We start from the raw sequence: 60,334 nt of genomic DNA, 5'->3' as shown, positions 1-60,334 counted from the left end.
AGCTTGCGCTGAATATATGTTTTGTCTACTGATTTAATTAGGAAATATCTATTTTTTCGCTATTTCTAGCACTAACCAGGACTAAATCTGAAATTGAAATTAAAGTCACATTCTACTTCCAGATCCTGAGGACAATCAAAACAAATCATCAGGAGTCCTTTGTACATATAAACCAATCCCTGCCCACAAGTGCTTCCTGTTAGGTTGTGACATAAGAAGCAGCTCTATATGCAGAGGGTTCTGGATTAGGCTCCTATGAATCAGGAAGTAGAATATGATTTTACTTTCAGTTTTAGATTTTGCCCTGTTTGGTGCAAAAAACACTAAAACCTATAATTTTTCCTAATTACAGCAATAGAAAAGGGGGGAAAATGGGTATACTGACCCTTTAAGCATTGGAACTGGGGCTGCCTGGTGTAGCTAGAGGGCATCAGGGGCTTTAATTATTATGTTTTATAAGTTAGCACTTGAAATGAAGAGGGAACGTAAAATGTGGTGGGATAAATTAACCCTACAAAAATACATAGAATGTGGAAGAATACCACGAGGTTTGAGGATACAGAAAAAACCCACATATGTTAAGGGGGATGAAACATTCATGAAGAGATGGAATGGCATTCTAGAGGAATGTAGTATAAGTTTGATGAAACTTATTATACAAAAACACACAAGTGATTTAGAAACACTAAACCAACAAATAGTAATGATGCAGAAAGCAATTGAACCTCTCGTGTTTGGAGGAATTCCAAATTTCGGAATCTCAAACAACAGAGAGATTGAATAAATTGGAAATAGACGTTATTGAAAGGAAAAAAAAGAATGTTTTAAGGCAGTGATCCCCAACCAGTAGCTCGTGAGCAACATGTTGCTCTCCAACCCCTTGGATGTTGCTCCCAGTGGCCTCAATGCAGGTGATTATTTTTTAATTCCAGGCTTGGAAATAAGTTTTAATCGCATAAAACCAACGTATAATGCCAAAAAGAGCCTCCTGTAGGCTACCAGCCCACATAGGGGCTACCAGATAGCCAATCAAAGCCCTTATTTGTTACCCTAAGGGACTTTTTCATGTTTATGTTGCTCCCCAAATCTTTTTGCATTTGAATGTGGCTCACGGGTAAAAAAAGGTTGGGGAACCCTGTTTTAAGGGATAAAGAAGACTACAGAAGGAACACTTGGGGGAGACATAAAAAAATCCACAAAAAAAGTTTTGAAAAAAATAACAGATCATTTAGAACAGTGATCCCCAACCAGTAGCCCGTGAGCAACATGTTGCTCTCCAACCGCTTGAATGTTGCTCCCAGTTTCCTCAAAGCAGGTGCTTATTTTTGAATTCCAGGCTTGGAGGCAAGTTTTAGTTGTATAAAAATCAGGTGCACTGCCAAACAGAACCTCAATGTAGATTGAGAATCCGCATAGGGGATACCAAATGGCCAATCACAGCACTTATTTGGCACCCCAGGAAAAATTTTCATGCTTGCGTTGCTCCCCAACTCAAAGGTTCAAAAGGTTGGTGATCCCTGATCTAGAAACATCTCATATACATAAAAACAGAAAAGAGGTTGATCTCCCTGACCTCCCCAAAGAGAGAGAGAGAAAAGGGAGAACATACCAAATAAAACAAAAAATAATTATTTTTTAGAGAGGCGGGAAAGAACAGATTGCGAAAAAAGGGCAACATGGAAGCATCACAAACAAAGATACAGACATGGAGAGGGATTGGACCAGAGGAACCCCCCAAAATTATCAGAACTCACACAAACATTGGCGACAACCGTGGGAGATAGCCCAAAAAGATGGAAAAATAAGAGAAGAAAAAAGTAAAAAATAAGAGTAAAATTGTTACAATGGAAAACAAAGGGGGGATTTTCAATTTGAGTTCACATACTCTGACTTGAAAAGTTTTACAAAAAGAACTTACATTTGCTCCCACCAATAAACCAAATGGTTTTAGTCTTTTCATCTATGCTCAAAAATTCATATGGAAACTAACTTTGAAAAAATACTTTACAACTAAAAATATGGAAATTAGAAATTTCGAATCCAAAGTGGACACAGATGAAAAGACTAAAAAATTGAAAAGGAGATCCACCTTTACACCCTCACAGGCAAAAGGTAAAGCCATTAACATATATAAAAAATTTATTTTACAAGATTTGGAAAAACTAGAAAGTAGTGATACAAAAATAACTAGAAGTAATCTAACAAAAGGGGAAAAAATAGCCCTAAAGGAGTTAACAAAAAATGAAAAAATGATAATAAAACCTGCTGACAAGGGAGGGGGATAGTAATTAGGGATTGTGGAAATTATGGAGCAGAATGTGACAGACTCTTAGGAGACACAGAGACTTACAGAAAACTTACCACTAATCCAACAGAGATCTTTAAGAAGCAACTTGACAGTTATTTAAAATTATTTAATTACAAAATATCCAAAACTCCCCCTTTTCTATATCCGTCCAAAAATTTATAAAGACCCAATAAAACCTCCAGGACGGCTGATAATTTCAGGCATTGATTCCTTGACTAGCAATCTATCACATTACATAGATACTAAATTACAACCATATGTGACCAATTTGCCATCCTATCTTAAAGATTCTACCCAAATTCTTAATATATTACAGGACATTACATGGGGAAAAAAGTATGCTACTTGCAACCTTAGACGTTAAATCATTATCCACATGTATTAAACATGAACAAGGAATAAGGGCAATTAAATACTTTTTGACAAAAGATGGAGAAATGAGTGAGCTATCCAAAACTTTTATTATGGAAGGCATTGAATATATACTTACCCATATTTTTTTCTGGTATGAGGGTCAGTACTATATACAGATTTGCTGTACTGCCATGGGGACGCGCTTCGCGCCCAGCTACGCAGACCTATTTATGGGTCACTGGGAAGAGACACTGGGTATTGCGGAGCTGGAACGCGGGCTTGTCTCTATGGAAACGTTATATCGATGACATTATAATAATTTGGAATAAAGGGGTAGTTAAACTAAAAGAATTTGTAGAGAATGATTTAGCTATAGCCCCAATCTCATTAACTTTCTAGATCTCCAAATTTATTTAGAAGAAAGTAAAATACAAACAAGAACCTATTTCAAAGTGATGGATGTGAATAATTATGTGTTGGCTCATAATCTCCAGTGGATTAGAAACATACCAAATGGGGGTCGTAAAAATTGTAATAATAGATCAGATTATGATGCACAGTCACAAATTTCAACAAAAAGATTTGTAGACAGAGGCTACAAAAAGGGGGACATAAAAAAAGTATATGAGAAAGTAAGAGAAGATGATAGAAGAGAAATGTTGACATATAAAAAAAGATATCCACAAAAATAGAAACAAATGGCACACTCACTTCAATGCTTCTGCATCAATTCAAACTGTTAACATCTTTATTTCGGTGAGATCCCAGCAAACGTTTCGGGGTCAAGCCCCTTCATCAAGTGCTACTTACAACAATGTAAGTAAAAACATTTAAAGGGTAGGGCACTATGTGACCACACCCCTTTGTGATTAAGTGAAATCAATTAATCATCCTTGATCATTAACATTATGTTATTGTTACATTATTCATCATATTGTCCTCAATCAAAAATATAAAAAAGATAAACAAATAGAAGATGATAGGAAAGATTTTGATTTCTGTTTCATGACCCAATACAACCCCAAAGCAAGGGAAATTAAAAACATTATAGAAAACATTGGGGAGTACTTAGCCTGGATAGAACATTAGGTCCCTTACTTCTAAATAAACCAAAAAACGTTTTTCCAAAAAGCCCCAAATTTAAAACAAAAGCTGGTATGTGCCCACAAGAGAAAAGAAGAAAAAAAGTGATCTTAATGATGCCTTTAAAGGTTTTTTTTTCCCTGTAATCTTTGTAAGGTTTGCAGGTATACGAAGAAAACAAAAACATTTGTTAGTAAAATAACTGGAGAAAATTTTGATATCCCTAAAACTAATTAAGTGTGATACAAATGATGTTATATATGTATTGGAGTGCCCATAGTGCAATATGTTGGTAAGACCAACAGAAAAATAAAGGATCGGATAGGAGAACATATTAACAATATAAAAAAGGGTTTTAATAAACACTTGTGTCCAAGCATTTTGCTGAAAAACACAACAAATCAGCAATAGGGCTAAAGTGGTGCGGTATAGAAAAAGTTAAGCCACATTGGAGAGGGGGTGATCTAACCAACAGTACGTTGCAGCGAGAAAGTTGGTGGATACACAAACTCAAGTCCCTATCTCCAAATGGCTTAAATGTTGATTTTAACCTGTGGGCTTTTCTGATGTAATATATTTCAGTATTTTTATTCATGACTTCAGGGGTTAATATATATCCACTAATAACAAAAGAATGTGGTCTTTAGGAGTTATGTTCACTGAAACAGATCTGGGAAGTTATGTCCTATTTTTATATTGCTAAGATGTAATTTGCCTGCTCTAGGAGGATGAGTAAAGTATTTTGGACATTGAAACCTTTTCTGGTAAAGTTTGGAAACTTTTTGATAAAGTTTGGATTTTTTGAACATGTGGACATTTAAGAGGGGATAGAGAGAATAGACTGTCATCACTCTCTGAGGAAGCCTTTTCTGCGAAACGCGCCAGAGGTGACGATAGTGGAAGTAACCACGCACATGCACACAAGGACTGAAAGAACACTGGAGAAATCTCAAAGATACAGAAACTGAACTTTTTGCACACAGACGAAAAAGCGATGGAGAGATCTCGAGGTCTTTTAAAAGATTGGTCCGCAGGAGAATGTACACAGCGTGTTGTTTTAAAGGCGTTTTTAAAAAGAAATTTTGTAAGTGCAATATATTTATATTAAAGCTTTTTTAAACATTTTCCGCACATGCCACTTTTATTTATGTCCACAAGGAAGGACCTGAGAGGATAATCCAATTGTGCAAGTTCTTTTTTGAACGTTTGTGAGTATGAACAACTATTGAAAACGGTAACAAACTGCGTGGGTATACCACTACCTTCTCTATCACTAGCTCTCTTCTAATTAGCACAGAAGCACTTTACCTGACAGTGTTTTAAGTACGTATGAGAATTTTCACTCACACTAATTTTCTTGGTATTTTGGCATTCCCTGATAATGTGTGATTGCAATCACATTTGAGGTGTAAATACATCCAAGAACGCTGCACTATTATTATTTTTCTTGCTTTTTCTCCATATTCTTTTTTTTTGAGATACGATCGGCCACATCCTTCTGGAAATTGTATATTTTTTAGGGGTTGGAGAGAACCTTCTTTGTTGCCGAACTGGAGAACACATTTGGTTTGAAACTTTTATTCACGTAACTATTGGCTTTAATAATATGTTCCAGGGCTGCCCCATACTTTTATCAGGGCCCTAATTGGGTTTTTAGAAATGTGTGTGTGTAAAGGGCAATACAATAACTTTTTTAATCCAGTAAAAGATGGTATCTGGTTTCAAGTTTTCTATCATTGCTACTAATTACCAAGGATAGGAATGAATGGATACATTTGGCCCAGTGTGGTCTCTTCTCTTCATTTCAAGTGACAGGCCACAAATAAGTTACATCTTGATTATTAAAGCATACAGTATATGCGTGACAAATCAACTTTTAGCACTCATATAATTAATCATATTCATCATGTTTCCAGATGTAAATATATATTTTCCTCCTTTCTTTTTAACGGCTCATATAGGCCTTTCATCCACAAGGTGGCAGCAGAGTACTCAATTCCTTTTCCAAGAAGATACGTTGAGACCAAGCGGAGGAATCCACAAGTAGAAAACTGGAATACAGGTATAGGATCTGTTATCTGGAAATCCGTTATCCGGAAAGCTCCAAATTAAAGAAGAGCCCTCTCGTTTAGACTCCATTTTAAGCAAATAATTCACCTTTAAAAATGATTTCATTTTCTCTGTAATAATAAAATAATACCTTGTACTTGATACAGATATAATTAATCCTTATCGGAAGAAAAAAATGCCAATTGGGTTCATTTAATGTTTAAATAATTTTTAGTAGACTTATAGTAGTATATAGTAGTATAATAGTATGGAGATCCAAATAAAGGAAAGATCCCTTATCTGGAAAAACCCAGGTCCGGAGCATTCTGCATAACAGGTCACATACCTGTATGTTTTTTACATGTGCCAGAAAATGAATTCTGTACAATGACTAAACATCGAGGTGACAAAGACCGTTTGACATGCAGAAAATGATGTACATTAACCAAATTTCAGTTAATAAATGTGCCTTTAGTGAATCTAGCCTTCAGTATGAACTAGAGGCTGAAAAATAAACTGAACAGTTATGTAATAGAATATGAGGGCTAGATAAAATGTGTCCCTCTAGTTGCTGCTGAACTAAAAAGAATAGTGATGAGATGTTGGAAGTAGTTCAATAACTAGAGGGCTGCAGAATGCCCATCTCTGGTATGTGATGCATCAACATTTCACTGGATAAGACAATGGACTCTGGTTCAACGAGGTACATTGGGTAAGTCACTAAATCATCCTTGGGTCAAATATGTTATCTGTAATATCTACAGGAAAATGATTCCCTGTGTCTGAAAATGTAGGATTTCCATGTACAGCAGTGTGTGTAGTAAGCAGAGGCAGAAATTCAGATCAGTGACATGCAAGCCGGAATGAGATATGCATTACTTTATTGCAGAATAAAAATGATACATTCATTAAAATCATTTCACTGCCAGCGACATTAAAGCAGTGATTGTCATTCATTAAGGCCTAACATTAAACCGTGGCACCTATTCACACGAACTTGGGTTTCTACATGTATCTTGTCCCCAACTGCAACCACTGCAGCATATGGGGCTCTCTCTCATTTATAAAGAATTCCCCGCCACTGAAAAATACATCAATGAGCATCCAAGCAAGTGCACATAAAATAGCCCCTCAATGAACAGAGGCAGCACTGAGATGGCAGAGAATGATGTTAGTCTGCTCCTGATAAAAGATATTTAGAAATCACCAATATGATGCAAATGCAGCCCCATGATTACTGCTTCTGCTTTACCATGAACTGTAGCACAGCAGCAAACAAAAACCACAATCTTTTAAAACACATATTTTGATACGTCCCCTTAGCTGCACGCTAGTGATGATAATTCAGGATGTCATTTCTAAAATCATATATTCAGGCTCATTGTACATGTGGTGCTTTCAGCCGGTGGGCAAATTTGCAGTACTCGTGTTTTTTTCTGCTCATGTGCGATCAGCCTTGCTTATTTCATTGACACAGACATGTTGTTTGTTTAGGTATAACACATGATTATAAATCAGTTTCTCATGTCTCAGAGGTAAGAGAAACAGATTTGCTGATAGAATATATACAACAGTCTCTTTCAACGTGACATCATGTTCCTCATAGAAGTGAAACATGTCGCTATCATTTTAATAAGCTCTTTCATGAGAAACATATTGCTACTGACTGCTGGGACATCAGGGACAGAGGTCAGTCCATAATGGGGTTATTAAAGATATAGTCACGAGTTGCTGATGGGAAAATATCCTATACTGTAGCCCTGCACTGGTAAAATGTATGTGTTTGCTTCAGAAACACTACTATCGTTCATTTAAACAAGCTGCTGTGTAGCAATGGCAAAAAATTTGAAAAAAGCTATATGGCACAGTTTTAAATACTGGATAACACCATTATGTTCTGCTGTGTAACCTGAGCCTTTTCTCCTTTGAATGGCTGCCCCCCCCCCATTGCTACACAGCAGCTTATTTGGACTTATTACAGTTGGAGCGCTGGTGGCTGAGCACACGGAGCTCATAGAGCTGATTGAGGAGACTGATATAGTGGGGTGAGTCTTGAGCGGTCACATTCTCACTGACTTTCCTATATAAACAATAGCAGTGTCTCTCAAGCAAACACACCAGTTTTACCAGTGCAGGGCAACACTGCATTTTTATTTTATATATTTTTATTACTTTAAAAAAAAACAATTGCAGGTGAGTGACTTGCTTTTTGGGTTTTTTTCTGAACTGGTTTTAAAAAAATAAAATAATTTTCCATGAGCGTACCATAAATAACCCACTAGTTGGAAAAAAAAGCTTAAAAAAGGTTTGGGGAGAAACAAAAGTAATCAATTACAAAAAAGGTGAGATTAGGAAGTCACCTGCCTGCACAATGAACATCGATGGATGATAAATCGGTCCCACTGTATAACATCTGCTTTATGCTGGCCACTGGTGCACCAACTAGGGTAGCCAGTCTGTGTTCAAGTAGAAAAGTTGGGTTACCCAGTCTGATCATTTTCCAACAACATTTTATGATTATGAGCATACAGGGTCCACGGTTTTCAACCCGGAAATTCATCTCTTCTAGTGCAGAAAGAGCAATTGCACTCTGAGACGTGGACAGCCCGGACCCACTTCCAGACCCGAAAATGTGAGTGCCGTGGGTATGGCGGCAGACCAAAATTGGCACCAGTTTTACAATTTCCTAAAACAGAAAATATGATTGTCCAACAACCCAGTGACTCCATCTGTCCAAAAGGCTAATCAGTGAAATGTATACAATCATATGAGTGGCCTTCATATCAACAGAGCCATTGCCTGATCAGTTATACTGTATATGCAAAATATTAGCCCATGTTAAAAGTGTATAATTTCCATCAAATTTCCAACAAAGCCCCAGTGAAACATTCAGACAGAAAATTCACAATTTATATTGCCTTCCCCTGAAAGCCAAGAGCTATCTTTAATAACATTTCCCCAAGTTTCTCTTCCTTGCCACCCAAGCTGAACTCTACTGACAGTTCCCTGAAAGTACTGCAAACTCGTCGGTGCTTTATGTGCTCACGATGAATGGCGTGTTTCCATTTATATCGGGCATCTCCATATAAAACCACTAAAGACCTTCGGGGTAAACATATGGCTACTTCCACATTGCTGCAGGGAACTTGCTTGGCCTGAGAGTTATTAGACACTGGATTCTGTCCAATGTTCACATCACTTGCATTGTTATCTGAACCAGTCATATTTAGTTCAGCTCCTTTCTGTAGAACTGGCATCAGCTGAAGGCTACTTACATCGTCACTAGTCATGGTGAGCACAGTATCTGAAAGAAGGTTTAGACTAACCAGACGTTCACCCCAAAGCCAAGAGTCATCAAAGTGTGGATCAATGGCTGAGCCTCTCTCTGAATGGTAATCCAGATTACACTGTTCAACAGGAAGGAATCCTTCGAGGACAGCATGCTGCTTCATCCTTTCCCAAAGCACTTGGCTGATATTAGGAAGACCTGAGAAATTCCCAACTCTCAGTTTCTGTTTCTTGAAGTTCACCTTTGGACCAAAGTCCTTTAAGCAGAAAAACACAGATAATATAATGATAAGTTATATAATGATAATGTAACACCTTGCATACAAAGTCATTTAATTCAGGTGTATGAAGTAGCAGCTTTGTAGCAAGTTTGCCACTTTGCTCACCACATGTTTAGATTTTCTTTAAATGCAGCAGGTATTCTCTAGTATTTTAGAACAGGGGCATATCTGTTGTGAGGGTTTGCTCTGAGTGGGTCATGATCTCCTTGCATTTGAGTAGAATCATTATATTTATAAGGGCAATGGTACACATGGCACTTTCAAGTATTTCGTTATCTAGGCGTTCAAGGGGTTGCTCACCTTTAAATTAACTTTTAGTATGATGTAGAGAGTCATATTCTGAGACAATTTGCAATTGGTTTTCATTTTTTATTATTTGTGGTTGAGTTATTTAACTTTTATTCAGCAGCTCTTCATTTTGCTTATAATTGTCCATTCTATAACATACTAGAAGTTAACTTAAAATAAAAAAGTTAACTTTAAAGGCAATGTGAACCCCCTCCTAATTTTTTTCTTTGCTTAATAATAAAGACCTTTTTCAATTGATTTCCATTTATCGTTTTTCCAAAATGTAAGTTTAAAGGGGGTAGTTCACCTTTAAATGAACTGTTACTATGATGTAGAAAGCAATATTCTGAGACAATTTGCAATTGGTTTTAATGTTTTGTTATTTCTGGTTTTTGAGTTATTTAACTTTTTATTCAGCACCTATCTAGTTTGCTATTTCACCAATCGGGTTGCTAGGGTCCAAATGACCCTAGCAACCATGCATTGATTTGAATAAGAGACAGGAATATGAATCGGAGAGGGTTTGAACAGAAAGGCGAGGAATAAAAAGTAGCAATGACAATACATTTGTAGCTTTACGGAGCATTTGTTGTTTAGATGGGGTCAGTGAACCCCATTTGAAAGCAGGAAAGAATCAGAAGAAAAGGGCAAATTATTTATTTTTTTATTGTTTTTAAATGATGAAGACCAATTGAAAAGTTGCTTAGAAGTGGCCATACTAAAAACTGAAAGGTTACCCACCCTTTAAAGTTGAATATCCCTGTCTCTGATGCTGCAATCAGACAGCTCAGTAATTCAGGCGCATACTCTAAACTGTTACAAAATAGTAACATTTAGTGGATACATTTCTCATCAATATCTGTGGAATATTAGCAACTATTGTATCAATTCTAACAGCTGCCATTAATAAAACTCAGGGATTCTGCTCAGCGGGGACAAAGATAACAAATGTATCAACTAAATGCATCAATTTAGAACAGTTTAGAGGGTCCGCAACCCCCTTCCAGAGCAGCTTTAAAAAGATGAAAAATTAGACATACACTTCAATATTAGAAAAACATGCATCTATGTTTATGACAAATATTTCCAGGCAATGTAAATCCCTGTAATTGTTTTTCATAGTTCTTTCACTACACAAAGTTCATTACATAGTTCTCAGGAAAATAAAAATTACATTAATAGTTTATAACTTGTTAGAAAATTAAAACAGTATTCTGATCAGCCCTATTGTGTTTCAGAGAGAACAAGCAAAAGAAAGCCCATGACCCAAGTGTCTGCTGAGCACAAAACGAATAGGGCCTCTGGAGATGTCTATGTTTCCATGTTTTCAAATAAAAGTTCTTTTTACTTATCTGTGGCCCTGTGGATTTTCTAAAGTGCCAGGAGGCCGACATTTGCCTGTCCTAAACACACTAAAACAGTACCAAAAGGACAATAAAACGGTTTTGCAACTATCATGGATTTATTCTTTGTTAATGCTTAACATCAAAGCATTCTCTTAATATTACAGAAGAACAGCTTATGATGAAATAAAATATGTAAACCTAAATTTTACACAATACACCTTGCCACATATGGCTCCATTTTGGATAAATGGTTACCACAAAATTGATCCCACACCTATAATAGACTGTGGTGCTCATTTATAAATAGTGGCAAAACTTGCATTGGTGCAGTAATCTATACCACCCAATCAGCATTCAGCTTTGATCAGTTTACTTTGTACAGGAAAAAAAAGTAAACCTGATATAATCTACTAAATCAAACACAGCCCGGGATGCACAGAATATTTTACCTGCTTCCTTCGCCCAGACTGTGAATGTCTCCACTCTCCTTGATCCATAAATTGTACCAAGCGTTGCTCCTCATCTTCTGTCACAAAATCCTTTATCAGATGCACACCTGGAAAATGGAACCAGCAGCCATCAATCCCCTTTGCTATGCCTTCTAATGAACTGTAGAAGAACGGTAATTTCTGCAGAATAAACAAAATATAAATTAAAAGAGGAAAGGATAAACCAATTGTTAAATTTGCCTTATTATCCATTTCTTTACCATAAATAAATTATGATGGTATAGATTGCATTGCCATACAACTGATGCAGCAAACATGGTACCATCTAGTCTTATGTATTATAGCATAGCATAAATTAAATGTATTGTGATGCCAATGATCATTTGCCTGTATTTGCAAGACCAGCTATATTCACCAATGCAACAAGTATCTGCATGAATTTATAGAACTACCCATGACTGTGATGGAGACCATTAAAATATGTTTTTTTTATTTTAAGTAATGACAGTTTTTTTGCTTGTAGAAGCAAAAAAAAAGTAATTATTTTGTCACGGTGACCTATCTCAAGAAAAATCTCCCCAGGTGACAAAAATAGCACTAGAAAGAGGTACCTTGACTATTAACAATATAAATTGAATTATTCAAAATACTAGGGAAGACATAAAAGTTGTAAAATCCCATCCCCAGAAACATTTCCAGAGTATGCTTGTCTTTGAGTATACAAAGGATGAAGAGTAAATGGAGTCATCAACAAAGACAGGTATGATCTACTTAACAAGTAAAATGCTAGCCCCAAAATAGTGTGAAAATCACAACAGGGGGTAATGCAATGAGTTCTTCTACACAAAAGAACCAATGAGCCAGACTTCATGGAGCCAAACTACATGTGAATATAATTGTCACCCAAATCATTCATTTGCACACCCCAGCACAATGCTTTCTTTGCGTACTCAGCTGCACCCTGAAAGTATCCAGGTGTTGAGATGCATAAGAAAATGGTTTTCTTAGCTTCAAGTGTTTGTCCTAGGCAAGGCATGAAACTGCTGTACAGTATGGTGTCTTATGGCACTGGAAACTAAATTCCATTTGCTGTACTGTGAAGGCGGTGCTATTCTAAAAAAAAACAATCTCTTATATTGGAAGCAGGGATCAGGGAAGTGTTCTTTCTTATGGCAGTAGTTGAATATTTTGACATAAGTCTCATATTATGTTGGGAGTCAGTGGCTCTGTGATTGAAGAAGTGCTACTGCACCATTATGAATTTAGGGCTTATTATCTAGAGGGCACATGTGCACATACACTTGGCATTTGTGACTATGTCCATGGCTGGTACTTTCACACCCTGCACTGAAGATAATTTTCAGGGGTAACAATTATTTTGCCACATCATAGTCATAACAAAGACAACCGAGAAACCAAACATGTATATTGAACTGGGCAGACGTCTCCACTTGCTTAATTCTGAGCTTTAGTATAATAAGATCATCTAAAGTTCTATTGTATGGGAGGGGGTTGGGATCACAGTCACTAGCGGTGCATTTATTCAGTTGTTTCAGTAATCCCGTGTATTTGAATATCTGTCCATACAGAATCTTCATATTAATTACAGTGGACTAACCTACTGGCTCTGACCGAAGCAGCTGATTAAGAGACCTGACTTGATTTAGAGAAAGGGATAAACAAATTACAATTATGTAAAAAGTGAATTGTAAAATGTTTAAAGGGAGTTGATGGCTTTAAATTAACTTTCAGAATGATAGAGAGTGATATTCAGAGACAATTTACAATTGTTTTTTAAGTTATTTAGCTTTTTATTAAGCAGCTCTCCAGTTTGCAATTTCAGCAGTCTGCTTACTAGGGTCCAAATGACCTAGTAGCCATGAATTGATACGGAGGAGACTGGAATATAAATAGGAGAGGGCCTGACTAGAAAGTAAAAAAAAAGTAGCAATAATAAATGTGTAGAGGTGGGAAGAATCAGAATAAGGTGGCAATTAATTCAAAAACTATTAAAAAAAGAAAAAATGAAGGCCAAGTGAAAATTGTTGCTTTTATTGGCCATTCTAACTTTTCTAAGTTAACTTAAAGGGGTTGTTTGTCTTTAAACCAGCTTTTAGTTTGACGTAGAAAGTGATATTCTGAGATTATTAGCAATTGGTTTTCATTTTTTATTATTTGTGGTTTTTAATGCAGCAGCTCTCCAGTTTGCAATTTCAGCAATATGGTTGCTGGGGTCCAAATTACCTAGCAACCATACATTGAACTGAACGAGAGACTGGAATATGAACATGAGGGCCTGAATAGAAAGTTGACTTATATAAAAGCATCAATGACAATACATGTGTAGCCTCACAAAGCATTTGGTAGTTTTTTTAGAATGGGTCAGTGACCCCCGTTTTTAAGCTAGAAAGAGTCAGAAACTATTAAACATAGTTAATAAAGACCAACTAAGAAGTTGCTTAGACTCGATCATTCTATAACATACAGAAAGTGAATGACCCATTCAAAGACTATTATTTTGGATAGTTGGGAGAGTGCTTCCCTTTACTGTTGAAGATTTAATCAAGAGAACGAGTGGGCCACTTGCTACAGTGTTACTACTCCCACAACCAAAAAGATTTCACCGCAGGACAAGCAGGTCAGACACGTGATGTCAGCGTACGTCCCCACAAGCCGCTAAGTACCTTATTGAAACCCTCATGATCCCCCGCTGTCACAGTTTTCCCGCCTGACTCGCACAACAAACAGGATCGGATCCCTTTACACCCGCAGCCCTTCCAGCCATCACTGACAACCTCTGTCATAGCCGACTAAACACGCTACAAACGCGACACTTGCAACAACTTCCGGAAAACGAGACGCCGACCCAACCCCGGAAGTGATGTCATGGCCGCGGGAGATAGACTGTAGAAGTTAGTAGTAATTGAATGAGAGTACCCCCGTTATCCAACGTGACAAGAAGCAAGCAGGAAGTAAGTGCCCAGCTATTCAGGCCTGTATAACTTGTTAAAGGGAAAGGCTCATTCTGAACGATTGATGATTTTTGTGTGTGTATATTCTGATTACAACACATGCTGCATTGTTTAGTAACTGTCTATGTCAGGAGTGCCCATACTTTACTAATGCGAGGTCTACTTTTACTTACTTTTTAGTATTCTGTTCCATTGGAAATATTACAGGTACAGGACCTGTTATCCAGAATGCCCAGGACCTGGGGTATTCCAAATAACGGATCGTTCCATAATTTGGATCTTCATACTAAAATCTACTAGAAAATTGTTTAAACATTAAATAAACCCAATAGGCTGCTTCTGCTTCCAATAAGGATTAATTCTATCTAAGTTGGGATCAAGTACAAGGTACTGTTTTATTATAATACAGAGAGAAAGGAAATCATTTTTAAAAACTTTAGTTATTTGGATAAAATGGAGTCTATGAGAGACAACCTTTCCGTAATTCGAAGCTTTCTGGATAATGGGTTACCGGAAAACGGATCCCATACCTGTACTTAAATACTGATTTATGGGAAAATGTTTATTGCTATATTTAACAGACAACTATTTCCTTAACATAATAAATATCTGAATGAAAAGCATGAAACAGGAAGGTGATATAGACAAGCTGTTTGGTGACAGTGTCTTGAGATACTGATCACCAGCTAAAGGTCTTACTGCTAGATCCCGACCTATTTTTTGGGCACCCCTGGTCTATATGTATGGCTCCTGCCAGATGAATATGATGCGTGGGGAAATGCTTTCAGGGTTTGTATCGGGACCACAGGCAGAAATCACACATGCCTCTCACTAGAGAAACTTTTATTAGTTGTGATGTTTTACTTCGACGTGCCACAAACACGAGCTAAACAAATAGGACCTGTACTGAAAATCTTTCAAAATTCAGAATCCTTGTTGTTTTCCATTATAAAGTACTAATGGCTAAATCCCTGCACTCACCCTTAAAAACAAAGCCAAAAGGACAATGAGCTATATATAAAAGCAGTCCCTGAGCTGCAGCATGAATAAATTTGAAGGAAACTTTGGGCGACTTCGGAAAACCGAAGAGAAGCTTATGCCATCCCGCCTACGATTCACATTTTTGCCGGTGGGAAGGCATTTCAGGGAGATTGGTTGCCCACAGTAGCTAAGATTTATCACAGGCGACTACCACAGCTATTCCTTAAGACAATAATCAAAATTATTTTCAGCCCAAGTTTTGTTTATTGAGCTTGTATTAAAAAAGGTTGTTTACTACCACTTTGAACGGGAAGTGAAACCTGACCAACTGCATATAATTATTTACTTCTGCGACTAGAAGGTAGTGCCCTGCTTTGTACCTGCCTGCTGCTGTTTAATTATTGTATTAAACCGGGTTCTGTAAGTCGAAGTCTATCAGTTGTGGAGGGGCCACAGTTATGACATCCCTGATATGAGCTATGATTATTGAAATGGTGTATTTTCAACATTCAAGTGCTCACTTATTAATAGGGATGCACGGAATCCACTATTTGGGATTTGTCCGAATTCTTTGTGAAAGATTCGGCTGAATACCGAACCTAATCCTAATTTGCATATGTAAATTAGGGGCAGGAAAGGAAAAATTTTGAACATTTTTTCACTTCCTTGTTTTGTGGGGAAAAGTCACATGATTTCCCTCCCCGCCCCTAATTTACATATACAAATTAGGATTCCGCTGCGGCCAGACACAAGGATTTGGCCGAATCCTGCTGAAAAAGGACAAATCCTGTATTTGGTGCATCCCTACTTATTAATATAGGTGCTTCACTGCAAAATGCAGTTAATCATACCAACCACCTAGCAATTAGTGAAATGAAATCAAAGATATTATTGGTTACCTTGGCTTACTGTTTGGGTGCATCAACATAGACCAATATAAAAGCATTCAGCTACAGTCAATGTGAATTTGTACTGAGAAAATAGCTGGCAATCAAGATAGAAGGGTACAATGTTTCATATAAAAGCAGATCTCCTGATCATTTTCTCTTATTCTTTGCACAGATATTAACACCAGAGAGGACAAGACAAGAACATAGGTGTATGAAGAAGCAAATAATTAAAAATGACCAAACTTACTACAGAGCTCCTACTGAAGAAAGGGCTTCCCAAATGCAGCCATTTGAAAGATCTGAAAAAACTAAAGTGAGTATTTGATTTGTACAATATTACATTTGTTATGGCCTTTTAATACTGTGGCATGAGTTTATAATGTAATAATAATGTAAAGGTAACTGTCATTTCATGGCTTTCAGTGTTTTGCCTTGTGTGGAATTGGAAGCAAACCAATTTACAAAACAAATTAAAAAATGTGGGGAACAATAATTAAAATTTTTTTTAAACCAATTTTTTTGTCTAGTTATTTCCCCTTAAACTTCTAGATCAGTAATTATGCATTGCAGGAGGATGATCAGATAGAAGAACAGAGTACCACACTTATCAGGATTACATGCAAAAAGATTTATTAGAAAAACTTTTCAATCACTTAATGGTGATCTTCCTTGAGGAATTAATCTCTAATTAATTTTAGACACACCTCCTCCTATACCAACTTTGTGTTACTGCCACCTTTCTTGCACCAGAGGCAGGCTCATTAGCGAGTGCACCAGAATAAATTAAAATAAGGTAAAAAAAAAAAAGAGAGACAGGAGTGGCTCATCAGCTTTGCCTTGTGGCCACATGATGGGTAATCACTGATACCAACCTGACTTAAGCCACAGCTCCTGCTGCCTCATGCAAAGGGTGCTTGGCACCCATGATTGGCCATTGGCTTCAGCCACCCTCCCTGAGGAAGGGAGGGAGACAGGTATGCACAGTTGAATAGCCGCTATATTGAAGGTTCCAGAACGCAGACCACATATGGGAACAGCCATGGAATTGTTTTTTTTTGTTTTTAATGTGACAGGCAAGTTTGGGAAGATATCCATTAAGGCTTAGCCCTAGCTTTAATGAATGATGTTTTGACATACTCATGATAACATGTATTTATTGTCTGTGATTTCATATCTTCTAGTTTATCCAAGATGCAGCTAGACTTGAAAGATCTTGACCAAAAACTATTTTCACAAATGGTAAACCTTGATGAACTGGATATTTCCCACAACACTCTTTCTGATCTTCCTGGCAATCTCAGGCTCCATAATTTAAGAATTCTCAACTTTGCGGACAACCACGTTGAAGATGTTACTGTGTTAAAGCAGTTTCCAAACCTGGAGGAGGTTATATATGAAGATAATATATACTTAACTGTAAGTTATTTCCAGCAGTGGTAGCTACATATGGTTTTTCAGCACACATTTGGAATAGACAAAGTGTACGGTACAATGTATTTGTTTAAATGGTCTGAAGTGCCATTCATCCTCAATGCCGGGCCAAAAGGTGACTGCTCCAAAGGCAGGACCACCTGTTCATCAACCCTCCCTTTCTATTCCTGCCCGCGATTTTAGGGATTTCCTCTGCTGCACTAGTACTTTTTCTACAGAACTGGTCAGGGGAGGAGCTGTGAATAATAGGGGTGATGACAAGCTGCAGAAGGACCAGAACTTGCAGTAGGCAGGCAAAAGAGGTCTGTGCTTAGTGCTCTCCCACCATTGCACCCTAGGCACTTGCCTCTTCTTTAGTTGCAGCTCTGTTCATCCTTATTTTATATTCTACAATCCATACAAGAGCAATATACATTATGACTTACAAAGTCTTCAGAAGCAGCAATCCATAAAAAGACAAGTACCTAAACTTCTAACTTAAAATATAATATCCTTTTATGAATACAATTACAATCATTAAGGATATTCAAATAGGTACCTGCATATGTGCTTACTTTTTTATACTTGTGCCAAAACTCTGGTTACTTCTGCTTTGCTAGATAAGGTGCATAATACAAGACGCAAGGGAGTTTGGAATTCATTTCCTGAGGAGGTCTTATTCCTCGTATTAACATGTATTTACTGTATAAGGAGCTAACATATTCTGCAGCACTGTGCAATTAACTGGAGTATACTCTGAAAATACAGATTTGCATTCAAAAATAACCTATAACTAATACAAGAGATAAAGAGTGTTACTTCCATTTGTGTGATACCTAATAACAGTGTTAAATATAATAAAGCAGATATAAAAATGTACTAATGGTTAAGGGAATTATGCATTATATAGTTGATATATTGAAAATAAGCAGATGATGCCTGTTTTATTTGATTCCATTAGAATTCTGCTAATCATAAATAGAGTTAAGTGAGTAATCTGTTTCGTTTATCCCTTCTAGGTCAGCGATAATTACAAGGTATTTTGTCTTCTACCTAAACTCAGAAGGCTGAATAATAAGGATATAACATCATTAGCAAATCATGTTCGTTTTGTGAACCACCGGGAGTTAAGCAACAGGGTAAGCACAAGGCTCTAGCACTTCATCTCTTATGCCAAGTCTTTTTTTTATTATCTTATTTTGCTTTCTCTCTCTCTCAGTAAATATAGTGGATATCATATAAACCGTATCCTATCCTTTATGTGCTCATCTCATTGGTAAATATGTTTGTAGGTTGAAGCATACTGGGAGAGTAAGTACAAAGATAAACTCCCTGACAAGCCTCCATCACAGAAGATCAATGCAGTGGCTAAAGATTTTATAAAGGCTGTAGTGGATAACGTCAGATATGGACCAAGTTCTCTAAAAGATTTTGTGAGGTGGAAAGTAAGTGCTTTTACAAAGAACTGACTCGTGTTTTTTAGTGTAACTCGAATATGATTCAAGTTTTCGGGGCGGAACCATTTGATCTAATATTAGACATTCAAATTTTTTCTTAAAGAACCTCCCAGTCGAACTGTGAGTATATTAGAATTTTAAAAAATTCACATGAATTTCAAATTCCCCGTTTGATAAATGGGCCTGCTAACAAAACAGTTACATATATTATAAGAAGAAGGCGGAAGAAATTTTTCTGTTTTCACTATTTAGTGCAAAAAAGAACAAAAACATAGATGCTTTTGGCATATATTTTTTATCACAAATATTTTCAGCACAAGACATGGCCACAATGAATGTATATTGAACAAGGGGGTATACTGTCCCTGTAATGTAGTGACTAAAAGGCTGCAATTACTGCCTGCTTCAATACGTTCAGAAATTCAAAGGGTGTATACAATATCTATGGACGCAATTCTAAAGTGTGATGAAATCAAAGGTAGCTCCAAGCAGGCCACTGTTTTCTGGTTTTACTGTGAGGATGAAGCAGAGGGGTGCAATAATACTAAAATCCATCTCAGTAGATTTTTTTTAATTTTCTGTTTTTATTTTAAAATAGGTTGAAATGATCGCAAGAAATTTAATCTTCTCCCTGTCCAATGACCCCAAAAAGGATACGGATCCTGTTCTACAAACAAGTGAAGATACTGTAAGTGATCAAAGAGGCATTTTTTTTTACATTATTAAGATTTCATTTCAGACATTAGTTTAAGCTGTTCATTGTTAAAGTAGATTTTAAAGTAGATTAAATGTAATGTAAATTGTAGTAAACTGATTTTTTTTATATAGCTTTTTTTTCCCCCCCCCCTTTGTAAGGCCGTGGAAAATTCTAGTAAAAAGCGTGAAAGTGCAGATGAGTGCACAGAGGGATCTCCAACCAAGAGACCAAGAATCCAGATTGATTTGCAGTCAATGCCTTTGTCACCCCGCAAATCTAGCAGACTGCAGAACAGCCCACTGTGCTTGACTCCAACCAAGCGAAAGCAAGAGACCAGCGCACAGGGAACCCCAAGTAAATTCATAGAGACTAAGTCTCCTAAAATAGCGTTGAAGACCACCCCATCTAAAAAACATACTAATGAATTGAGTGCCAAGATCACTGGGAAACCTAAACTTCCATTAACACCAAAAAAAATCCATGTAAGTACAAAACCCATTTCAAGCCATTTATTCTATATATATATATATATATATATAATTTCTTTTTTTTTTTGTAATTTATTTATGTAGATTTTTTTTCCCATAAGGCTTTTTGGTTCATGTGAGATTTTCCATTCAAAATCTGCAACATTTACATTGATTGTGTTGGTAATACAAAGTTGGAAGGGGGATGAGTGTGTGATGAAGGTAGGTGGTGAGCACGCACTTTAGGGTGTGCCATGCTACCATATGGAGATAATAGGAATCCTGCAGTGGAACATAGACACAAGAAAAACAAAGAAACACTTAACATAACATAAAATCGGGTTGTCTGGATAGGTTTCTGTTATCTGTAGTATGGTGGATCCTGGAAGGTAGATACTCCAGCCACCCCCACCCCCACACACACAAACACTCACGCTAAAATGTAAATGTTTTGCAGCAAGCCCCATCCACAGTATGGCAGGCCCCCATTGTAGTGGCCCTGTTCAGACTCTTTTGCTTTGAATGGTAACTTTTGTTTCCTGTAAAACGGAGTGTCCGGTTCCTTTGAAATCTTTATGAAAATTTACACAGACCTATGAATTTGCCACGCTTTCTACTTAATATTATTTTACTTATCAGTGAGCAACTGTCTAAATTTGGTGTGAAATTACTCAAAAAAGTAATGGGCAAAAGTAATGGGAAAATGCACGAAGCAAGTTAGAAGCAGAATTTTATTTCTTGACGAATCCTGATGAATGTGCCACATAATCTTGCAAAACTCATTCCATGATCAGAGATCCTGTGTGTAAAATCAGAAATAAAATGTAATTTTAATTTACTGCAAGCACTAATAATAATAATAACAGAAAATGTTAATTACATATGTTATTTGCTCTGTAAGCAATATTGTGGAACTTCAAAGGAAAGCAATATAATAGTGTGCAGCAGCTATTTATTTCAGCTGTACCGATAATCACACTTAAAAGTAAAGTATGAGATCATATTAACTTAATTAATTTAGTAAATAAGTCTTTTTTCAAATGTAGATTGGGGGATTTAGGAGAGAGTCTAATGTCTGCGTCTGACTTAAGCTTGCCATACACATACATCTCTGCTTTATGGCGACATTGCAATTTGACCACCTACATACTGGGCCAAATCTGGCTGATCTGATAGTTTGACAGTATGTACTGAGGCCTATGCAAGCCCATCTGGAAAGGATAGAGTCAGTGCTCCAATGTGGTTCTTGTCTGATGGGTTTTTAAATCTGGCCAATAGGCTGACCAGTTATCTATCGGGCAGATTTCAAAATCCCATCAGGCAAGGCCACATAAATTCAAAGAAGAGTAGGGTGGCTATATTTTGTTTACATCCGTTAAGAACATATTTTGTGTTGGGAACACAATTACAATCCAACTTTTTTTACAAAAAAGTTGGATTCTTTTCCATTCTTTCTATTGATTGCTGTCAAAAGGGGCAAATTACGACATATGTTTACTTAATTTTAGAAAGCGCTTGACAACATTGAGCCCCTCCACTTCCTTCAGTGCCACAGTAAGAACAACAGCTGTGAGGATTTCAAGACTCAGCTATGGGCTTGTGCGTTTGAGCCTAATTTGGACTCCAGTTGCCCGAAAGGTAGGAAATTGCAGTCCCAGCAATAATAGTTTAGCTTCTTTTACAACAGTAAAAGTCAATGTTTCCAGGCATTCAGGTGACTTTTCCAGCACCTGTGTCAGATAAAATGGTCTGTAGGGCTTGACTGTTCATACAATATTAACCCAAACACCTGTAACTTACAGCAAAGGGGTGGCAGAACTCCGACTCATACTTCCCATCTTTGTAATCAGTCAAGCAAGCCTTGCTTTAAATACATTCTAAACCTGTCACTTGGTTTATATATTTTTTTTATTGTGATTTTGCTTATTTACTGTGGTTCTTGTCCTGTGTGACAAGCTTGCATTGCAGCCCCACTGCCACAAGAGAAAAGTATTGGGAATATTTATCCATGAAAAACAATCCAGACAAATTGATGAAAAGTAAAAATATTAAGTCAATAGTGATCTATTTAACAGTTTGTGGGGAGAAATGTATTTTGCCCTCTGATAATTATATTTCTAAAAGTAACTTATACCTAGTCTGGTGTTTCATAAATATTCATATAAAAGTCATTATGCCTTTGCAAGGGGGCGGGGCTTGTTTTACAGTACAGGAAATGCAAGGGCAGATGACAAATCTGTGATTCTTTTGTTATATTTGTCTTGGAAATAGATACTAAGGGTAATAACTCTTGTTATTTTCATATATATTTATTTTCCCCTTCAAGATCAGGTCTGAGTCTTTCCTTATCCTTTTTTTATTCTTGTTAACCCCCCCCCCCTTAATAACCTGTAGTGATCTAAGGATGTGTGTTTATTGTTTCAAACTTTAGCTGTAGCAACTTGTGGTGGGGACTCTATCTGTATCATTGACTGTGAAACTGGGAAAGTTATGAAAAAATACAAAGTGACTGGAGAGGTAAGTTTATTTTCCCAGTAAAGTAACAAAGCAGGCATGATATTTGAAAGAATATACCCAGGCACACTGTTTTACACCCAAATAATAATTTTATTTACAATGTAAACTGTAGCCTATCAATTAAAGTATTCATTGACATCAATGTCTTGATTGAGTTTCAATTACGTATTATATTCAATTACATAAACCATGCATTCCTAGTGACCAAATGCATTTAAATCAAATATAATGAATGAGATCCTAAAAAAAGAAAATTCATTATTACTTTATCACTTAAATTTTATCAGTTTACTATTTTGTGTGTAGGTATATATATAGCAAAATGCACACAGATCATGGTCAGAATCTTTGTAGTGGTGAAATAAAGTAAATTTTCTTTCTTTTCTTTTTAACCTTTGATATGTTAGGAGTTTTTCACATTGGTTTGGACTACTTTAACCATGATAGGCAAAGATGGACAAAAGCGCAAGATCAACGTTTTAGCAGCAGGTGGAAAATATGGAGTTGTAAGAATGATCCATGCCAAAGGCAGTTTATGCTACGGTGAAATAAAGGCACACAAAAAGGCAATATCGATCATGTGTTTTAGCCCAAAACAGGAAACCTTCCTTTTCAGTAAGTTCCCATTGTTGCTTTGTACAGTTTCCAGGAAATTTTAGCACATTTCTTTATATGATTGATGTATGCATATTTTAATTTATAAAACTTGACTAGTGTACACAGCTCATTCTTGTAATATAATCTGATGACCATACATGGCATGACAAACAAGCAAGTGATTAAGTGCTTTATGTGCACTTATCTTTCACTATAAGGAACATTGCCCTATTTAGTGTTGTATTTCCAATAAAACTTGAACTCCACTCCCCAAAACTACAGGGGCACTTGCACACCTGGTAAATGATGTGAGTCATGGTACATCTTCCTTCCTGCCCACAGATTAGAAATATAGATATAGTAAATAATTTAGATGATTCTACGGGTTGATAGTACCTGCTTCTTACAAATCTTAGATTCCAGTAATTTGATTACTGTGCAGGTTATGGGTTTGATTGTTTTATATAAAGAATGTTCCATTCCCGTCAGACAGACTTGTTAAGCAAATACAGTGTGTGGCCATCTTGATACTTATGGACATTTTTTCCCAAATATTTTATTGTGACTTGAAGTACTTTCCTTTAATCACAATGTCTTACAGATTTATTTATTAAGAGGTGAACGTCTGTGCATTTTTCTAATGTCTAAACGGTGAAAGATACTGATTATTTTTTTTATTATTCTACTAGCAGTAGACAGACCAACCCTAATTTTGTCAGAAAATAATTGTTAAATAGCATTATGCATATATGCTGCTTGTTATGGCCATTTCCCTTCTACTGTATCCATCCATAATATTTTCTTATTTCCTACTTCTGGTTTCTTGTGCTTCACAAGTTCTTTTACCTGCATTTTATCTTTGTGCCAGAATATTAAATATGTAAAAAGATTTATTTATATATCTTTTGGTTTTTTTTATGCTCCCCTTCAGCTGGATCATATGATAAACGAATCATCTTATGGGATATCGGGGTTCCAGATTGTGACTACAACTTCAGACCCAGGTATGGCATCAAACCAATGTTTAGACATTGGCCATTCTGTTTTTATTGTGTGGCCAGATTTTCATTTACTACCCACTGCACTTACACACAACCTTTACTTCCAGGAGCATTGTATAATAATGGTAACCTTGCATTTTCTATGGATTATTTTTACCTTTTAGTGTGTTATAAGTGACCTACTCTAACAAGCTTTTCAGTTACTCTAATGTTTTGAACTGTGGGGGCCTGACTTCTAATCACTTGAGCTTCTGGGCTTGAGCAAAGCAAAGAAGAAAAGAATGGGGATTTTTTTCCACTAGCGGGTTCTGGGGAAATAAAATAAGGCTTGGGAGGTTAATGGTGCCGACAATTAAAAAAAAAAAATGTACTCAAGGTTTTTAAAGGCAACAGAAATATAAAAAAAATAAAAATAAAGACTAATTGCAGATTGTCTTTGAATGATGTGAACCAATGCAGCAGTAGCAATCTTCCCTGGAGCCAAAACTTGTATACCCACAATTGCATGTTCTCTGCTAAAAGTGGGGGGAAAACTGTCCTACTATGCAACATGGCAGGGAGCTACTATTATTACTATACAACATGGCAGGGAGCTACTATTATTACTATGCAACATGGCCGGGAGCTACTCTGAGTTAGACAGAGGTCAACAGGGCAGGGAGCTACTATAAAAGTTTTTACTTCAAACATTACTTTCAGTTTTTACTTTAAGATACAGGGGCCCATTTACTTAGTTCGAGTGAAGGAATAGACTTAAAAAAAAACTTCGAATTTCGAATGTTTTTTTTGGCTACTTCGACCATTGAATTGGCTACTTCGAATCGAACGATTTGAACTAAAAATCGTTCGAATATTCGACCATTCGTTAGTCGAAGTACTGTCTCTTTATAAAAAAACTTCGACCCCCTAGTTTGCCACCTAAAACCTACTGAAATCAGTGTTAGCCTATGGGGAAGGTCCCCATAGGCTTTGGAACAATTTTTAGGTTGAATAAAAATCGTTCGATCGATGGATTAAAATCCTTCGAATCGAAGGATTTAATCGTTCAATCAAACTATTTGCAGTAAATCCTTCGACTCCGATATTCGAAGTCGAAGGATTTCAATTCGGCAGTCGAATATCGTTAATTAACCCTCGATATTCGACCATAAATTTGCCCCTAAGCATTCAAGTTAAATCAATAACATCAGTAATTGACAATTATCTTTACAGTGTGTATAAATGTGACCGTTTAGGAAAAGAGAAGGTAAAATGAGGAAAGAGAAAACATTAAATACTACTTTTAATAGCAATTATATTTACAGTTAACTTTTAAAAGAATTGATCAATTGTAATTAATCTGTAATGGATATTTGCTTTATTTATTTGAGTTTAGAACCATGTTATATTTCTGTTGGATTCATGTAAAAGGAGAAAAAAAGAAAGGTTTGGGATCCATTCAAACAGTAATAGTTCTGAGAGCTGTAGCAGGTAACTTTGTCTCAGGGGACTTTGCTTCATATTGTTATTGGGTATCCTATTTTTTCTAGTCAATTGCTGACACTGGACACTACATCGGTCCCTCTAAGAATGTGCGTGGTTCCTTCTTGTCCCGATGAGTTCTTGGTGGCTGCTTGTGAAGACGGATGCTTTGCGTGGGATATCGGACTAGACAAGAAACAAGGAAGACGGTAATTTTATGATGAACCTGTACTGCTTTTGAGTTAAAGTTTCATTTGTTTGCATGGATTTAAGGGTATAAAAATTGAATTTAAGGGTATAAAAAAGTGTATTCTAATAAATAATGTACCCCCAGTTAGAAGTTACCTTGGAGTTCCATGACCTGTATAAAAACACTAGTTTTTATATGGTCATGAAACTCCTTGGTAACTTTTAATATCCTTATATTTTACAAGAGGGGGTACTTATATATATATATATATATCCCCAGCTCTCTTCAGTTTACAATATCATTTGATATGATAAAACAAAAGCTGCTAACTCAGCATACAAAAAGTTTATTTCAAGGAGGACTACCCCTAGAAGAATAAAACAAATTTTATAAGTATATAATACACAAAAGCCATGACTATATCGTAAATGATATCCTTATAAACGGTGACTAGTGATATTAAAAGTAACCTCGGAGTTCCATGACCTGTATAAAAGCTTTTATATGGTCATGGAACTCCTCTGTGACTTTAATATCCTTATATGTTACAATATGGGGTACTTTATTCATTATATTATTTGTTTATATAATGTTATTATTTCTGAATTTACAGGTCACATGAAGTAGAATTCAATTTTCCATTATATAAAGAAGAAAGAAAGGACAAGTGCTTTCATATTATAGACAGTCTAGCCTTTCTTAATGAAGATATTATAGGTATGTTTCATATTTTCTTTTTCAACCTGTGAGCATGAGTTTGGACTTGAAAAGCAAATGCAAAATCAAATGCACTGTTAATCACCATACTAATATTTGCTGCCTGAACTTGAGAATACATTTACTGGTCTGTTCATGTGTTCAGAAAGTCTCCTGTCACTGTAAAGACACAAACAAAAATGTCTTCCTAGCTGACTTCCTCCTCACAGCTAGGTTACAATTGCTATGTTAATATAGACCATTTTTGTAATTAAAAGTAAAGGCTTTCATTTAACTAAAGTCTTTATTTGTCCATGAAATATCCAGTATCTTGATTTTGTGGGGGAAATGCACTTTTAATTTTGAAAGGCTGCATCCACATTTTAACAGAGAAATAGACACTATAAGCTGTGTGCTTTTAATGAGCATAGATTTGCCATTGCTATGTGAGGTCATCATCTGCCATAAAAGTACAAAGAATTGCATCTCTTCTCACTTTCCTTTACCTACAGCCTTGTGTGTGTGTGGTTAGCTTTAATATTTAAACTGTCCGTCCATGGGCCAGTTGATTAATTGTTTTGGACACTAGTGTTAAGAATAAGTTATCCATATAACGAAATGCCTCCCTACCTTGTTCAGATATGCAAATGACTGTCATCATTGTGTTTTTATCCAATAGCTTCAAAAAGTGTAATGCAAGGATCTATATACCTGTGGAGCTGGGAGAAGACTTTAAAGAGCAGAAAAAATAAGAATGTCAAAAAACTGGATGCAGTCATTTTATCTCAAATGAAATGGTCAAGCTCAGAAACACCATATCTTGTTCTTAGTACTTCACCAGGTAATCTTCATAGTATTTAAAGGGCTATTTTCCTCCATAGTATTTTGTCTGCTTTTTTTTCTTTCTACTATCTTTTTTTTTTGGGGGTCTTGACCCAATTTACTGTGACCCAACCTGAAATTCCATTGCTACATTATTAGTAGATCATTTTGCTCTGTTTGGAACTGTGAATAATGTTGTAGCAATGTGCAGATTGTTGCAATTTTATATCTGACATGTCATGAAACTAATATAAATAAAAATGGAGAAAATCTGCTCTCAGGTTTGAGCTGCAGGATTCACAGATTGAGCAACACTGCTGAGACCAAACACAGTTTTAAATGTTATAAAGTCTGAGATATAGAGGGGTGATTTATTAATGTTCTAGTTTGAATTTTTGCCATGATTTGAATTTTCTTTTTGCACAAAAACTCACAAATTCGAATTATATCTTCAAAAACTCAAATGTTGGTACAGGTATGGGACCTGTTATCCAGAATGCTCGAGACCTGGGGTTTTCTGGATAATGGATCTTTCCGTAATTTGGGTCTTCATGCCTAGAAATTGATTTAAACATTAAATAAACCCAATAGGCTGGTTATGCATCCAATAAGGATTAATCATATCTTAGTTGGGATCAAGTACGAGCTACTGTTTTATTATTACAGAGAAAAAGGAAATCATTTTTAAAAATTTGGATTATTTAGATAAAATGGAGTCTATGGGAGACAGCCGTTCTGTAATTTGGGGCTTTCTGGAATCCTATACCTGTATTTATTAGGCACAAAAAACTTGGAATGTAAAACTTCGGAATATAAAAGCTTGCAAGTTTTTTTTAGCTTGTAAACTCACAAATTTGATGTACTCAAGTTTTTTCCACGATTGTATTCAATAAGAGTTTTTTTAATAAATAAGCAAATATTTGATTTTTTTCAATTTTGAGTTTATTCGAAGTAGAAAAAACCTCTTATGCCTCACAAATTAGATTTTTGATAAATAAGGCCAATAATATGTCAACTTAAAAATACATGTTTTCTTATTTTTGCAGAACTTATATGTAAATGCACTTTCCATTCTCAAGCAGCAAATAAATTTGTACATCACAGGTGGTGAACAGTGAGACTCAATCTCTGTCAGCCAACAAAAGCTACAAAGCTCTTTGTAACTAGTGTGTAATCCTAGTCCAGACATTTTTTCTATATCAAATGCAAAGAAGAACAGTAAAATACCATGTAAAATTTTACATCCTAAGAAACAAAACAGATTTTGATTGTTCTTACATTCTGTCACAATTGGTTGTAAATACATTTCAGAATTTCATATTGTGATTTTCATGCACTAATAGCTATCAGGGTTCCCAGTATATGGCATCTGACTGAATGAAACAACTGGGCCTGCCAAGTAGAATGCTGCATCTGGACAGTGTGTTGATGTTCCATTAGACACCCTTTGCTTTGAAGCTATTCAGAAACCCTAAACGCATTATCAGAAAAATGTTCTACATCTATGTGATCCGTTATCTGAAAAGCCGGTATGCAGAAAGCTCAGAGTTAAAGGATGGCCATCTCCCATATATTCAGTTCTAATAAAATAATTCAAATTTCTAAAAATGATTTATCTGTAATAATAAAACAGTACCTTGTACTTGATCCTAACTACAATATAATTCATCTTTACTGGAAGCAAAGCCAGCCTATTGGATTTATTAAATGTTTAAATAATTTTCTAGTAGACTTAAGGTATGGAGATCCAAATTATGGAAAGATCTTTTATCCGGAAAACCCCAGGTCCTGAGCATTCTAGATTACTGGTCTTATTTTGTAGAGAAATAGAGCACAGAGTGACCTTTTTCAAATCTGAGTCCAACTGGGGAGTTTGTTTTTATCTATGTTTTTCTTCACTTACAATGAGCAGGTCTGGAAGTCTTTAGGGCAATGGCACATGTGATGTTTTGCAGCCACTTATTGTTGTAAATTAAAATGACTGATCTTATGTAGGTTTGGGGTGTGAATAATGCTTCTATTCTAGTTTACTTTTTGGAAGACATGACAAGCTAAGGCAAGGTATAGGAATGCAACGCATGAAAAACCATATACATTCACGTTTTATTTCTTGTACAGAGAGAGACTGTGTTTTTTGTGGTGATGAAGATGGAAAGATTTGGATATATGACCTTGATTCCTGCAAAGCAGACCTACAGAGAGGCAAACTATGCAGCACTGTTAAAGAACCAACTAAGGTATTCACCTAATTTATGTAAAGGAATATTTGGTATTCAAGCCACTAGTGATAAACCTGTAGGCCGGGCGATTGGTGAGAAACTTAGCCCCAGGGCAGGTGGTGGGTCAGTATTGAAGTAGTGTTCCTCCATGTTGGTGTCCGTCTGTGTCATCAGAGGGGATCAGGACAGGTGCAGATTCAAAAAATGGAAAAAGACTGGAGAAAGTGTGCCATTTTTGGAAAGCAGCAGTGTCCGATTTGGGTTGGAAATTTTCAGACCCCTGCTTTAGTAACATCCAACAATAAATATCCACTGAACACTATTACTATGGTGAATATCTGAGAATGAGAAAAGAAGGATTTTTTTGGCCCTTCTTGTCAAGGTTTCCAAATAGTCACTGAACCGTGATAACCTAGTTGATTTAAAGCAGGGGCCCCAACCTTTTTTTATCCATGAGCCACATTCAAATGTAAAAAGATTTGGGGAACAACACAAGCATGAAAAGTGTCCCCAGGATTGCCAAAAAAGGGACAGTAATTGGCTATTTGTTAGTCCATAAGTGGACTGACAGCCTATAGGAGGCTCTGCTTGCAGTACGCCTTGTTTGTTTGCAACCAAACTTGCTTCCAAACCAAGAATTAAAAAAATAAGCACCTGCTTTAAGGCCACTGAGAGCTACACCCAAGGGGTTGGTGAGAAATATGTTGCTTCCGAGTCACTGGTTAGGGATCAGAGATTTGAAGCTGTCTTGCTAAACTGTTGCACTACAATTGCCTATTCCCTCCTATGGCTAAAACTACGAACAAATCCATTAGCATGAATTGTTAACAATTTGCTGCTTACACCTTGAAGACATTTTGCATTTCAGAGGACAAACATTTTCCTGCCAGTGTTCAGGAGTGATATTTGTTCTACTGAACTTCTTTTATTAAAAATAAATTCCACTGAAAGTTGGCCCAGTAGCTTACTTTCTGTTCAACAGTTGGCCCAACTCATGCATTCCATGAAAAAGCCAAGTTATGTTAACAATTTTCTTCTTGTTTGTCTTATAAAAAGAGAATGTACATATATAAAGGATAGTATTATGATATCTCTCTAGTGCATTATGCCTATAAAGTATTCTGTTATCACCCTGTTCAGTTACAAGTAACTGTCATTGTATTAGATCAGTGGAAACTAAGATCTGCAAAGCAGGAAGTAGTGTTCTGGCTGTTATGTTAGACATTCAGTCACTCCAGCCTTAATACATTACATTTTTGGCTAACTAACTATATTAGAAACATTTTTTATTCTGCACAGCCTATCTATTTACACAGTTTTTATTTTTACACTGAACTGTTCCTTTAATCCTGTTATATGAAAGATGCATAACATTCAGTATTATTTCTGTTTATAGATTCTCAGTTGGCCATTACTATGTTCTCAAAAAGAGAAGACCGTGGACAAGACTTTGATAAATGTGGTGACCGTGGACCCAGCAATGGAATACTTAGTGGCTTTAACAGATATTAATATTGTTTCCATATGGAAAATACAATAAGTGATCTTTATTTAAAGGTGCACATATTGTTCCTGTTCTACAGACAGGGGGAAAATTATTACTTTTACTGTACAATATTTTAACTTGTGAAAAGAGCGTTGATTTTATACATTTTATAACATTTAATATTTTATGCCAATTTGTAAGAATGTTCATGCGTAGTGCATGTGTATTATTATTTTTACATTCCTCCTTTTATCAAGGAAAAGTTAAAATAATGGATTCCCGAGTTTTGTGCTGATTGCATCTTTAGAAATGTGATCATTCAGAACTAAAGAATGCATTCAATAAAGGGAAATCCAAATTCTGTGTCTTTTTATGTCTTTGTTCTATAATGGAGTAGGTGGGCTAGTGGATATGTGTATATATCTTAAAAATGTGTCTCCATTTAGAGGTAGAAAAAGTTGCTGTGGAGGTAGGCATTCCCCTGAAATAAACCCATACACACATACAGTATTTACATGTCTTTACAGCACCCCCTGCAAAAAAGGAGGCACCAGGCAAGCCTAGCTACCCCTAATCACTTGCAAGCATCTGCCCAATACTGGGGGGGGGGTTCTGATGTATTGTAGTTACACCAGTGGGCTGAAGTAGAAGAAATAATAGATATTAAATATTGACATACAGGGTTGTGGAAGGTTCTGGGCCTAGGAATTAACTACAGGTATGGGACCTGTTATCCAGAATGCTCGGGCCTTCGGTTTTCTTTATAAAGGGTCTTTCCCTAATATGGATCTCTTTACTTTGGGATCAGGTACAAGGTACTTTTACTTAAAAAGGAAATATATTTAAAACATTTTTTAGCTTTTTCATTAAAATTAAGTCTATAGGAGATGAACTTCCTGTGCCTCAATGATGATGGTGCCGTTGCTTTGGGGAAGAGGGTGGCTAGGAATAGAGGAGTTTTTAAATTAGAAATGGGGAGTGCAGTGTGTAATTTTGTGCAAATTGGTTAGTAGAGGTATTGGGCATAGTAAGGGAAAATGGGGTGGAAACTTGGTTTGGGGTATAGAAAATGGCAGGAAGGATCACAAGTTGTATTTACAAGCTGGTACCTGTTTTATGTATGTGCAAGAAATTAACTGGTAAAATGGGGAAACTGGAGATGCTGGCACAAATATGGGAAATATGATGTGATTGGTGATGCTGAAATATGGCTGAATGAGTCATGACTGGGCAGTAAACATAGGCTTTGTTTCAGAAAAAGAGGCAATAGAACAGAAGGAATGGTATGTCTGCTTTTAAAGCAGGATTTAAAAGACAATATATAAGAATTATTTAAGGGAATTGAAGCCTTATGGGTGGAGCTTTTGACAGAATTTAAGTGAAGAGGAAGAGGCTAAGTTTCTTTTCATTTAGAAAAGGCTGCTAGACAAGTAGTGATAATGGGTGATTTAAATTACCCAGATATTCACTTGAGCAACCGTCATGCCAGGACAGAAAGAAAGTTTATAAACTTGTTGCATGACCATTTTATGTAACTGGAGCCAACCAGAAACCATACTATACTGGATGTCGTGATCTTGAATGACCCAAAATGTGCATGTGGTTGAGCTCCTGGGGCACCATAATGTGATCTCATTTAATGTTTGTTGCAAAAAGCAAATATACACTGGGGCAGCAAAAACTCAGAATTTTAGAAAAGCAAATTGTAGCTCAAGGGCTGTCCTTCAGAGCATAAATTGGGGTATTTTCTGTTAAAACACAGAACAGCAATGGTTTAAAATGAGATTAGACCACTAATGTTCTCAATTTATTCCCTTAAGAAATTAGTGGAAAGGTGACCATACACTATAAGATCCGCTGGTTTGGCGAGGTCGCCAAACCAGCAGATCTTTCCACAATATTCCCACCAACGGCAGGGCAATATCGGGTTAATCCAATCGTTCGGCCCTAGGGCCAACCGATCGGATTATAACTAGAGATGCACTGAACCCAGGCTTTGGATAGGATTCTGCCTTTTTCAGCAGGATTTGGATTCGCCAAATCCTTCTGTCCGGTGAATCCTAATTTGCATAGGCAAATTAAGGTCAGGGAGGGAAATCACATGTCTTTTTGTCATAAAACAAGGAAGTAAAAAAAAATGTTTTTCCCTTCCCACCCCTAATTTACTTTGGGGGAACGATTACGGGTGCAGCACTTACTTTATACTGACACGTTCCTATGATTTTTATAGGATCATGTCAGTATCGCTATTTATTTATATTTTGTGGGGAAAAAGAATCACTCTTTATGTAGTGGCTGCAGCTCATTTTACACAGATAAGAAAAAAGGCACACGGGAGTTTCAAACAGAACCATGCTTGTGTATTTATTTCATACAGAAATTTAGACAGGAAGCAATTAGAGTTCATCCATCATATTCCTCAGTAAAGCAAAAATTAGCAGTCTTGCAAAAAAAAAAAAAAAAAAAAAACTGGCCTTTTCAAAGAACTCACAGCCACACTTGGGCAAATTAATCCAATACATGAAAATTGCACTCACACAACTCTGGAGATTCCCTGTGCTCCCTTAGCAGCAACTTGAACCTCACTCCAGAGCCTTTAGGGAAGCCGGTAGTAGACGACCCTTGCTACATGGGAATTCTACCTCTTTAGGAACCAAGTCCCCAATAATTGAGAGGCAACTGTTAGTCCAAGCACAGTTGCTCCCCTTTCTCTCAGAGCACAGAGAGAAGCTTACACTTAGGGCTGAACTTCACAGAACATACAATGTATAAGTCCGATGTAGTCTCATGGGTCCAGGACCGCCATCAGAAATCACAGGGCCCTGTACGACAAAATATACTGGGCTGCGCCCACCGCAAGCCCCACCCACAGGTCCACCCCCCACCACACAGTAAAAAAACAAAAAAAAAATATTAGTGGCTAGGGTTACCACGTTAATAAAAAATAAAAAGATATTGGTGGTCAGGGCCCCCCATAAAAAAACATTTGTGGCCAGGGCCCCCCCATTAAAAAATATTTGTGGCTAGGACCCCACATGAGAAAAAAAAATTGGTGGCCAGGCCCCCCCCCCACCCACATTATAAGAAAATTGGTAGCCAGGGCCCCTTAAACGTCCATGCCTTCCCGAAGTCAGTAGCTCTCAGAAAATTGGGGGGCCTGGCTAATCAAGTAAGTGTGGTGTGGCCGAGGCCCCCCTTACCCTCGCAGCCCCCTACAACTCTCCCCTCAGTCCCCCCCTGATGGCTGCCCTACATGGCTCAACATATAATGGGAACATTTGCCATCTGATCTGACATGTCTGTTGGAAGGAAACACTGTGAACTGCATCTACATCCAACAAGAGAAGACTATTATGGTGTTGAAAAGACCTTTTTCTCATTGAAATACATTGACTGCCAATGGTTAGCCTCGATTCCTTTCATCACTAACACATGGCTTCAAAGTCACCAGGCACACAGTGGTTCACTTGTGTGCAGACACACAAAGTGGATATCAGTGTGGAAGTATGAATTTTTATGACAATAACTGCTGCAGATACATGGGTGATTACAGATTTGTTTTTTTACCAGCATTAACATGTCAGCAGAGACACTTAAGATAAAAAAAATGTATATATATGACTAGGGCAACATCAAATTCATCATTTTTAAAGAAAATGTAATCCCCTGGCCACCAATGTATTATTTTAATATTCTATAGGCCCCTGCCACCAATGTTTTTTTAAAAATATTCTTTGGGGCCCCAATTTTTTTTAACTTGTAAGGGGGGCCCTGGCCACCAATGTATTATTTTAATATTCTATAGGCCCCTGCCAAAAATGTTTTTTTTTAAAAATATTCTTTGGGGCCACAATTTTTTTTTAACTTATAAGGGGGCCCTGACCATCAATAGCATTTTATAACTTGTGTGTAATTGGGGGGGGTTACATTTTTTTTTATCACTGATGTCTGTGTGGTCTTTTAACTGTTGTGTGGAGTTGGCTGGATCCGGGGCGGGGCTTGGGGTGGGCAGGGCCCGAAAATTATTTTGTACGGGGCCCCGTGATTTCAAATAGTGGCCCTGGTTGTCGCGGGACCAACCATAAGCTCTTCCGAAATACTGTCTATATAGGGAAGGATATCTCTCCTTCACTATTACTAGCAAGAATGCAAAAAGTCAAAAGTCATTTGCCAAATGATTTTGCCATCTTCCTGTACGGCATTTTCTTTTCCTCCACAAACCCCCGCTCTTCAATATTCATAACCTCTAGCTTGACATGCACCAAAGGGGCCCACAAACACCACGTATGCTTGACTGTCTCTACGATGCTGAAACAATAGCTTACTTTTCCTTGTTGTGTTCTTGCTCTGCTTCCTTCATGTTGGCTGCAACCCTGTGGCTGGCTGCTCCTCTCCATCTGCCCCACTCTTGTCTGCCCCCTGTGCTACCCCTGCCACACTGAAGCTGCCCCCTTGCCCTCTTCTTCCCATGCCCCTGAGCAATTGAACCTGGCTCTGGGCCAGGCTCTTCCCAAAGCCAGGCCTTTGTGGTCCCTACTTCCTTTTGGTCATTGGGCACATTGGGCCATGACTGTGCTCTCCAGGTGTTCTCTCCACAGTTCCCCGCTGTGTTGTGGCTCCTCATTGTGGCAACCACCCCCCGGGCCTGTTGGTCCCCCCCTGGAAGACCATACCTAGTGAGGAGTCCTGCTCAGGGCCCTCATTCGACCCGATCCATTGGATCTACTCCTGCTCTAAGTCTGCAGTCTCCTGATGTGAATGGATGGGAGCCCTCTCTCTTGCTGGATCTACCCTGCTGAACACCGCTCGCCTGACTCCAGTGATCCCCAATCCTGGCATGCTACCAGGTACAACTGACGGTACTACACCTGTGCCTCCGTCGCTGTGGCCCCTGATGACTTTCTGTTGCTGCCTCTCCACCCTGCCAGTCAATCCCTCCTCCTCTCACTGTGCTGCCCGCTCCAAATCCTGTACCTCCTGGCTGACTGGCTTCTCCCATCACATTTCTCATAGTATACACAGCACCCACATGATTATGCCACACTGATCTTAAATCACACAACATCTCATATATTACACACCCCACATGAAGATTACACAGCACCAGATAGCACAGTTAGATAAAGGGCCTAAAGGCTGTTAAATCTATGAGGATTTGGAATAGATCAATTAAAGCATGGCTAGTACAAGATTTATACAAGCAATCCGCATCATAACATAATATTGCAACCCAGCAGCACAATGAATTCCTAATACCCCACTAACAACAAGGGACACACTGAACCCCACAACCCCCAGCATGTGGAACAGTACATCTTCCTGCCCACAAACAAATAGCGATACAGAGTATTCCCTGACCCCAGCAAGTGGCACAGCGTATCCCCTCACCGCACCCCCAGGAAAATTGCACAGTGAACCCTTCCACCCCCAGCAAGTAGCACAGTGCATTCCCTCACCGCTCAATAGCAGCTAATCCTTCCCAGGGCAGTCACATGATACGGTCATGTGATGGTGATGTAATCAAGGTCTTTTCTGAGGCTAGGAACTAGCAACTACTTAATACCGGGAAGAAGTTGTTTCACTACTTGTCTCTGCTGCTGATCCCTTTCTTGTGTTTATTCAGCGCTGATGTGAGGTGTCTTATTGTGCCACAGGTATGGGGGTGTGTGACAGGGATTTCTGTGAGTGGATGGGGAAAGGATTGAGCCTCACTTAGCCAGGGTCACGTGTTTATAGTCTGGCAGTAACATGTGATAGATAACAGAGCAGTGGCTGCTGGTTTGGGAGTCTAATAGCCACATTCAGCTGCAGATGGCAGGGGCCACAGATCTAGGCTCAGATAGTTGTATGCAGTGGACATTGGGCCCCACACTAACCAGCCCCCCTAGGGGCCCCAGTTATTAATCCATTGGCCACATGATTCCCCTTGCTGGAGGACCCTTCCAAAATGTAAAACAGTGTCCGCATTTAAAAAAAAAAAAAAAAAAAGTTCCTCCTGCAGCACATCTACACCACTGATCTCCCACTGGCACTCCCTAATTATTACTAAATTACACCCAAACCCCACACACCTTTTTGCACTTGTTTCTTTAAAAATGGAGTCAATGTAATTCAGAACTTTCTGTATAATGGGTTTCTGGATAACGGAACTCATACCTGTACAGTATATTTAAGTAACTTTCTGTTCACCATGCAAAAGTCTCATGCTTCTCTTTCTGGTCTGAATTTCTTTAGATTATGTTCTTTACACACTTCCTTTTAGAACAGGAAGTGGTCATGTGACCTTTCTGGATTGTAACATGGTGGCGCCCAGAAGTACTGCTGCCTGTCACGTGGTTAAAGTGGTGTATGCATATCTTTATGAAAGTTCAGAAAAAAAGAACACTGTTATACCAGCATTATACGGACACATAACTGGATCTGAGCCAAAGAGCCTGAACTGCAAGGATATGCTAAAGTATTTGCTGCTCTTGCATTGCTGGCTTCTTATTAGTGCCAGGTAAGTAAACTAAATGAATGTTTATGATCTGCATCAATTTGTTAATGAAAGAGCCTTAACCTGCAGTCCTCCAAGTGCATTTAATTTGAGTTGTTGCGGATTCTTGCCATTACAGCTCATAAAAAACCTGGAAGACTGTTGAATCTCTCTTTACCCAATAAATAAAATTACAGTGATGTTGGGGGGGCTCCACATTTTACTCATCTGATGTATATGTATATATGTGTATAATTTCTTTGTTAATGTGAATTTACATTCAGCAGCCAGCAAACAGGGTCTTTCTGCAATACATTCTAGAAAAATATGTTAGAATTCTGGATGGATCAATGACTCCATATACTTCCTTACTCCTCAAATAGCAACCCTTGCCTGCAAGTCCCAAGCTAACATGCAGTAGTAGTGCATACATGCACATAATGTCACAGTGGGTGTTGGGCCCTGGGACTCACTAGTTCAAAAGACAGGTAAGCTGGTGATCCCCCCCGTTCCCATCTGCTTCCCAAAATTGCATTGTACTCTGGTGCAGGGGGGCCATGGGTGTTCCCAGGGATCTATAGTTATACCGCTATCTATATCTTAATTGTTCTTGGTCTTTCATTGTTTCTTAATTAGGGTTGCTCAGAATCCTTAAAGGGATTCTTTCATGATTTTTAGGGTGTAGTTTTTATTTTTAAATTACACTGTTTACACTGCAAATAATTTACTCAACCATATAAAATGTAATTCCTGAACCAGCAAGTGTATTTTTTTAGTTGTAATATTGGTGTGTAGGCGCCATCTCAGGTTATTTTTTCTGCTTATGTGCTTTCAGAAAGAGCCAGCACTTTATATCTACCAGGCAGCTGTTATCTTGTGTTAGGGAGCTGCTATCTGGTTACCTTTCCATTGTTGTTAGGCTGCTGGGGGGGGGGGGGGTGATATCAACAGAGTGACTGAAGTTTACCAGAGCACAAGTCACATGACTGAGGGCGTGTAGAATCCCAAAGTATGGGAGCGCACTTCCAGGGTCACAGATTAGTCGCTTCAGCTTTTCAGTAAAAAATTACTTTTATTTAAACATTGGTTAAAAAAGAATTACATCAGTTTATGACTGAGGGCAGCTGGGAAACTGACAATATGTCTATCCCCATGTCAGATTTCAAAATAAATATAAAAAAAAACATGTTTGCTCTTTGGAGAAACAGATTTCAGTGCAGAATTCTGCTGGAGCAGCACTATTAACTGATGCGTTTTGAAAAAAAAATTTTTTTCCCCATGACAGCATCCCTTTAAAGGGGCAGTGTAAACCCTTGTTCCACATGAGATCAATAAATAGTCACGTTCTCTTTTCTAGTACTTGTGACTTTAATTTGGTTCAGTATGCACTCTAAATACAGATATACTGACACCAGAAAATAAACTTTTTTTAATATCTATCATAACATTATGTTTGAATGCTATTTATAATTATTCCATAAAAGTATCTGCCTGATACTTTTACATTACCTTTCTTACCCCCTTTGTTCCCTATGAGGGGGCTGCAATATTTGTGTAGCAGGAGTCCGTTAGCATTAGAAACGCTAACTGACAAGTTGAAAAGGGACAGTCAAGTTCAAGTAACTATTATTTACAAAAGCAAACGGATCCGCAAAAAACGATCAACATGACCTATAGGTAACTTTTCATGTAGATTAATATTTTGAAATAAAATGTTTAGTGTCAGTATCACTTTAAGAAGGTGCAACTTTTTCGTAAAAAAAGGATATCTTACCCCTTATCTGTAACTAATGCTTTTTTAAGTTTTATGTGTGAATTTGTTTTGTACAGGTATGGCATCCATTATCCAGAAAGCTTCAAATTACGGGAAGGACATCTCCCATAGACTCAATTTTAATCAAATAATTCAACTTTGTAAAAATTATTTCCTTTTTCCCTGTAATAAGAATATAGTCCCTTGTTCTTGATCCAAACTAATTAATCCTTTTTGGAGGAAAAACTATCCTATTAGGTTTGATTAATATTTAAAATATTTTTTAGTAGACATGTATGGAGATCCAAATTACGGAAAGACTCCTTATCCGGAAAACCCCAGGTCCCTATAAGTCTGGATAACAGATCCCATACCTGTACTTCTATTATTGGCTATTTTCTTTTATAGTTAAAAAAATGTAAATCTTGAAGCTCCACACCCAAAATAATCATAAAATCATAGTAATGTATTTTTTTTTATTTTAGGAGTTCATTGAATGATGATTTATTATCACCATATCAACCACATGCTAAGCATGGGCCAAGCCATAGTTATCGTCATGTTAGAGATTGTCAGCCCGTTATTCACGGTAATAGAACACATGAAGAATGGCCCAGTAGTAATTCTACCTGGATGCCAGTTGCTACCACAAGAATCTTTGAATCAAAGTTTCCTACCACAAGCGGTATGAAAACCGCGTATGGCCATTTTACATACGTAAATAATCCATTGAGGACTTTTTCTGTACTGGAACCTGGAGGACCAGGTGGTTGTAGTAAAAAATTGACAGCTACTGTTGAAGAAACCATAAAGCATGGAAACTGCTTTGTGGCACAAAATGGTGGATATTTCGATATAGATACGGGAAATTGCTTTGGGAATATTGTGAGTGATGGAAAACTGGTACAGAGTGCCAAGGGCATCCAAAATGCACAGTTTGGCATCAAATCTGATGGTACTTTAATTTTTGGGTAAGTTCTTTTCTTTAAAAATTGAGTCGTTTTACTTTTTCAGCAAAAGCACAAAGGGGAAGTACAAAAGGTTGGGAAAAGATAATGTCTCTGTATAGCAGTGATCCCCAACCAGTAGCTCCCGAGCAACATGTTGCTCCCCAAACCCTTGGATATTGCTCTCAGTGGCCTCAAAGCAGGTGCTTATTTTTAAATTCCAGGCTTGGAGGCAAGTTTTGATTACATAAAAAACAGATGTACTACTAAACAGAACCTCCTGTAGACTGCTAGTCCACATAGGGGCTACCAGTAGCCAATCACAGCCCTTATTTGGCTCCATCCAGGAACATTTTTTATGCTTGTGTTGCTCCCCAACTCTTTTTACATCTGAATGTTGCTCACGGGTGAAATAGGTTGGGGATCCCTGCTGTATAGAGTGTTTACATGTAAGTTACCTTTGTTAGTCGGAGATATGGTTGTGTGCACAGTTGACCGGTGGATCCAAGTAAAAACAGCAGAAGCAAAAGTATTGGGTAGGCACTGGCCTCTGCTGGGAGAGTAATTAGAGTAGATTAATCCTGGGCTGCCAGAACATTGTTGTGCTTGAAAATGTTAAAATGTTTAGTTAAAAGTCCCCTGCATTGTGTCTTAGTTGGTGCCACAAAGCAGGTGAAGCATAGTTTATGTAGAGACTCTGAGGGTTAGACATATTTTTATCAGGTGCTTTCGCTTTACTTTAGACACCTAAAGTGGTCATCTGTGAGCCCTGGGTGATTATTTCCCTTTCCAGGGTAAAGTTTGATGTCATTGCAATTTATTATTTGTTTATTGAAGAATATAAAGAGTATACATGCTCAGAACTCATTTTCCTGGATCCCACCTAGCGGGGAGGTTAGTACATGATTGGGTCTGAGTAGGTGCTAGGCCCAGTTTCCTGTCTTTTGTTTAAAGTCAGGTAAAAGAACACCTGCAGAAACTGTTGTTTATATATCATAAGGAGCAACTTGTTGATCAGTTCATTATTCATAATTTCAGATTTGTATTCTGCATTCTAGGTATCTCTCTGAAGAGCAAGTCTTGGAAGCAGAAAACCCCTTTGTGCAGTTGTTGAGTGGAGTTGTATGGTTGCTACGAAATGGAGAGGTTTACATAAATCAAAGTAAAGCTGCAGAATGTGATAAAACTCAAACTACAGGTACAGTGTATCTTCAGTTGAAAAGATCTTTAGATTCATAGTCCTTCTTGTGGATTAAAGTTGTGTCCATATTGGTGTTTTTTTCCCCCGTACACATAAGTTAAAAATAGGGTTGCCACCTTTTCTGGAAAAAAATACCGGCCTTCCTATATATTTATCTTTTTTCCCTATTAATAACATTGGGATCAGCCATCATTTTTACTGGCCAGGCCGGTAAAATACTGGCCAGGTGGCAACCCTAGTTATATATCAATATACATTCCCATCTGACTCTGCCATCATCTGTAATAAACTGCTAATTTTCCTGTCATAAAAAAAGCACTGCAGAAAGGTAAGGGTGATTGACTGTTGCATTTCTCCCATAGAAGATCATGGCATTTACCTTGCATAATGTGCCATAAGCTTTATTGGGTTATGTAATTAAAGGGGCAAAGTTTGCTACAGGTCTAATTGCCTATAACAAGTAATCAGTAGCGTTGACTGGTCACCTGAATATTTTTCACTATGAGTTACTGCACTCATATCATGGAAATTATACAGGATTTTGAATAGTACTGTTTCTGAAATAATTTAATTACCTTTTACTAAACCCCCCTCAACAACCTGTCTTTCTACATGCATGCTTTGTGTACATTTATTGTTGGACGCTTTGCTAAAATATATCAAGGGAAAATGAGCACAGACCACTGATGCTTTGAGAATTTTACAGAGGTTGTCAGTAGTCTGCATACTAACACTTATCCAAATCATTAATCCCCAATGCAAATGGCATGTGGGTTTAATGTTTCAGATAGCAATTTGTTCTGACATGGAAAATAAATTTAGTCTAAAATGGTTGCTACACATCTATATAAAATACTGGGGATATTGGGCACCCCCCCCCCCCAAGTCATTATAATCACTTACCTGATGCCCCAGGCCGGTGCTTCTGTTAGCCTTCAATCACTAACTTGGGGAAAAAATTAACCCTCCTCTGCCCATGCCTTCTGTATTTTTGGGGCAGAAAAATGATTACTTTTGTCTAGACTGGCCTCAGTAACATGGCATTTTAGATAACCGCCACTATCTTGGATCCCCTCTGCATTCTTTCTGTGCATGTGTTTCTAGGAGTTGCGTCGATCCTATATGGAGTTTATGCACTGACCATGAAGCACAGCAGCAGACAGGTTTATCAAAATCAATGGGTGTCATTAGCAGTTTTTATTTTAGCGATTCATTCCATTTTAACTTGCATCTTTGTGTTAATATTAAAATAACTTGTTTTTCTCATTGTTTAAACACATTCTTGATTTTCTGTCCAGGTGACTTTGATCACTTTATTAATGTGATTTCTGCTCGGACTGCTATTGGGCATGATCGAGAAGGTCGACTAATTCTTTTTCACGTGGATGGACAGACAGATGATAGAGGGTAATAATGTCTACCTTTTTTTTTTATTGCATAAGTAAATAATACAAGGTGGTCATATTGTGTAATACATCCAGCCAAGTTTGCCTAATAATATATCGTGGAGATGACGGCATCCAATCATTGTACTCACATGACACCCCTTCGGGAATGCTGCCAATATCCCTAGGCCAGAGCAGGATATTGCAGTGTTTGTAGCTGGGAGCCCAAACATGCTTCATGCCAAATTATGAGCTAGATACAAAGATTTGCACCAATCACTAAATTGTATGAAGGGGTGACTTTTCCACCTCTGGTAAAGAACCACTTTGCCTCATGGTATAAACGGCATTGTTGTTAACTGCTCTTACACGCAATTACCAGGGAAATGGTTAACATAACATATATCTAAATGCTGTGTAATTAGTTAAAGCTTAACTTTATGTAAATGCATTTATACCCATGTTTTCTGTAACTTTTTAAGCACCGTAAGACTCTATTGCTTGGAAAATAATACTGGACTCCTACTTTTTTTTTTTTTTTTTGCAGCCTGAACTTGTGGGAATTGGCTAACTTCTTAAAAGACCAAGGAGTTATTAATGCAATAAACCTGGATGGAGGTGGATCAGCTACTCTGGTTATAAATGGGACCCTCGCCAATTATCCATCTGATCACTGGTATTTACATTAGTATATGGGAATATGTGCCATGTTTATTATGAAACGGAAATATATATAGATATTTTGGATACAGAAAAGATATAACTTCAGGGTCACACCTACGCAAAAATGTATTAATGTCAACAGAAAAAGGTTAACGGACTAACATGACCGCAGCCACAACTACAGTGGCACAAAAAATGACTTTACTTGTTAAATAGTAATTTAAAGTATAAGGAAAGCTACTAAAGCAGTTTACTGCTAATAGATAAGCCACCATAGTGCAAGCTATAACACTATATTTAGTCTGCAGAATGCTTTACCATACCTAAGTAAACAGCTCTAGAAGCTCTCTCTATTTGTTTAGCAGCTGCCATATTAGCTTGGTGTGACATCACTTCCTGCCTGAGTCTATCCCTGCTCACTCATAGCTTTGGTCAGGGAGGGAGAGAGGAGCAAACTGAGCATGCTCAAGGCTTAGCCCTGGAGTTTTATGCTGAAAACAGGAAGTCTGATACAGAAGCCCATGTGTATACAATAGAAGGAAATAAATGCTGTGTTTCTTTGACAGAAGACTCAGAGCAGCATTACTTTGAGGGTTTACTGGTGTATTTATATAGACCTTTCTGATAAAGCTTACTTAGTTTTAGCCTTTCCTTCTCCTTTAAAGGGGATGTAAAGGCAGAAAAATAAAATCCCATTTCTACTTTCTTTAATGAAAAAGAAACCTATCTCCAATATACTTTAATTAAAAAAATGTGTTCCGATTTTATAAGAAACCTGACTGTATGCAGTGAAATTACCCCTTTGTTTTACTTGCTCCGACAGCTGCAGATAGGAAACTTCAGACGGTCCCTAACTGCTCTGCAGGGAAACAATCATACTTTCAAATGGCCTACCTTACGTCCCTGACCTTGAGCAGTAGTTTGTTTGTTTCCCTGTAAAGCAGCCGGCGACTGTGTAGAGATTTGTATACACAGACTCAGTGCAGTCTGCATATTCTTATTATTAATTAGTTTTACTGTATCAGCTTCTATGGCAGATATTATTTGACTTGTGCTGTTTTGATGATTTACTACGGTCCCTAAGCTTAACCTCCCAACTGAAGCCCAGACCATACTGAGCATGTGCATGGTCTTGAAATTGTATTGTAGTGTAAGATGTTTAACAAAGTTACAAAATGACATCCCCCTGCGGCCAACTTTGAAAACATAAATCATTTGTTTAATTAGGCTTCTGGTGCATTAAGTTCATGTTTAGTATACAAAATACAGCATTATTCTATTTTAGACTTTAGTTCCCCTTTAAGGCACTTGTATCTAATTAAGCTTTTTCAAGTGCAGGGGGAGGCGGAATTGGGAAACTTTTGTTGTTAGATATGGGTAAACGACAAACCTATGATACCCTTATCACACTAATACAGACTTTTCACTTGGGCAATTGCTTGTTTCCAGTATGTGGTGTTGTGATATAACAAGTGACAGAGAATAGGCCACTCTCATTTGAGTGCCTCTGAGAGGACAAAGTGGTATTTAACCTTTTGTTTGCACACCATATTGGACTTGATGTCTGCAGTGATATTTATTTAAAGTGGTGGTTCACCTTTAAAGTAACTTTTATTATGTTATAGAATGGCCAATTCTAAGCAACTTTTCAATTGGTTTTCATTATTTTATTTTTTTTATAGTTTTTAGTTTTGTCTTTCTTCTGATTCTTTGCAGCTTTCAAATGGACATCGCTGCCCCCTTCTTAAAAAACAAATCCTCTGTAAGGCTACAAATGTATTGTTACTTTTACTTTTTATTACTGATCCTTCTATTCAGACATTCTCCTATTCATATTCCAGTCCCTTATTCAAATCAATGCATGGTTGCTAGGGTAATTTGGGTCCTAGTTTCCAGATTGCTTAGAATGCAAATTGAAGAGTTGCTGAAAAAAGCTAAATAACCTCAAAAACCTTCAATAATAAAAAAAATTAAAACAAATTGCAAATTATCTCAGAATATCACTCTCTACATCATACTAAATGTTATCTCAAAGGTGACCAACCCCTTTAAGGATATGTTATCCATTGAATAGTCTGTCCGCCGTTCCTATCTATATTTTTAATCACCTAATTTACTACACCGCATACACTTTCTCCTGATCCCCACGACATACGATATATTCAATCAGAGGGCATTTAGGTAGATGTAAGATCTAGGTGGGACCAGTATGGTAATACAGTATAAATGCTGTAATCCTTATAACTTTTATACCAGATCAGCATACATATAATCATTTTTAAATGTTTGAATTTCCCTCTAATTTTTAATGGAGCTATTAAATGTTACGTTTTAATTGGGTAATCAGTGGATTGTGAACTGCGTATTATATAATTGGCACTTTATGCACTATTAGCACTTTAATAATGAATTAATTATTAACTGATTCCAAAAGATTCAATAATGACACAGAATTTTGGTTTTTCTCAAAATGAATTTATTTATGAATTGAAGTAATAATGAATTAATCATACACTAGAAAGTGATTTCTTTATTTACACTGTGTTCCAGCGATGTACAATTAACTTTACACTTAGCAGCATGTTATAGATTGTGCAACACTATTCACTCTCTTTAGCAGTTCCTTTCTTTTTGGTACTTGTCAATTTTCTATTTGTAGCGCATCTATTACCATCTTGGACTCCTAATTAGTGGTGGCAAGTTGTCAGAAGGTGCAGAAAACAAATATCTCTGTAGATCATGTACAAATGCGCCTATTGACACAGGGGGTCCCAAGCTGTTCGGAATTCCAATGTTTTTACACTATGCTAATAGGCGCACTGGAATTGCATCCATTGAACAATGGTCAAATGTCATATTAATGCTGAGCTCCAGAAACGATGCAGTCTCTTGAGGTAAAAGCCACAGTTATGCTGGAAAGGAAACGTCCATATTGAAAGATTGTGCAGAGCCTTGCACTTCGCATGCAATAAGCTTTGAAGTTGGCTCCAGGGTTACAGCAGTGGCTTGTGTCAAATTAATCCGCTGCATGTGTCATTTTGAGTGCAATATGTTTTACTATATTGTCACAAAAATACGTTATTGATCCACAAAATATATATCAAAGAATTAAAAATAGGTAAAAGCAACATTCCTATATTTATGTGAAGTTAGTATTGGATTCTTATGTTACATGAATTTATCTTTATTTATTTTACCCTCAGCCACTATAACCCAATGTGGCGCTGCCCAAGGAGCATCTCTACTGTAGTGTGTGTTCATGAACCTTTCTGTGATCCTCCTGACTGTTCAGGCCATGGGCAATGCATTTTGGGAGAGTGCCAGTGTACAGACTTTTGGACTGGGCCTGCTTGCTCTGTTCTCAGTTGTGGCCCTTTAAACTGCAGTGCACATGGAAATTGTACTGAAGGTAAGTCAGTAAATGTGTAATACATAATGTACACCCTCCTGTAATTTATACAGGCATATGGAAAAAGTTTGGAAACCCCTCTCAGCCTGCATAATAATTGACTCCACTTTCAACACAAAAGATAACCGTGGTATGTCTTTCATTTTCCAGGAACATCTGAGTAATGGGTTCTTTTCTGAACAAAGATTTTTAGTGAAGCAGTATTGTATGAAATTAAATCAAATATGAAAAACTGGCTGTGCAAAAATGTGGGTACCCTTGTAATTTTGCTAATTTTATTACATGTAACTTCTCAATACTGATTACTGGCAACACCAAATTGGTTGGATTAGCTAGTTAAGCCTTGAACTTCATAGGCATTCATGAGAAAAGGTACAGTATTTACAATAAGGTGGCCAATTCTGTGTGACTCTCCTCTGAAGAATGACAGCATGGGATCCTCAAAGCAACTCTCAAAAGATCTGAAACCAAAGTATCATGGTTTACGGGAAGGCTACAAAAAGCTATCTCAGAGGTTTAAACTGTCAGTTTCAACTGTAAAGAATGGAATCAGGAAATGGAAGGCCACAGGTACAGTTGCTGTAAAACCCAGGTCTTACAGGCCAAGAAAAATACAGGAGCTGCATATGCGGAGGATTGTGAGAATGGTTACAGACAACCCAAAGATCACCTCCAAAGACTTTCAAGAACATCTTGCTGCAGATGGTGAATCTGTACATCGTTCTACAATTCAGCGCAATTTGCACAAATGAGAAAGAAGCCCGTTCTGCACTCACGCCTCTCGCTTTTTGTATGCAAAAGCTCATTTAGACAAGCCACAGTCATTTTGGAACAAAGTGCTTTGGACTGATGAGACAAACGTTTAGTCATTTTGTCATAACAAAAAGCCCTTTGCATGGTGGAAGAAGAACACATTCCAAGAAAAACACCTGCTACCTACTGTCAAATTTGGTGGAGGTTCCATCACTCTGTGGCTCGTTAAGGGACTGGCGCTCTTGTTAAAGTCGAGGGTCAGATGAATTTAACCCACTATATAAATAAATTCTTCAGGATAATGTTCCAGCATCAGTAACAAAGTTGAAGTTACGCAGTGGTTGGATAGTCCAACAAGACATTGACGCTAAACACACTTGGAAATCTACAAAGACATTTATGCAGAGGGAGAAGTAAAATATTCTGGAATGGATGTCACAGTCCCCCGACTAGAATATCATTGAAAATCTACAGTATGGGATGATTTAAAGCAGGCTGTCCATTCTCGGCAGCCATCAAATTTAACTGAACTGGAGAGATTTTGTATGGATGAATGGTTAAAAATACCACCATCCAGTATAGGAATAGGAAGTGTCTAGAGGCTGTTACATTAGCAAAATGAGGCTCAACAAAGTATTGATGTAATATCTCTGTTGTGGTGCCCAAATTTATGCACCTGCACTCAATCCAATAGACTTTGTCACTGCTGAAATACTACTGCTTCCATAAGGCATGTTATATATTAAAAGGAAGTTGCTACTTTGAAAGTTTAGCCAATGATAAACAAAACTCCAAAGAATTAAGAGGGGTTCTCAAACTTTTTCATATGACTGCAAATATATTAGAAGTCACTGAGGAGGTGACCATATAAGAGCATAAGGAAAAAGGCAGAGTGCTTTTATGCAGGTCATGTGACTCTGAGATGACTTAAAGGCACATTAACACCAAAAAATGAAAGTACTTGACAATATAATGTACTGCTGCCCTCCACTTGTAAAATTGGTGTGTTTGCTATAGAAACACAACTACAGTTTATATTAACAAGCTGTTGTGTAGCCATGGGCAGTCATTCAAGCACAGGATACTCAGTAGATGACAGATCAACTCTGTAGTATGCAATAGGATTCTTCAGAACTTATCTTTTATCTGCTGTGTGTCCTGTGCCTTTTTGCCTTTTCCAGCATTGAATGGCTGCCCCCATGGCTACACAGCAACTTGTATTCTAAACTAGAGTAGAGTTTCTGAAGAAAACACACTAGTTGTACCGGTGCAGGACAACAGTACATTACTTTAAAACACTTTAAGTTTTGGATGTTACTGTTCCTTTAAAGAGGTAGTTCATGGCAGCAGCGAAAGAGTAAGTGAAAAAGAGGCATGGAGTTTGGGCCATGAGAGACATGCAGATTAGCGCTAGTGCCTCTTTAAAGTTAGAAATACTGTGTTCTGACTTCAGAAAATACTGCTTATAAAAATAGAATTTACAGTTTAGCACAAAGCAAAATGACCAAACTTATATATTTTTAGAGCAGTATTTAACATCACCAAAAAGAGAGAGAGAATATGTATGTAAATGTGGTGTTCAAGGACTGTATTAAGGGAAAAGTCAAAAAATTATTTGATTGGGGTATTTTTGTGTTATATTTAGCAACCCTTATGAAGTTCAAATGCAGTGATCAATGGTGGAACTATAGGAGGAGCAGACACCCTGACTACAGTGGCTCACGCACACATATAATCACAAACCTATTTGAGGGGGCATGAGAATTTCCCATTCACACAAATACTATAACAGTTCATTACAAATTTACTGTGGTGGTTATTTTCTTACTTACAACTTATGACATTAGTGTGTAGCTTACAGATCATTAGATTACAGGAATGCTATATTATAGACCCATCCATGTCAACAGCTAGGATTTGCAGAGCTGTCTAGCATGACCCATTGTCTATTTGGCACCTGGAAAACAAGCCGTTTTGACTGTATATTACCTTCCAGTGCACATGGAGTAATTATGATCAAGGGCCCTCTAGTTTTTTGTTTTTTTTTTAATATCCCATCATCCACCAACACCTCAATATTTTCAATCATTATTTTGTAGGCGGATGTGTGTGTGACCAGGGCTGGATTGGTGCTGACTGCAATATTTGTAAGTATATTTTTTTTGGTATTTTTAAAACTATTCTTGGCAAACCAGTTAAAATCCAAATAATGACGTTTGCTCTAAATGACTACTCATCATGTGTATATATAAAAAGTATTGTAATGTAAGTAAGATGCATAAACCCATACTTGTGGAAAACTAACCCTATTGGGTTTTTGCCATGTTTATTACTAGCCTTAAAAAGGTCCGCCATCCAAAAAACCGTTCCATTATACATTAAATAAAATATTCTGGGGTTTTAAAGTTATTTGTAAATAAAAATTGCTGGTGAAAGCAACGTTTGTTTCTGTTTTCTGGGTCTGACTCTTAAAGGAACAGTAACACCTAAAATGAATGTTTTTAAAAGTAACTAAAATATAATGCACTGTTGCCCTGTTCTGGTACAACTGGTGTGTTTGCTTCAGAAACACTACTAGAGTTTATATAAATAAGCTGGTGTGTGACCGTGGGGCAGGCATTTAAAAGAGAAAAGGCTAAGGTTACACAGCAGATATCAGACAAACTCTGTAGAATATAAGGGTGTTTTAGAGAGCTTATTTGTTATCCACTATGTAAACTTTGCCATTTAGCCCTATTTCAACTGCCTCCAATGCTGCATAGTAGCTTGTTTATACAAACTATTGTAGTGTTTGCCAACATCTAGTAACCCATAGCAGCCAATCTGATGTTTACAGCTGGACAGTAGATTCTACATGCTGATTGTTTACTGTAGTTTACTACACATTACTTGCATTATACACGTTATAAAAGACACTAAGTTTGCCACGGAGCATTAACTCATGGCAACCAATCAGCAGGTAGTACCAAACATCTTATTGGTTGCTATGGGTTACTGCTCCTGGGCAAACGTATTGCCTTTTATTTCATATGGGAGATCGAGTATTATATAGAATATTTAAAAAAAATATACTGAATAATATTTGAGAATGTGTGAGTGTAAATTCATGATCATGATCCATTTGCCTGTTAAATAAAAATAGACTATGCATTTTTTAATTAAGAGAACAGGCGCAAGACAGCTTAAATCAGTAATCTTCATTATGTTGCGGTTATTCCTAATTAAAATACATTTTCTTGTATTATTATTATAATTATAGCATGATTTATTTATCTTTTCCAAAAGTGATATGTGATAATGTGTTTCTTACCTCCAGATTATCAAAATATAAACTGGAACAGTCAAAAAATTATGGTCATAATAATGGTGTATGCTGTCTGCATATTCTTTCGCGTTTATGGTTAAAGGGCAACTATTGGATTAAAACCGGGTAAACAGAGCTTGCACTCTGGTTGAGGGAAGCAATTATATTATTTCCCGGAAAGGAGCACCCAGTGCGGTTGGCTGTGTTGGGGTAAATGCATACATACAATGAGCAAGTTCCCCTGCTCACTCATTATTCATGTGTGTGATGAAGGATTATGGGAAGCGATATTTTAGATTCATTACATGCATGTATATGCCCCAACAAAGCCAGATAGAGCTCTCATTCTGTGGTTTGGACATAGCTCTTGCAAGTGGGGGTTTCTAAAATAAATACAATCCCCCCCCCCAACCAGAGTACAGCTGGGGGGGAGGGATTATGATGTTGTAGGTATTCTTTAACTTGCACCCTTGTTTATGGTCCATGCTGCTGTGCTCTGCATTTTATGTGATTGTACTAAATACTGCCTTACTATGGTGTGCAAACATTTGCACATGTTACAAGTACTATTTAATTACTACCATATTTCATTTGTTCCTACGTTTTAAAGTTAAAGTTTGTGAAATAAAATGTAACTGTAAAATGTAACATTTGCAACTATGTTGTGAAACTCCCTTTCCTTTATTGCCAGACTTTGCTAGAAGTGTTTAGATGGTGATGTTAGATATTATTAAATATTATTATGTGGGGTCAAGTCACTGATGTATTTTGGTTATTAGCTTGTGTACACGGTTATTATGGTGAAGGATGTAGACGGAAGTGCCCTTGCCAAAACAATTCCACATGTAACCATGTTGATGGGTCCTGCCAGTGTTCAGATGGCTACACAGGATTGTATTGTGAAGAAGGTAAGGTAGTTTGAACTACTTGTTCTTGCACACTTTTAATCTTGAACCAAGGAGATGGAAGCCCCCAAAACATTTTATGCACACACTTTTTGCACTGTATATCCTGATGGAAGAGTAATGACCCAATTAATTGCCTTTATGCTTGTCTTTATTTATTGCACATTGATATCTTTTTGGTTGGGAACAGGGGCGGTTCTAGCCATTATGCCACCTGAGACAGCCTTCTTTTACCGCCCCTCCCCACGGCACTCACCTTTAGCGCGCCGGAGAGGGCAGGGGCGGTCCATGACGCTTAGTGCAATTGCGCTCTCTGCACTGGAAGAGCCGAATTTCCTGGTTGAAAACCGGAAATTCGGCTCTTAGTTACCAGGAGCGGCATTTTTGCCGCCCCTGGCAACCAGGGGAGCGCTGCCGCCTGAGGCGAGTAGCTAAACTCGCCTCATTGGTTGGGAATTGTGAGCTAATATTAATCATATATATTAATAATAATCAAATTTTAGAGTTAGTTTTTCTCTAATTCTAATAAATATTCACCTGTTCACTTATTTATTATTAAATGCCGATCTTGAAATCTTATGTAAACCATAAAATAATTACTCAAACACAGTGAAAACACATTGCATCATTGTTGTTTGGATTATTCTCAAACTCCCATTGACTACTACATCGGGATGTAATGAATCCAGGATTTAGCCAAATCTGAACCTTTAGCAGCATGTTTGAGTTGAATCCTAGTGTCTGGCCAAACTGAATCCAAACCCTATAAAAAGTAAAAAAAAATTGTCATGCATGCGTCAATTTGCTGCTCTGTAATGGGTTTTTATTTGATTTGGCTGTATCTTGCGTGAAAGCTCAAGAATTCGGACGAATTCCAAAAAGATGGATTTTATGCATCCCTACTACATCATGAACTGGCCAGCTTTTAGATGCTGATAATTTTATTGAAAGGTTTTTTGTGCTTAATGAATCTCTACAATTCCATGTTTTTGAAATTTGAATTTGCAGTTTTGACCCTTTAAAATACCTCTTACTGCAGTGAGTAGGAAGCATCCACCTACAGTATAGCATATGTTCCACCCAAAGGGTCGGACTGGGCGGCGGGGCACTGGGAAAAAACCTGGTGGGCTCCCGGATCTTGTGGGCCCCACCGGGCCCAGATCCGCACCCGCATCTTAATGCCGCGGCCCCCTTTGTCTGACCACGGCGCCACGCGCAGACGCGTCATACACGCCGGCACTGTAGGGGGCTCCGGGTGGGGCCCCGGGCCCCCCAGTCCGACCCTGTCCACCCAAACAGCATTGCTGGGATAAGATTGCAATTGTCATTAAATGGGAAATTTTATGCAAATAGAAGAGTGTAATAAAGGTTATAAGTGTGATAAGCAATGCAAGAGGAAAAGGTTTTGAACTATACACTCATAGTGGCACCTCAGAGTTCAATATAGCATCCAATTTAACATTGAAACAACCATAAAAAGACTACTGGCCAGGAGAAAACTGTTTATGGATTATGTGTTTAGCACAGTGTGCCTTATTTATCAAAAATGGGGCAAAGTGCAAAAAAATGGGCACAACATGCTATTTTTCTTGCACTTGTTTCTTGAATCATTGAAAATGTCTTCTTTCCTTGAATGGATCACACTGCACAAGCTGGGAAGCACCAAAGGCCACAAGGTGCCTTGTGCTTAAAATGTACTTGTAAATAAAATAAAAAAAGTATAGGTATGGAACCTGTTATCCAGAATGCTCAGGACCTGAGGTTTTCCGGATAACGGACCTTTCTGTAATTTGGATCTTCATAACTTAAGTCCACTAGAAAATTATTTAAACATTAAATAAACCAAATAGGCTGGTTTTGCTTCCAATAAGGATTAATTATATCTTAGTTGGGATCAAGTACAAGATACTTTTATTACTACAGAGAAAAAGGAAATCATTTTTACAAATTTGGACTATTTGGATAAAATGGAGTCTATGGGAGACAGCATTTCCGTAATTCAGAACTTTCCAGATAACGGATTCCATACCTGTATCTATTTTCAGCCATCAACTGCATTCAGACAAAATGATTGTATTTTTACTTGCTTTTTTTGTTATAATGTAATCAATTCTCTCCATAAACAGCTTTCACGTGTATTCACATTTTAAAATGTCTCTATTGCAGAGTGTCCACTTGGGTTTTATGGGGCAGGATGCCAACATGCTTGTCACTGTAAGAATCAGTGCTACTGCGATCATCTAACTGGGAGCTGCAATATTACTAAAAAACCCAGCTTAAATGAACTGTCATCAAAAGGTTTGTTTTCTATATGGTCATTTAAATCAGAAATGTTAATTAATAAATATGCATGTTTTTTTGTTGTTTCTTGAAGTAATTTTCTACTTGTGCTTGGAAAAGAACGTGACTTTACTTTCAGATTCTGTTTCATAAACATTACATAATTCATAATTAAACAATAGGCAAAATGTATGTAGTTTTTTTTTTAAAAAAAAAAACAACCTCCCATTGACTACTACATAGGGATGCACCAAATCCAGGATTCGATTCGGGTAGTATACTGAACCTTTAAACTTAGTTTGAAATAACAGAACGTAGTCCATGTTTTTCAATCTGTTTCATGATAGTAGTTAAGGGCTAGTCCACACGGGGAGATAGCCACGCGTTTGCGGTCGCGGCGACAAAGCGCCGCGCCAGTCGCCGCGACCGGCGCAGGCGACAGTTTTGTATGGGCGCCTATGTAAAAACGCCTGTGCTAACCACACGAGGCGATGCGCTTTTCAACAGTCGCCTGAAAATGCCTCGCCAGGCATTTTCAGGCGACTGTTGAAAAGCGCATCGCCTCGTGTGGTTAGCACAGGCGTTTTTACATAGGCGCCCATACAAAACTGTCGCCTGCGCCAGTCGCGGCGACTGGCGCGGCGCTTTGCCGCCGCGACCGCAAACGCGTGGCTATCTCCCCGTGTGGAATAGCCCTTAAGGGACAGTAAACCCTACTGTATCGGCAAAGGTCCCTGAAATAGTGCTACTAATCAGCATTCTGATGGGTGAATTCTATTGCATGTATAATAATGTTTTTGGTTAGTAGAATTCTTTGTGAATTGGTCTAAGTGTGTAATTCAGTTTTTTTGTCAGCTTGCATGGGGAACTAGGGGACACAGTGGGTAGCTGTACAGATGTGTTTAATTTTAGATTTTTTTTTTCCACAAGACAGACTTTATTTGCTCATTACCATGGAAAAATGTTGCAGTGTAGTTTTCCAGTCTCTGTTCTGCGTCTTCATTACGTTACTCTCTCTTTACAGTTGGACAGTGTATGGAAACCCTGCTGTGTACATCCTTGAAAAACACCCGGCACTCAGAAACTGCAGTAAATATTTTTGCACAGTAAGTTTTCCTGTCTTACAACCCTTTCAGGTTTTACATTTCCTTGTGCTTTGGTAGGATACTTTTTTGATCGCATGTTGTTTTTCTTACCTACTTTTGATAAATTCACACAAGATCTTTTTGTAAAAGACAACATAAGTCTCTGACAAGAACAAGGCATAGAAGGATTCTCTATACCAGGGATCCCCAACCTTTTGAACCAGTGAGCAACGTTCAGAAGTAAAAGGAGTTGGGGAGCAACACTAACATGAAAAATGTTCTTGGGGTGCCAAATAAGTTCTGTGATTGGCCATTTAGTAGCCCTTATGTGGATTGTCAACCTACATTGAGGCTTTGTTTGGCAGTGCACCTGGTTTTTATTTAACAAAAACTTGCCTCCAAGCCTGGAATTCAAAAATAAGCACCTGCTTTGAGGCCACTGGGAGCAACACCCAAGGGTATGGAGAGCAACATGTTGCTCACGAGCTACTGGTTGGGGACCACTGCTCTATACAGTAGTATAGAACTTTTGAGAAACATCTCTTTTCTAAAGTTTGCACTGGTATCGTTAAGAGGACGCATCTGCCACCTTAAATAAGGGAAACTAAAAGACCTATTATTCGCTTGGTGTGACATCACTTCCTGCCTGAGTCTCTCCCTGCTCACTTATAGCTTTGGACTCAGATTACAGCAGGGAAGGGAGGGTGGGGGGGAAGAGGAGCAAACTGAGCATGCTCACTCCCAAGGCTGCCTACAACATTTACCAGTATAGGTAAGAGAAAAATGTTTGCCAGTCTGTCAATAACTGGGCATACCCCAGCAAATCACATGAGGTTTTTTGTATACCTGGGGTCTACCTGTGTCTGGAGAAATTACCCTAATTTTATTCCTTCAAGCCAAGTTTTCCCTTTCATTGCTCAAGGGGCAAAAAGTGAGACACAAGCAGCATTTCTCAATAACGAGGTATTTAGCAGGGGTATCCCCTCTATCATTTATTTATTATGGACAAATTTATCACCATGTATATGGATGCTATGTTACTCTATCGGGCAAATAACTCATCTGCAACATCTGCATTAAATATAAACAACATGCATAATGGCTCCTCAGAGCAATGTGTATCTAGGTATGTGCATGTCTTCTCTTGACATAAATCTGTGCTCTATTTTCTGTTTCTTGGCTAGAAAAAAAAAAATCCCAAGGTACCATTATACCATTCTCAGCAGGATAAATGTTTATATAGTTTTACGTACAAACTGAAATAACTTACATTAGGTTAAGTGGCAAGCGGTCCTGGCTGCACCAGAATGTTCTTATTTGGTTATTACCTAGTGATTATATAATTGTTCACTTTTAAATGAACTTTTAGTATGTGTGGATTATTCTGAGACAATTTGCAATTGGTTTTAATTTTTTATTATTTGTTTTTTTTTTAGTTATTTGGTGTTTTATTTAGCAGCTCTCTAGTTCTGCAATTTCAGCAATCTGGTTGGTAGGGTCCAAATTACCATAACAACTATGCATTGATTTGAATAAGAGACTGGAATATGAATAGGAGAGGCCCTGAATAGATAGTTGAACATTAAAAAGTAGCAATAACAATACATGTGTTGCCTTACAGAGCATTGTTTTTTAGATGGGGTCAGTGACCCCCGTTTTAATCCTCGAAAGTCAGAAGAAGGCAAATAATTCAAAAACTATAAAAAAAATAAATAATGAAGACCTATTAAAAAGTTGCTAAGAATTGGCCATTCTATAACATACTAAAACTTAACATAAAGGTGAACCCCCCATTTTTAAGAATTAAAATATCTACTATATAATGCCTTTATATGTCTCCAAAACCTGTTTGTGTCAGCTGCCCTATGGAAGCTGGTCACTACTGCTCATTATATGCGCCACTATAGTACAAATTACATTCTGATTCCCTGACATAATAGTAGAGGTGTGTTGTAGCACATGTTTTCTCTACATTCCTGGATTGATTTGAGAAAAGGGTTAATGCAGGAGCTTGTCTGATGGAAAAATTTAGAGCATTGCAGAAGCCTGGAGCAATCAGAGAAAATGGTTTTATGCGTGACTCAGCTCTTGTGGTGAACTGTTTGAGTAATACGTTGTCCTGAGCTGAGCATAGGGACCAAGAAGCAGTGTGTAGGAAGAGGAGAGAAGATATATAGGCGAGCAGGCGAAATATCATCCACGTATCAGGAAACCATTTGTCCAGTGGTTTATTGTGACCAACAATATTTTATTTAGTATTTTTAGTCTTGGATGAACTTCTCAGATTTAGAAATAGCATTGTTTTAATAAGAAAGTAAATCAAACCTCCAGCTGTTAAGAAAAACAGAAAGTTGTAGTTTCAACAAAAGGTAGAAGAACACATTTCATCCAGGGTTATATTCCAAACTATAATGGGAAAATGGATGGATACCCTTATTTACCTTAAAATAATATTATCCTGTCCGCTACTGACGAGGTCTGACTATTGGCAGAGTTAATTGGTAGCAAAAAATGTATTCAAGGAAAAAGTACCTCGCTTGTAGCCAACGATTAATTTTAATTGTACTTTTTCCTTACATAAATGTTATATTCCAAACTAATCATCTCTATTTCCTTGTTCCAGGTGGAAGTGGGTTATATCGACCTGTACCCTTGCTTTGCTACTTGTGATCAGCGCTGCATTCAATATGAAACAGGTGTTACAGAGCCGAGGGCGACATATAGATAGCAAGTATTCATACCACCAGCTTCAGGAGGTTAATGGAAATATGGAGGTAAATGGGATGCTTGACCCATGGGATGCAAATTAAGATGGAACCTAAACATTACATTTTGAGACTGCAGTTGCAAGAACAACAAATGTTACTATGCTTTCTGAGCCATACACAAAACCTCTGCCTTGAATTCACCCTAAAATTGGGGGTGAGAAGCCTGAATTTTATTACGCACAAAATGTCTCAAGCTTGTATATGCAGCAAGGTACAGCAATCAAATTCACCCCAAATTTGGGATTAGAAGCTTGCCATTTATTACGCACAAAATTTCTGAAGTTACAGAGTTCAACTAAACCTGCCACACAGAGACTTTGGTGCTGGTTGTATTACTGCAAGCTAATTATTTTGCTCTTTTACAAGAAATACTTTGCACTGGGTAATTGCTGCACATTTTCTTTCACGTTCTTTCTTTTTCATACAATTACCTTTACCTGAACTTTTTAATATTTCAAAAGAATGTAATGGATTGAAATTGTTTTAATGTATGTTTATGTTGTATATTGATGTTGTTCAAACGGCGTGCCAAAAATAATCCAAGCCAGGAGTGACCCAGGCTTCCAGAAGTAAAAGAAGCCCTGAGTGATGAGATATATATATATATGTATGTATGTATGTATGTGTATATATATATATACTGTATGTGTGTGTGTACAAAAAAGATTATCTTACAAAATATTGCCGGAGGGGTGGGGCTATAAAGATTTTGCTGTAGGACTACAAGGTTCTATTTATACCAGTGTTCAACTCCAAATCGGTGAAGAAATGCTGCCAAGTTTACCAGATGTTAGCATCTGGATGATAAATGTGACAAGTAGGCATACACCGAAAACTTTTTATTTTGGATTCGGCCGAACCCCCGAATCCTTTGTGAAAGATTCGGCCGAGAACCGAATCCAAATCCTAATTTGCATATGCAAATTAGGGGTGGGAAGTGGAAAACACTTCCTTGTTTTGTGACAAAAACTCAAGTGATTTCCCTCCTGCCCCTAATTTGCATATGAAAATTAGGATTAGGTTCGGCCAGGCAGAAGGATTCGGCCAAATCTTGCTGAAAAAGGCCGAAACCTGAACCTAATCCTGGATTCGGTGCATCCCTAGTGACAAGCCTACCTAAATATGCAAAACAGTGGTGTTTAGTAGCTTCGTCTACTATTCTTCCATTGGTGCGTTTACTGAAAGAAAATATGACTTGTACCTGAACAGTATTCCTCCTTTTCTACGCTTTATTTTTCTTTCCAGAGGACCACTGTGTTGTGCTCAACGGCAGCAGAATCATGCGGAGTACAGATGCTTTGCTCTTGCTTACTCCCTGTCAATCTTTTCCTTTCTGATGAACACAAGGAAACTAGGTCAGGGTGAGACATACTACACTGCAGGTCAAAACTTGTTCAATTATATTTAGCTGTATTACAATAGTAACATATAGTGACAAGCAAGTCACATCTTTTAGGCTTGGTTTACACAAGCTGTTCTGTCATAGATTGATGCCTGCCAAAATCGTCTTGTGAATTTTAACATTTATTAATTTCTGCTTCAGGGAAACGATTATAGCAGAGTTATTACATACTACAATTTTGGTCTGATCAGGGCCGGAACTAGGGGTAGGCAGAGTAGGCATGTGCCTAGGGCGCAAAGATTGGAGGGCGCCCAGCACGTATCTCTTAACTGCTGCCTATCCCAGTCCGGCCTGAAGAATCCTGGGCTATGCGCATTGTAAGAGCGCCTAGGTGAGCAAAGGGTGATAGGCGCGGCCTGACACAGCCTGTCAGTGCGTGCGTGCTCCAGAACGTGTGCACTCCTGTGCGTGTGCGCGTGCTGCCTTACATGCGCTGGGTTGGAGGGGGCGACGCGACTGGTCGTGCTGCCTGGGGCGCCCAACCGATTTGGCCCGGCCCTGGGTCTGATCCACCAAAATGGACAATAGATTCAATTTAGCTCTGTTGTATTGCATGCCTTATATTTAAAGGGGTGATTCGCCTTTACGTTAAATTTTAGTACTGTATGTTATAGAATGGCCAATTCATTATTTTATTTTTTTTTATATCGTTTTTTAATAATTATCCTTCTGACTCTTTCCAGCTTTCAAATGAG

At 37.7% G+C, this 60,334-nt stretch overlaps 3 protein-coding genes across 4 annotated transcripts; 2 read left to right on the top strand and 1 right to left on the bottom strand.

Annotated features, from left to right (window-relative positions):
- Positions 1–6,658: 6,658 nt before the first annotated feature.
- alkbh4.L (alkB homolog 4, lysine demethylase L homeolog) lies at positions 6,659–14,272 on the bottom strand. The gene is made up of 3 exons (XM_018244978.2): positions 14,131–14,272; positions 11,447–11,626; positions 6,659–9,339 (listed from the first exon to the last, which is right to left on the bottom strand). Exons 1-3 carry the CDS (start codon positions 14,248–14,250, stop codon positions 8,704–8,706), a joined length of 936 nt encoding a protein of 311 aa, XP_018100467.1. The 5' UTR covers positions 14,251–14,272; the 3' UTR covers positions 6,659–8,703.
- A 122-nt stretch (positions 14,273–14,394) lies between these two features.
- On the top strand, positions 14,395–31,667 carry lrwd1.L (leucine-rich repeats and WD repeat domain containing 1 L homeolog; the record flags this gene model as incomplete). Its single annotated transcript, NM_001092646.1, is given in 16 exon segments — positions 14,395–14,418; positions 16,462–16,602; positions 17,471–17,705; positions 18,719–18,838; positions 18,992–19,144; positions 19,755–19,844; positions 20,012–20,335; positions 21,829–21,958; positions 22,752–22,837; positions 23,245–23,452; positions 24,366–24,438; positions 25,965–26,105; positions 26,700–26,803; positions 27,462–27,623; positions 29,723–29,841; positions 31,220–31,667. Coding segments are annotated over 15 exon segments (2,169 nt in total). The 3' UTR covers positions 31,364–31,667.
- A 4,520-nt stretch (positions 31,668–36,187) lies between these two features.
- On the top strand, positions 36,188–58,621 carry nagpa.L (N-acetylglucosamine-1-phosphodiester alpha-N-acetylglucosaminidase L homeolog). 2 transcript variants are annotated; one of them, XM_018246290.2, is made up of 12 exons: positions 36,188–36,963; positions 37,572–37,808; positions 40,023–40,508; positions 41,543–41,682; positions 42,984–43,092; positions 43,618–43,746; positions 46,937–47,142; positions 49,995–50,042; positions 51,979–52,107; positions 54,271–54,402; positions 55,409–55,490; positions 58,093–58,621. In XM_018246290.2, the coding sequence occupies exons 2-12, from the start codon at positions 37,609–37,611 to the stop codon at positions 58,277–58,279; spliced, it is 1,848 nt and encodes a 615-aa protein (XP_018101779.1). In that variant the 5' UTR covers positions 36,188–36,963; positions 37,572–37,608; the 3' UTR covers positions 58,280–58,621. The 2 variants fall into 2 exon arrangements, with proteins under 2 accessions (XP_018101779.1, XP_018101778.1); XM_018246289.2 differs by having other exon boundaries at positions 37,544–37,808.
- The last annotated feature ends 1,713 nt before the right edge of the window (positions 58,622–60,334 follow it).

Source organism: Xenopus laevis, chromosome 2L, assembly GCF_017654675.1.
Source record: "Xenopus laevis strain J_2021 chromosome 2L, Xenopus_laevis_v10.1, whole genome shotgun sequence".
Classification (NCBI taxonomy): domain Eukaryota; kingdom Metazoa; phylum Chordata; class Amphibia; order Anura; family Pipidae; genus Xenopus; species Xenopus laevis.
The sequence above is the reverse complement of the archived record's forward strand: the minus strand, read 5'-3'. Positions and strand labels throughout refer to the sequence as shown.

Bases quoted from the DNA above. Each gene is read 5' to 3' on its own strand.
- alkbh4.L (XM_018244978.2), bottom strand. From the start codon at position 14,250: ATGACAGAGGTTGTCAGTGATGGCTGGAAGGGCTGCGGGTGTAAAGGG. The intron at 11,627-14,130 runs GTACTTAGCGGC...TTTATTCTGCAG, and splicing joins ATCATGAGGGTTTCAATAAG to AAATTACCGTTCTTCTACAG. The intron at 9,340-11,446 runs GTAAAATATTCT...TTCTGCTTAAAG, and splicing joins AGTCTGGGCGAAGGAAGCAG to GACTTTGGTCCAAAGGTGAA.
- nagpa.L (XM_018246290.2), top strand. From the start codon at position 37,609: ATGGTGGCGCCCAGAAGTACTGCTGCCTGTCACGTGGTTAAAGTGGTG. The intron at 40,509-41,542 runs GTAAGTTCTTTT...TCTGCATTCTAG, and splicing joins GATGGTACTTTAATTTTTGG to GTATCTCTCTGAAGAGCAAG. The intron at 41,683-42,983 runs GTACAGTGTATC...TTTTCTGTCCAG, and splicing joins TGATAAAACTCAAACTACAG to GTGACTTTGATCACTTTATT.